The 72089-nt window shown below is 40.8% G+C and overlaps 2 protein-coding genes across 2 annotated transcripts; one reads left to right on the plus strand and one right to left on the minus strand.

The window, feature by feature from the left end:
• Positions 1-10592: 10592 nt before the first annotated feature.
• LOC310935977 (uncharacterized protein) lies at positions 10593-14482 on the plus strand. Its single transcript, XM_083899992.1, has 4 exons — positions 10593-10722; positions 10901-11071; positions 12224-12291; positions 14030-14482. The coding sequence occupies exons 1-4, from the start codon at positions 10667-10669 to the stop codon at positions 14182-14184; spliced, it is 450 nt and encodes a 149-aa protein (XP_083756118.1). The 5' UTR covers positions 10593-10666; the 3' UTR covers positions 14185-14482.
• A 4807-nt stretch (positions 14483-19289) lies between these two features.
• On the minus strand, positions 19290-50387 carry atp1a3a (ATPase Na+/K+ transporting subunit alpha 3a; the record flags this gene model as incomplete). The annotated part of the gene is made up of 23 exons (XM_083899574.1): positions 19290-19318; positions 19469-19560; positions 19710-19811; positions 20492-20622; positions 20716-20861; positions 20945-21068; positions 21664-21818; positions 21901-22069; positions 22170-22320; positions 22421-22557; positions 22964-23139; positions 23230-23422; positions 23509-23753; positions 23916-24114; positions 25380-25559; positions 25710-25798; positions 26301-26418; positions 26626-26760; positions 27315-27428; positions 28086-28289; positions 28393-28452; positions 28924-29040; positions 50187-50387. 23 exons carry the CDS (start codon positions 50385-50387, stop codon positions 19290-19292), a joined length of 3267 nt encoding a protein of 1088 aa, XP_083755700.1.
• Positions 50388-72089: the final 21702 nt, after the last annotated feature.

Genomic DNA, 72089 nt, shown 5'->3' on the forward strand with positions numbered 1-72089 from the left:
CACAAGAAAAGAAGAATATTAAAAAATAAACCGTTTCATCTGCACCTGCTCCTTTTTAATCAGTGTTACCGTGGCAGAATTTATTTTATTTAATGTTTAATATTTTTTCTAAATTGCTATATTTTTACTTAGCTTTTTAGGAAGGAAAAAAGACATTTGGCTAAATATGGCATAGTTAGATAAATGTGTATTAACAAACATTGTACATAAAAACTAAATTTTTCATATTGTGCAAGACTCAATATCTTTTTTTAAATACAGATCATACAAACAATAAAATGATTCTTTACAAGGAAATATTTATAAGAAGAAGAAGAAGTTGGTGCATCTGGCTACGACGACACGTGAGTGTGAGGATGTTCACCTGATTACAGGTCGTCTTCAACAGTAATGATCTATGTGTGTGTGTGACATCTTCAGGACCTTTTCTGGCATAAACACTGACCTTGTCAGGACCAGTAAGTCTCATGGAGACCAAACCCTGGTCCTTAATGAGGCTGAATCTTATTTCTGTGTAGGCAAAAGATAGGATAAGGTTAGGATAAGGCATTAACAGTTTTTAGTATAGTTAAGGGTAGGGATAACACTTTGGTTAGGCTGTAGAAATAAATGGAAGTCAATGCGGTGTCCTGAGAAGAATAGCTGTACAAACCTGTCTATGCATCTGTGTGTGTGTGTGTGTGTGTGTGTTGTTACAGGGGGTCATGAGTCAAGGTCAGGTGATAATTCGCCTGAAAAACTGCAGAGTGATAAAGGGATGGAGGGATGGTGGAGCAGAAGGAGATAAGAAGAAGAAAAGATGGCAGGGTAAAACTGAGAAGGACCAAGAGGCCAATCACGAGAGAGGAGGAGCTAAAAATCTGTTACTGTGACGACCTACAAATCTGTCACCGCCGTCTTTCGGCTTCTTCTCTTAAATCAGTTTCATCGCTTTCGTAATTTAATCCAGTTTTTTGTTTTTCCATCAGTAGTTTGACCGACACGACAGAACATGTCCCACATCCTCCAACTTTAATCTCTCAAAAGCTCACGTTTAAAACCACCATCACCATCTATAGTATTTTTTTATATAATGAACATATTTACAATAACATACTATATAATAATCACCATTCTAGCAAATATAAATGTTATGAAAATAACACTGTATACAATAACTCTGGTTATAGTATTGAAATGTGAATAAAATGAAATAAATCACAATGGTTAATATAATCATGAATCAGTTCTAATAATTTCTTTGTTACATGGAAGCAAATAAACCAGAAAATATTCACATTTAAGAAGCTGAAAAATCAGAAAACACTATAAATTAATTCCAAAATAGTTGACGAGTAATTTAGTGATCGATTTATCAAATAACCGTTGCGGCCCTAATATTTTTAAACCCTCCATTCTGTCCTCTGTCACACTTTATTTGTATTAAACAACTCGATTTAAGTTTCACTTTTCACCTCATCATCCACCTAATTTCTCCTTTTTCTCCTCCTCCATAAACACCTCCCTCCTCCTCCTCCTCCACACACACACAGACACACAATCGTGGCCCGGAGAGGTCAACCTTTGGTGGATGAGGTCAGGCGTCTGGTATGAAGTTGACCTCTGACCTGGAGGGCACGATCGCTCGCTTACATCCAAACCAGCTGGACAATGAGCGGCCGTGCAACAATCACTCTGTCAGTTTATGTCTCTGTCTGCGTTTGGAGTCAGGTCATATCTATCCATCTATATATTTTTTTTACATGCCAATTTATACAGTATATAAGAATCATTAAAGCATATTTTTTACATTGATTGCACTTACTATTGGGCTAGGAATTAGTTTATCCTCCCTTGCTCTGTGTGTGCGTTTTTATACAGTATATATTTTGTTGATGTTGTGCTTTAATGTGTGAAAATATGTGCTCTAATATGTGTCTGTGTGTGCGAGTTTACACGGAGCAATTGGATTTGCCTCCTCAGCTTCACAGGGACGGAGGTCACGGTGCTTGTTACTGCCGTCGAATAACAAAACAGTATTGATCAGGTCGAGGTCATAAAGTGACAAAGCCCGTCTTTAGTCTTTGGCTCAAAACCTCATCACTTCCCGTCGTCTGCTTTATTCGGAGGTTAATATCTCATTAACTGCCATTATCTCCACACCAGTCACCACGGCAACGAGCATCGGAAGACGAGCCCGCGATCTCCCCACCCCCCCACGCCGACCACCGTCGCTGAATCCTGCGGATCAGACAAGCAATGACCAGATTATTGGAAATCAATGCAGGGGAGTAGCTGTTGTCCCCCCCCCCCCCCGAGTTTCATTTCCACTATTTATCCAGGGACGCCGGCCAAAACGACGACGATCCCGAGGTTTACACACACGTCAATATACGAGCCGTGACGAGAGTCCATGTGCGGCGGCAACGATGATGGTGGTTAATCACAGTGACGCTCGTAAATCTGAACTTAGCTGGAAGCCATTTTACGTCATGGGGGAAAAAAGGAGTTAGTCACATGGATTATTTATTTATTTACTGCTGAGGTTTTCTATTTCTTTTATTTCTTTATATTTTGTAAGGTAAGTCAGCATTTAGAGATGCAACAATTCAATTATTATTATTTATTGAAGGACAACAACAATAATTTCTACCAATTTGATCAATTAATCTGACTTATGTTCTATTTCTTCTGTGACAGTGAAATTAATATAACTATATAACTAACCATTAGTTGCAGCCTGACTGAAATAAGAAAATATTTGGACAACCTTTCAAAAAATTACTTCAAATGGTGAAACACATGAATCAAGTAAATCAAACTAAATTAAAAGATATATATGAACACAAGATTACATAAATATGTAACTTTAATCAGTTTACAGAGCCCGAAGCTGATTCAATTCAACTTCAACAATGCACTAGATATGATATATTTAAGAGAATTTACCTTTAACTAAAGAATTAGTCACTTGTTTACAATGACATCTCAGGCAACAGGAACGTATGCCTCCTACAAAGCAGCAAATGGTTGATGCACACATGCTTCTGATTCATTCATTCATTCATTCAAACGTTTTTCGTTCACCATAGTGGACATTTAATTGCAGCCAGGTAAGGGACAGAAGTAAAAATGTCTGCAAAAACAAGGTAAACCCTCTAAACGCTGTCCAAAACCAGCTGAATGTTACAATTAACAACAATCTGTGGGAGTAAATCTGTAAATACAACAGATATATGCACCACATTCATGACAAAAAGATAAATTAATTGCAAATCCAAGCTGCAAATTGTTGTGGGTCAGTATAAGGTATGAGCTGACGCTCCCTCTGCAGGATCTGATCAGGACAGCTCGGTCTGACCCGGGCCTTCATCAGGACCCGCCTACAGAAGAGGTCAGAGGGCAGCAGCTGACTCACCCCAATCATTTCTGCTGTCCACTTTAACAATCTGCCCAAACCTGTCCTTACTGGTCACAATTACGTTTCTATACCAGACCACTGTGCAGACGGACAGGGTTGCCAGATCTGCTGTTTTCACACAGAACTGAGCTGTGTTTGAAGACTTGCTGTGGGCAGATATACGTTTTTTTACACACAACCAGAAGTTTAAGGATTTCTTTATGCTCTTAAGTATCAGTTTCAGTCCTAATAAAGATAAACAAGCAACTAAAATTATCTTAATTCAATATATACATAGCAAATTTACACTAAACTGTTTACATGCAGCTCTCTGGATTTATATGAGTAAATGTGCGACTGGAAGCTCATCACACATTGACCTTTGTTGTAGCTGCTATTTTAAAAATATCATCCAAAAGAAAACAATATTTCTGTTAGCAGTGATCACATTATTGACGGCTCTGTTCAGCTCATGTGCGTCAGGACAGTGAGTCAGCATATAGGCACCATGAGACAGAGGAAAATGGAACTCAGCCATCTCTAACCTTTTTAACCACAGCTAACAAACGCGTCAGTGTTACTCGTGAGGACACAAATAACGTCTCAGATTTCTACGGTTAAGAAAAGTCAGAAAAAGCATAGACTCTGAAACTGAGGCACCTAAATGGACATCATTTACAGCCGCCGTGGTTCTCCTCCTCCTGACCCTGTCAAAATGGCTGCCGTGCAAAGATAAGCCCATTTCACAGCAGCCATTTTGACACGTTTGAACAGGGGAAAAACACACCAATAATACAATAATAATAAAAAACGGCTGTGCAGTTCATGTATGTCAGTACAGTGGGACTTTGAACCAGCCACAACGTACACATGGCATGGGATATTATCTGCAACGTCACTCTTGATAGTCAAATCTAATTTTTTTTAGAGATATCTACGATGGCATTATGACTAATCGTAATTCAAGTTCAAGATACTACAATATCTGCAAATGAATTGTAGATATCGATAATGACAAACCAAATACACATGAATGTGCAAAGGTTGCATCGTTTTGACTAGTAATTACTGAATTGCAGATATATGTGAGATTATTCTGACTAGTTAAACTGAATTACAGGCATATGTGACATTACTTTGACGAGTAAAAACCGAATTGCAGATATCTGTAACTGTGGTTTAGACGCGTAAGAATGACGTCACAGATATCTACAACTACCAAGTCACAAAGAAATTACGACATCTGGTAGTTCCAGATAATCAAACTTAAATGTAAATTAAATGCCTTGTAGCCAAAAACTGAGGCAGCAAAACGGAATTCAACCGTCATTAACGCGATTATTTACGTCTGTGATTCTCTCTTTCCCCTAAACTGTCAAAATGGCTGCCATGAAAAAACACAAAAAACGCTGCGTCAACTCCACGTCCACTTTCACGAAAGACACACAACTGAAGCAGTTTCCGGGGGTTTAACTTGTGTTTCTTGTTTGTGGATGTTTAGAACTACTACACAGAAAAGTTAAAATGTGGGCTAATTTGAATATTAAAATCATTACGTAGGTGTAGCTTAGCAACCACGAGAACCACTGAGTTACGTTAGCAAAAATACACAACACCCGGAACTACGTAGTAGCGTAGCTAGCCCCGCGTTTTACGCTTCAAACGTCACTGTTTTACAGTGTTTAAGAAGAAAATGCGTGTATCACTGTGTTTATCGCCTACTTACCGTGAATAAAATACTAGTCTGTTGACCGTCATTCTGCTGCTATTGCTGCTGCTGGTGCAGACGATGATGATGATGATGATGATGAAGTGCAGTGATAGTGGAGACTGGCCGGCTAACCTATGACCCAGGGGTCAGGACTCAGACAGAAGGCTCCACGCAAATTGATGAAAAAGTCTGAAATAAAAAAAAAAAGTGAGCAGTCACTGAAAAATAATCACAAAATGGCCTCAGGAAGAAACAAAAAACAATAACTACGTTTTTATGCGGATTTCTTTTTGACACCGGAAGCTTAATTTACAACTGTTTCCTGTTTCATTGACTTACGTTTTTCAGAATAAATTAACACATTTAAAGAGGTTTATAATTAATTGAATGGGTGTTTTTTTTTAAGGAAAATTAAACACAAATGCAAAAACATAACATTAAACGAGTGCATGTTTTAAAAGGAGCAGAAAGACAATGTCCACTATTAGTTACTACTTATTATTAATGTTATGAAGTAAATTAATGGGAAAAGACACGTGTATACCCTACTCTTTATCATATAAAAATAAGTATATTTATATATTCCTCTACAAACTAAATCTGAATCTTAAAAAACGAGTATAATCTGAGAGATTAAATATAAATAGTTGTGATCATGAGGAGAAACGTGTCCTGCAGACATGACACTGTGGTTATTATTCATCAGTTCAAATGAAAGTCAAACCGTCGGGGTTTCTTTTTGTTTCTTTTTTTTTTGTTTTTTGACCGAAAATCGATCGATGACAAATGAAGCTTTGAAAGCTTTATTGGTCATTTTCACTCACATTTGTCTCCCACCCGAGTTTAACCTCGTGAACTCCATGTGAGCCTGACGCATAATAGTTGAAAAACATCATTGTTATTTATGCAAAAGATATTTAAAAACAAACAAACCATAAACTGGCACTGACATAGTTCCCTGTCCCTCTTTTATTCTGTAATATCTCTTAAAGTTCGTTTAGATAATTTATTCATACATTAGATTTCGTTCACGCTTAATTTTCCCGTTTAATAAAACTACTTTATTCCATGATGATATTTTTTATTTCACTCACAGACTCATACACATCTTCCGGGTTCATTCAGCGCGAGCGCGACAGGCCATTTACATGCAATGCATAAAGAAAAGAAATCAATAAAATAAATGCAAATACGAGCAAAGTGATAAAAAAATCATGTGTTTCAATGTTGTTTGATTAAAAAATCTATAATCAATTTAGGATATAAATCATATTTTACCCCCTTACTGTGTCTTATTTGCATATAAGCAAATAAAGCCATTGAAAGTGTAAAATACATAAAAAGGATACTTGTAACTTCTTGTGTGGGACACATTTTAATAAGGAAAACGAAAAACATGTATTTATAATTATTATTTTACATCAGTATTAAAAAAAATTTAATTCACAGAAATGGGCAAAAAATACATATTTCCTGTTTCCTTGAATTAAATATAACGAGAACTAAAACTGACCAAAGTACAGGTGATGCAAAATAATATTTTTGAATATTTTAAATAATAAAAAGTTTATACATATATGTACATGATTAAAGTGTGGAAGAAACGTGCTTCTGCTGCTTTCTGTTTCCATTTCCTGATTATGTAAAACATCTAAAACATAACGTGGTGTTATTATTAAAATATACCATAATAATTACTAATTAAGGTGGCAAACGTTTGGATTTTGTAACTTTAATTTCTAAATATAAACACCAAAACAACTCAATAAAGACAGTGGGAATATTCATTTAATTCTGTTGTTCTATGATATTTGACATGTTTTCATCCTGGATTTAAAGGCTTTGAAAACGTATGTGTGTGTGTGTGTGTGTGAGGGCTGACCTACACGTGTGCATGGCAATGAACGGATTACTGCCTAAGAAATGTATCGATCGGGATTATTATAGGTGTGTTTGGGGGTCAAAGGCTCTTGGAACGCACGTGTCCCTTGTCCACGCGGGTTCAGGTGCAGCTGTGTGTGTTTGTGTGTGTGTGTGTTTGTGTGTGTGTGTGTGTGTGAGAGAGAGGTCCATTAATTTACCTGCAGCCTCCAAAAAAAACATAAACAAAAGGTTTGTCACGCGTGGATGTTTGAAAGAAAAGAGTAAAGACATCAGTTTGTGGCGAGTGTGTTTCAAAGAGATAGAGAAAGACTGATGGACTCAGAGAGTTCGTGTTGAAACACGAGGACAGTGTTAGTCTCTGTGTGTGTGTGTGTGTGTGTGTGTGTGTGTGTGTGTCTTAATTGATTTCCTACAATTAACTCCGTGTCCATTGATTTCCTCAGCACCGCCTCCACACCACTAACCTCATTATTCCCACGTTAATCCAGAATAAATACAGAGAGAGTGAGCTGCGTTCAATAACAGTTAAAGTCAGGACTAAATAAGCTGCAGAGGCTGCTGCTGCATGCGCGAGGACACACACCGTGTGTGTGTGTGTGTGTGTGTGTGTGTCATACTACACTAGAAACAGCATAAAAAAACCTTACTGTGTCCAGTGATGAAGAAGGGAAGAGAGACAAAGACAAAATAGACAAATCTTTATTCAAACATCATCGAAATACCTAAAAAGAAAAACATTCACCTATTCATTTACAGCTCAGTTCAAATCCTAACACAAACAACACAAATGCATAAAAGATTCACAATCATATCTGCAACAGAGATTACAACAATCACATTAAAATCTCCCAAATTAAATGAATTAATCTGACATCTGCAAAAGTAAATACATAATCCTTAATCCCAGTGTGTGTGGTTTTACAGCCCGGTTGTTTTTATCCGTCATTTGTGTTTGTTTATGTCAAAGGATTTCAGCGATTATGTGACAATAAAGCGTGTTGAAGAAACAATATTAAAAAACCAAACAAACAAACAAAAAAACCCCTCGAACATCTCTGTCTCTTTCCTCAATTTGAGCAGATTTAAATTTAATCCTGCTCCACATGAGCTTCTGTCCATTCAAACTGCTGCTGGACACACTGTGGCTGTGGTCAGTGTGTGTGTGTGTGTGTGAAATGTCAAGCAGTAGCATCTCTGTCAGGTTCAGGAGGAGGAGGAGGAGGAGGTCAAACGAGCCTGCAGGCAGCCGTTCAACCACACAGCCCTCCTCCTCCTCCTCCTCCTCCTCCTCCTCCTCCTCCTCCTCCTCCTCTTCATCCTGCAAAATAATGAGCCACCACTTTTCACTCCACCTTCCCATTTTTCCACGTACTAGTGAACGGCGTCTCCTCGTGTCGTCCATAACAAACCCACAAATCCATGACAACAAAAGCCTTAGAAATGTAAAATTAACATAAAATAAATAAATACATATTCATGTACAGTTTTTCCTCACAGTGAGGTATTTTCTAGTCAAATAGTTGTACAAAAAAGTGAGAAAACACTTTCCACATTTGTCACAAATCACATGATTTCAGCTCAATCAGACTAAAGTGATCTGATTATATGAGCACATTTTGAATTAAATTAGTTTTCTCATCTTCTTCCCAGTGTATCTGGGAACAAACAGGGTTTTTAAGTTTGTCAACTATGTTTTTCCAGTTAATCTCAACTTATAAAAGTTCATTTGTGACACTCGGATGATTTAAGTTCAGTCAAACTACAGTTAGCAAGTTAGACTACGTCCTTTTGGCTGAATTTGGAGTTAAAAATCAATTTTTTTCCAAATTTTCTGAGACAAATATAAATAAATGAATGAATGTGGGAAAAGAGGAAGAAGAATCTACTCACCACAGTGAGCGTTTCCCCGTCAGCAGATGTAGAATTTACTGGAAAATACAAACAATATATATAATGAATTAAATGGTACCAAAAAAAAAAAAAATATTGAATTGTATGATGTCACATGTTCAGTCACCTGACCTGGACATTCATGCTTCCTCTTCTTTGTCAGTTCCTTCTTCCTCTTCTTGGTTTTGTTCTTATTCTCCTGCTTGTTTTTTTTAACTGGAAATGATTTCCAAACAAGTGTGTTTTTCTTTATTAGTACGTCAGTCGTCGTCATCTCCCTCCATTAACTGTTCTTTCTCTTCTTCTTTCAATTTTTACACCAAATACAAACATAAGAAAGATATATATATATATATATATATATATATATGATGTGAAACACAGAGAGACTTTGGGTTAAAAAGGAGGACGAAGGAGAGGACAGAGAGAGGTCGGCAGAGGGAAAAAAATATATATATATAGAAGAGACGAAATGAAACTTGACAGAAAAAGAAGAAAAGGGCGAGCGGTGAAGAGCAGAGAGAAGAGTGCGACTGAAGAGGAGATAATAGAGCAGAGGAGAATAGAGGGGGCCAGAGGAAGGACAGAGGAGAGAAGGGAAGGAGAGGAGGGAGAGGAGGGGAGTTGATGGTGTTGGTCACGGGGGGTTAAAGGAAGGAGGCGTCTAAAGATTGTGAATTAAACGCTGTGAGGCCCAGTGTGTCCTCGGCACGTGCACCGGGCCTCCAGAATAAAAGCTGCTCGGGCCCATCTGGCTTTTTAAGAAAGAGAGGGAGAAAGAGAGAGGGAGGGAGGGAGGGAGCGTGGCATTAACACAGCCAGGTGTTCAGAGGCACTGAAAATGAAAATCTTCATTGTGATGTAAGGTGCTTTTTAGTCAACGTGTGTGTGTGTGTGTGTGGGGGGGGGGGGACGTGATGAAAGAGGACGAGAGTAAAAAGGTTTCTTTTTTAAAAGTCAGTGTAATGAAGTAAACACAGTGTCAAGCTGTGTGTGCACTCCATCTATACCTGTACACACACACACACACACACACACACACACACACACAGTACCTATCCTGCACTCAGCATCTTAGCTGTTTCCATGGCGACGGAGTTGAGGCTGCAACCCCCCCCTCCCAAAAAAAAGGAGTGGTGGTGGTGAAGGTGCTGTGTGTGTGTGTGTGTGTGTGTGTGTGTGTGTGTGTGTGTGTGTGTGTGTGTGTGTGCAGGAGAAGACTTCACTCCACAAAGTGATTTGTCTTCCCTCTAATAAAAGTTAGATTAAGGTCAACGGACAAAATAAATAAATAAATAAGTAAACACATTGTTGACATCCTTAAAGGAGAACAGACTCCGACTCTGTCTCTGAACATTTCTCAGGTCAGGATTTAAAGGTGCAGTGGGAAACTTTTTTTGTTGTCGATGTTGATGATCAAAATAGAGATAAAGTGCAAATAAAATATTGATTTAATCATTCAATATGGCACTTTTGAATCTTTTGAAAGTGTAGATCAGTAAAAAAAAAAAGACTTAAATATGATGAAAACGTGCATTAATCTCCAATATTTAGCAAAGGAAATGATAGAATTAAAAGTTGATTGAGTGTACCTAATAAAGAGGCAGGTGAGAGTCTGTCCCTCTGAACTCCTCCCACATGTGGGCAGTGGTTTCCCGTCAAACTGCAGTCGCTTCACGTCAAGAAGGTTTGTTTTTTTTGGTTTTTTTAAACGAAAACAGAAAGCATTTTTCAAGAGAAAAAAGCACCAAAAACATCGCGGTTTTTCCAGCTCCTGCACTGAAGAATACCGAAGAAAACACATGGATATTTCTGTAAAAAGAGAAACAGGAGCGTTAAAGGTTCTAAGTAAAGTCAGGTACGTGAACGCAACACGGACATGTGCTGCGTGTATTCCTGCTTATTATACACATTATAAACCAGTTTACTGTGATAATTTGTCATTTAACTTATAATTCGTTTCATAAAAATGGCTTTAAAGTGATTCAAATGTCATAAAAATGAAGTAAACACACACACTTCCTGTCGTGGTGCAGCTCCATACGAAGGCGGTGGCTACAGCTGTGGGACCAGGACTTCGAGCTCCCCCGTGTGGACACATGGCTGAACAGCAGCACTGCAACTTTCCCTCACAGATACCCAGATGCCAGGTTCAACTATCTGCTCAGGGACCTGTTCCTCATCGTCCTCACCTGGGGGGTCATCAAGTAAACTATCTCACATTGTTTTTTATAAAAAAAAAAAACATATTAACAGGATTTAGACACACAAGCAGCCAATATAGAGACATTAAACTTTAAAAAAGGACGTTTAAATATGTGTTTTACTACGTTTTGCAAGTTCTCTCACAAAGAGGGACAGAAAAGTTGCCTTACTCCCTTCAGACCTTTCAGGAATGTAATTTTAAGCCGTCCAATGTCTGGTTGTAACCATTATATACAAAATCTTTAGAGTTTAAAGTCATATTTTACATTCTGTTCATTCAGATCTCGATAAACCCTCATTATCACATACAGGTAAACTGAATAAATGTATTAAATAACTAGGGTTTCTGTACATTTACATTTAAAATCCTTTTTTTCCCACTTAATCTGACATTAATTTGAATGAATAACTGATGTCTTTAATCTATAAAATAATGCCAGTCAAGATCGACTTAGCAAAATATAAAACCACAAATGTTTTATCATAAAAAACACTGTTTGGTGAATCCTTGCGTACAATTAATGTACAGTATTTCTTACTTGCATGTAAATTTAAAAGATTCTTATACATTATTTATTACATTATTAACAGAGACTTCCCTTAACACAAAAGCCTCAAACTGTCTGTTTGGACTTTTTTTGTTGTTGCATATTTTAACCATAAAAGGGCCAGAAAATGTCAATAACCTTCAATATCTGGCAGTTATTTACAATTTACTGCATGTTGAAAATAGTGTATTAACAATTTAAAAGGAAGAAAAACACTGTAATTGTTCATGAACATGAGTTCAATTGGAAATTTGAACAATGTAAGACATACTTAATATAACATTTGCATGAGTTTTTGTCTCAAAGTCCAAAAAAAGGGCAAAAATAATTAAACTACTGTAATGGAAACTTCCTGCTACTGCATGGGGGGAAATTACCGTAATAACCACACGTTGATGTTGACGCGCAAACTTTCAGAAACCTGTGTCGTCTGTGATACGCTCAGTATTGAAGGTCATTCTATTGTGCATTGTGACCTTGAACGGTGTCATGTGCCAAATGAATACCAAGAAAATAAGTGCAATTTCAAATGAGCAATAAAACAAAGCAAAAAAAATAATCTAATCTGTGTGTTTCTTCTTCTTCTTCTTCTTCTTCTCTCCACAGCATCATGCTGTTTCACCACATCGGCACAGACTTCGTGCAGGCGGTCTTCATCTTCGTACAACTCTTCGGTGAGCGAGCGTCTGCATTTGTGTTGATTTCACGCTACAGTTTTGTTAAAACCGCACAGAAGCGGCGAGAGCGAGCGAGTGACATGTATCTGCCGCCGCGATAAACCTGCGGCTGTAATGCAGCACGATGTGGAAACAGGGACAGAGAGAGAGAGAGAGATTGGCTTTGCACGGACGCCTCGCGACTCTCACATCCTCTCACATCCTATTTGGACGCCGACGGCTTAAAAAAAATGTGAGGAGAAGCAAATCTGTTTGGTCCTATAAGGTGAAGGTGCTTTTGACCAGATAAGTCCGGGCTGGCTCTGAATTTATATTCCGACTTTTCTCACCACTCTAAACACCGGAGCTGGAGAACGGCCGCGTTCCATTCAGAGCAGCCACCGGAAAATAGCACAACACACCTGTGTAATCTGATCCACGCCAACAGTTTTCTGTTAGAAGTCACACGCTTACGTCTTTTTTGTTCTTTTTTTATTTGCAGAATTTGTTGCTTTTTAAACCTTTTTCCACTATTTTAATCTGTATTGTATACAGACGCTATAATGACGTGCAACATGCCTTAGATCCCCTTTTAAATTAAACTATATTCCTTTTTCCATACAAACCCAATTCACAATTTGAATTTGGCTTGTTTTTATGAACAAAAATAGAAGAAAAACACTTTATTTTGTGACTTTTGCACAATTATCACATTGCAATTTCTTCTCTATGTATATGCGATATAAAATGACTCATAACTCAAGGACACATAAGAAGCCTGAAGATGTGACGTATACACCAGGTCGTCCATATAAGGAGTTGTGGATCCACAGACGTCAGGAAGCAGCGTGGAATCAATTAGTGACAAATAAACACAAAAAGAGAAGGCGTTGGGTATTTACAGGCACCGAAATGTTAAAAATCGAGCAAAATCAAACGTTAATAGAGATTTTATTCATATTTGGGGTAATTATTCAACATTAGTTTTGTCATTTCTTGACATTTTAACGCAGACATGTTACACTTTTTAGTCGCATCACTTTATTTCTACCCTTTTTCACTGGTGCGTGATAAAAAAAAAATACACAAAAGTTGAAAAATATTGCCATGTTAACGTATAGAAAAATGTACGTATGTTAAAAATTTTTATCATTTAATTGAAGATGAGCACATTTAAGCTGCGGAGTAAAGTGAAGAAGCCACTTCACTGTGGTTTCATGTGTTAAACTCTTAAGGTACAGTCAATTTTGGTGAAAACATAAAACATAATTATTGGTCCAAGGAAAAACATGATGTTAGGTGTTTTGTAAATGTTGGTTACTATTACGACTTATAAAAAATAAAATTCACATTTTGATCACGTGAGTCCTGTTTTAAACGTCTTTCAAGAGCAGAAAACAACAGACTCTTATTATGAAGCGTCGTATTTTCATTAACTGGAGGTTAAATATTCACATAAATCTTTTTTTTTTTTGAAGTGTAAACACAGAATGTCTTGAATTTGACTTAAACGCTGCAGATCCAGGTGATTAATCGCACCATTTTTCACATCAATATTTATAAACATTGGCGTATAATAATAGAAAATCACACTGCAATAATATATTTATTGATTTACCGTGTCGTTTGGTTTTGATTTATGTATAAATAAATCAATAAAGGTCACATTCAGTTGTGTTTCGTTGGTGTTTTCAGAGAATCTCACCTGTTTATTTAATTTTCTCCCCGTGTGTGTCCGTCCGTCTTCCTGCGGCAGCTGCCGTGGTCTTCTTCTCTAAGGCCACGAAGATGGTGAAGATGATGATGGAGACCATGGGATCGACCACGCCGGTGCAGACGGATGAAATGAGAAGCATCTCCTCTTCTCCTCCTCCTCCTCCTCTTCCTCCTCCTGTCGTCCAACACGTTTAATTAAACGCAACGTGGCTGAGGACACGAGAGAGACAGAGGGGATGAAACTGGACATTTTCAACGTGTGTGCGTGTGTGTGTCGTCCTCCACACAACACAAATGTGTCATTTGCACTTTATGTGACCGGATTTTTCTTTTAATAACGTTATTACGAACATGTTTTTAAACCACCTGTAAATATGTCATAAAAATGTTTAAAAAAGGCAGCTTTTATGCCTTGTTAGGGGTTAGAAAAACACGTTTAAATAAATTAAATCAGCGACTTTATTTTTTATTTTTTTTTAGTTTATTCGATGGATTTTGCCGTTTTCTGCACAACTGAGGCGTGCGACAGGTCATTACGTAAAGGTTTATTTTTAAATAAAAGGACGTGATTAAGTGGACTTGAATCGAGCCGAGTCGCTGCTTCTCATTCTGTATGTGTGTGTGTGTTTTCTGTGTTGCAACACACACACACACACACAAGGAGGAGGAGGAAGAGATAGATGGAGGGAGAGAGAAAGAGACAGCGACCACATACACCACCATTCATTATTAACACACCCAATATAGCTGGACTGGACACCTCTCTCTCTCCCTCTCTTTTTTCTCCTCCTCCTGCCCCCCCCCCTCCCTTCCTATTAACACACACTCACACACACACAGAACGAGGCCCTCCAGGACCCTCCCCCTGACCCTGCGACCTAGGCGTCATGGTAACCCTCTGACCCATCCTGCTGTTGCTGTGGTAACAACCTTGGAGCATGTCTGACCACTGCCCCCCGTCCCCCCCCCCCCCTTCACCACACACACACACACACACACACACACACACACACACACACACACACACACACACACACACACACACACACACACACACACACACACTCTTCCTATAGCCCTACAGCCCCCCCTCCTCTTCCTGCAGCGAGTCGAGGCAAACCGATCGATATTCTATCACACAGAACAGTGGAGCGAGAGAGAGGAGGCCACGGGCCAGCCAGATTACTGAGAGGAGGAGGAGGTGTGTGTGTGTGTGTGTGTGTGTGTGTGTGTGTGTGTGTGTGTGTGTGTGTGTGTGTGTGTGTGTGTGTGTGTGTGTCAGAGGAAACGAAAAAAGGGGTTTTAGGGAAAGGCAGAAGATGAGTGTGTTGGGGAGGTGTGCAAAAAAAGGGGTTTTAGAGTGTGGGTGTAATCGGGTAGAAGATTGAGAGAAAGTGTGTGTGTGTGTGTGTGAGAAAGACAGGAATAAAGAAAGAAAGAGTGTGTGTTGTGTCTTGTATTTGTTACCTTTTAAGGACCCTTTCTGTCACACACATTGACCTTGTCAGGACCCGTAGTCCTCACGGAGACTGGAAAACCTGGTCCCTAATGAGGCAGAACCTCAGGTTTAGGGCTGGGATTTGAATTGGTGGTTCGGTTAAGGGTTAAGTATTACGTGGTTATTGTTAAGGTAAGGGAATAGCTGTGTGTGTGTGTGTGTGTGTGTGTGTGTGTGGAGACATTTTGTCTGGTCTTAAAAGGGCTTTTTAAAGGGTTAAGGAGCTAGTTTTACAGTAAGGGTGAGGTTAAAGGTTAGGTACTTTAATTAAGGCGTGTGTGTGACATGTTGTGCTTCATATCATGGTTGTGTTCCATCCTGACTGTGTTTTTACACTAGAAAACACGACTCTTATTGTATTTCCCTTGATTCCCTCAATAAAATTCAACAGAATTCAACACAAAGACACTTTATTGTTTGGTTTTCAACATACTGAACTAATAGAACATGATTTTAAACCATGCTCCCCCAGTTTTACTTGTAAATATGTCATGAAATGATAAAAGCAAACTAAAGTCCGACTTAAAAGGTCTTTTAGGCCCTTAGTTGTGATGGTTAAGGAGTTTGTGTGTGCACATGTATTTATAACTTTGTGAGGACATTTTCTCTGTTCCTCTCAATTCAAGAGAGCTTTTTGAGGGTTAATACGTGGTTTTAAGGATAGGATTAGAATTGGGTTCAGGGTTAGACATTAAGGTTCATAGTGAGTCTAAAGAGCCAGATAAATGTCCAAATTTAGGGTTTTTTACCACCTTATCTCTCGCTCCATCTTAATCTAAATTCGAAGAAGAGGAGGAAGATGAGAATAAATCTGCCTCCTGTGAAAAGTCCACAGCCGATTTGACTCTGCTTATTCACACCACTAATTTATACTGATATAAACCATAATATATCATCCTCTCATTTGCGTTAACAAACATAACATAAATGTTAATCTTACCAGTGTTGCTCACTCACTCCTGGTTTTTAGTGACGTCGTGGGCTGACATGAAGCAGACGACTGGATCGTGACGTGAGTCTGTGCAGGAGAGTCACACAAATGTGAGCACATTATTCCATCTTCTGTTTCTCTTGCTATCTTTCTTTTTTGTTGCACCAGATCAGATGTGAATCATCAAAGGCTCACGTGTGTGTGTGTGTGTGTGTGTGTGTGTGTGTTTCTGATTTCCTTAAATCTGATTTCACCCTGTGCTTTATCTCTCCGTCGCAGACTGGCCGACAGCCACCGACTGATACAGGTCTTTAAATAATAAAAAAAACTTAATTCTAATTTTAGTGACTCAAATTTGTAGTTTAGTGCCATATTCTTTCATTTCTGAGGAAAAAAAGAGACAAAAATAAACCCTTAATTAAAGCAAAAGCGCAACTAAAGAACCAACTACACATTTAAAAAAAAAAAAGTAAAAATAAAGTGTTTTTCAGAATAAAAGACAGAATCAGTTTGTGTAATTACAGCAGATTTTTGGACATTTTCATGCTTCCTCGTGTCAACACATGAGTCTTTATGAGTGTGTGTGTGTGATAGAGAGCAGAGGTGTCTGTGTTTCATGAATACTATTACAAGGCTCACGGAGCAAATGAGTGCTATCCACTTCACACACACACACACACAAACCCTGGGATATAGGTCACCTATTTTGTCACTTCACCGTTATCCTCCTCTTCCTCCTCATCCTCTTCTTCTTCCCGTTTCTGTCTCTGTATCGATCAGAACATCTTGTTTTCCAGTCACTAACATTTAACATTTACCTCAATTACATTTGTTTAAACACACATTTATGAAGTTGTACAGCCTGACAGTGTCATGTTTCCCTTTAGACATTTATACGCAGTGATTTTATGATATATAAGTACATTTTCTTTGATACAGCATATAATAGAACACTGTAAATGTAGATATAAAGACTTTAAATCCTGTAATTGAGCCTAGAGCTCAGTTAACATTTTATACTCGTTTATAGACAAACTCCTGCGTTTTCCTCTGAATTAGTATAAGAAAAAGAAAGTCATCATTTTGGCTGCTTAAGGGCGGTAAATTAAGCTGTCACTCTTATTTCTACATATATATTTAATATACCTACATTTAAAATGTCATGTCGAGAAAAAGGATTTTTAGTGATATTTTTCAGCATAATTTCTGTAATTAAGCAGCGGCTTAGTTCACCAAATCAGTTTGTGTGTGAAATCCGTGATTTTATTAATTTTTTAAAAGTTTTATAGGGGTAAAAATACAAAGTAAACTAAGTATCTAGCTCTGTTTCAGTCTCTAAATGAACCTGAACATGGTAGTTTTTATTCTTTAAGCTAGAAAATAAGATAGTAGTCTGATACCTGTTACATGAGTCGATCGTGAAATCCAGGATCCTGTTTCCCCCCCCAACAGAAATGTTAAATCTTCAGTCCCGATTTCTTCTTCTTCAGAGTTTCTACTAGAAACTTAACATTGACATAAACGTGACAGACTGTGTTGTGATGTGTTTGCATTCTTTCATAGACTCCAACACTCGAGGACTGCAAATAAGAGTTGGTCACAGCATTTATTTCCATTTTCTGACAAAACTCCACACCAAAACAAACTGGAGACCAAGCTGAAAAAAGAGAGATCCTTCTGTTTTATTTCATTTTTTGTTGTTGTTTTTGTTTCTCTTGTATCTGCTGCTGCTGTTTGGCAGGTTCATGTGCAGTGTGTCTTATTATTGTTATTATTCCATATTTCCCTTGACTTAAATAATGAAACTGGAGAGAAATCTCTTTTTTTCCGAGGACACAGAAAGATTGTGGGGTTGTTTTCTTTTTTCCTAACAGGGAGGGGAGGTTGGGGGAGTAAAGAGGAGGAAGGTGGAGGGAGTGCACGGAGCTCACAAACAGACAGACAGACGGACAGAGAGAGAGGGATAGAAGGGAGGAGGAGAGAGGAGGAGGAGGAGGAGGAAGAAGAGGAGAGAGAGTGGGCTTTGTCATGTCCGAATGAAAACAAGCAGCTCTCAGACCCACTCCAAACTTAAAAAAACACACAAGTTTGTCATTTAAAAAACACCCAGTCGTCTATTAGAAAACAACAACAACGACGCAAGCAGAAAAAAAAGAAAAACCACACACGCACGGTGGAAACGAGGGCGTTAAGAGAGCAAGTGACCAGTAGAGGGCGTGAGTGAGTGAGAGATTCTTTATTGACAGACGATGGCAGTAGAAGAAGAAGACTGGCAGTGAGTTAAGTAGAAATAGAGCGAGGGAGGAAATGGCAGTGATTAAAGAGCTGGACGTTTCTCTGGCAGGACAGAAAGGGACAAAAAAATAAAAGAAAGGAGAGAGAGAGAGAGAGACGCCACTCGCCTGCCAAAAGGTGGCAGTAGAGAGTGGAGACGAGCTGCCGTGTTGTCGCAGTGGAAACAGTCGTACGTTGGTTGTTTTTTTTTTTGACTCTGTCATCTTTAATCGCTGTAGTTAACAATAACAATAACACGTGTAGGAACAAGCAAACAGAAGAACGCTGTGGCCGTTTTGGATAGAAAATAATAATAATTATAATAATAAAAAGACAGAGACCGTCCTCTCTTCCTCTGTTGTTGGTCCTCTCGTCATCTTGGCGTTTGTTTTTTTTGTCGTTGTGTATTTCTTTAGGACGTGATGGGAGATGGAGGAGTAAACATAGTTTTGTGTACAGTGTGAGGATATATGGATGGATGAAGGGAAGGAAGGAAGGGAAGGAAGGGAGGGCAGAGAGATAAGGGGTTAGAGAAGGAGGGATGAGTTCAGGGGAAAGAGGAACGACGGAGTGAGAAGTAAATGATGCTTTGATAATTTAATAGTAAGTCTCTTTTTCCACCCAGCCTGCAGAGAGAAGAAGGAAGGAGGAAAACAGGAAAAAAGGAGAGAAAAGAGAGAATAGTTACCCAACAGTAACATGTTTTTACAAGAAATGAAGCAGCATGTATGCACACGTGTGTGTGTGTGTGTGTGTCGTGTTTTGTGTGTGTGTACCTCCAGGGTTTCGGCGAAGGATGAGTTTTCGGATCTCATCGTAAACAAAGATGAGGAAACTGTACGGGAACGCACAGAACCACCAGCTGGGCCTGAGACAGAGAGACATGACACGTTTAAAATATAGATGATGATGTTTCCCTGTTGAATAACAGCTGTGTTTTATGATTTCAGGGGCGAAACAAACATTTAATTTTGCCCGGAACATAAGTAACGATTGTGTGGATTCACTCTGACTCACTTGAGTGGGTACATCCGTAGTGCCACGTCCATGCCAGGGCAGTAGGACAGGAAAGCAGCCAGAGCCGTTTCCTCAAACAGGCCAAAGATCAAAATCTTATTCCTGCAAGAAAAAGAAATTGAAGTTAGAGATGAGAATAAAAAGACGTGGAGGGATATCTGTCCATAAATACAGATCTAAATTTACGTCTGACTTGGTAAACGGTTTTCAAATGGTCTGTAGAATCTATAAATCCAGCGTGTGGGTTTGTGTGAACTGTAAACGCTGCCTGACGAGGACAGACGAGGACAATAAAGACAAGATGGAGGGGAGAGGAGCGACCAAACACAAACTGGAATTAGGGCCATAAATTAAAGGTGTGTGTCAGTGAACCCTGACTCTCAAGTGACACCTAGTGGAGACTGGAGGGAACTGTGACAACCAGACTTCAGATTGCGCTGATTTGGTTCATTTTGGTTCAACGTCACTGTTTGTTTGTTTTTTTAGATGATGTGCATGGTAGAGCTGCAACTAACTTTTTTTTCCTAATCCACTAATCTATTGATTATTTCAGAAGATGTAAAAAAAACAAAACATTGATCATTGTGAAATGACGATGTTCTCGAATGTCTTGTCTTCATTGTGTTTTGTCCACAAACCAAAATGATTCAGTTTTAATGATTTCTTTGTTATGTGGAGAAAGGAAACAAAGAAAATATTCACATTTAAGCTAAAACAGGCAAAAATCTTGTTTTAATCATGAAAAAAGCTTTCAACGATTAATCGAGTGCATGGTTACTCACTTCATGCCCTGCTGGAACACAGAGTTACGCCTGGTCTTGCAGATGATGACATCTGCCCACTGCACCACCACAATACTGACGAAGAAGGCTGTGTGGCAAGTGAACTCCACGATCTTACGCTGCTCGTAGGTCTGCAAGGACAAACACAGGAGAATATGGAGTAATTCTCATCATAGAATGAATGAATGAATTTGAACGTCTTGTGTGGTGGGGATCATTCTTACCCACTGCTGCCCGTAACTGTCCTCCAGGTCGTTGTTGGAACGGTCGTCCCAGTTGAGCCGGATGCCGACGAGCGTCGACGGCAGGAATCCGTTTTCGGCCATGATGACGAAGTAGGCGAAGAAACCACCCAGAGCCTGGATCATTCCTGCACAATCACACAGTAGATTTAATTGAGCAGTTTAATCTGAAAGAGCAATCCAATGTTAAAACAACAAACACGGGATATACCGATCTGTCCGTAGGCGATGCTGATGAGTCTCTCGTTGACCAGTTTGTCTCTCAGTGGGTTTCTGGGCTGACGCTTCATGATGTCGCTCTCTGCTGCTTCGTAGGCCAGAGAGATGGCTGGTACCTGACGGACGAGACAGAGACAATGTTGTTGTTGTTGTTGTTTTCTGGCTGTTAAACATTATTGTTCTTTGTCCACTGGATTCTCTGCCTCGCTTGTTGTTTAATGTTCCTTTGCTGCTTTTAAATGACTCAAAATGTGCAGTCTATTAAACCCATTTCCTCTTGATGATTTCAGTGGAGGTCCCACACTGCCCCCTTGTGTCTTTTGTCCATACTACCATTCAATCGACCAAAGTGCTGCGTTTTGAGTCATCGTTTAAACCTGTTAACACTCACATGAAGCACAGATGGGATGTTTTAGGAGATTTCTCCTCATCTCATTATCTGTTTAAATTCTGTAATTTCATTTATGACGACAACAGAGGCTCATTATTCATACATTCATACATTCTGTCTTCATTATTCATTCTAGCTGAACAGCAGCGTGTGTGAACTGTAAACATTCAGCCACCTGAGCACCTGCCTGCCACATTTGCTGGTGTAACTGTGAATGCATGAGCGTTCAAAGGAAAACACGCCTTGCATGAGTGGACACAGACATGTTAGAGAGCAGTGTGTGTGTGCATGTGTCTGGGGTCTGCGTGTGTTTCTCTCACCATGTCAGTTCCCAGGTCAATGCAGAGGATGGTGATGGTGCCCAGAGGCAGCGGGATGTTGACCAAGATGAAGAAGAGGAAGGGCGTGATCTCTGGGATGTTGCTGGTCAGCGTGTAAGCGATGGATTTCTTCAGGTTGTCAAAGATGAGACGACCTGTGGAGACAAACGTTACGTGATAAAGACTCTTCTTCACAGACTTTGCAGCCACAATCTATCATTTTGCTCTTCTTTTTACCTTCTTCTACTCCTGTGACGATGGAGGCAAAGTTGTCGTCCAGCAGGATCATGTCGGCGGCTTGTTTGGACACGTCTGAGCCAGAGATTCCCATGGCAACGCCGATGTCGGCCTTCTTCAGAGCGGGGGAGTCGTTCACACCATCGCCTGTCACAGCCACGATGGCACCCTGACAGAAAAAGAGCAAATAATTTGTTAATAATTGTTAATTTCCATTTGGATGCTGAAAAAGTACATATGTGTCTATAAATATGTTATAATGAAAGTACCTGTCTCTGACAGCCTTCAACAATGATGAGTTTCTGCTGAGGCGAGGTTCTGGCAAAGACGATCTCTGTGTGATTCTTCAAAATATCGTCCATCTGGTCCTGGGACAGTTCTTTCAGGTCTGTGCCGTGGATTACACAGGCCTTGGCGTCCCTGCGCGACAAAGACCAAGCAAATCAATCAGTTTTTTTTCTCTCCCTTGAATATATACTAACAAAAAAACTGCAGCTGAATTATGTTTCCTGTATCTCACCTGGGGTTGACCTGGCTGACGGGGATGTTGAGGCGCGCGGCGATGTCTTCCACTGTCTCGTTGCCCTCTGAGATGATGCCGACACCCTTAGCAATGGCCTTGGCTGTGATTGGGTGATCACCGGTCACCATAATGACCTAGAAAATAAGAGGAAGAAACAGGTATGAAGAGAGAAAATGGAAATGTCCTTATTTTTGAAGGAAACACACTTTTTTTCAATGAATATAACATTAAATGAATCAGAAATACACTCTATACATTGTTAATGTGGTAAACGACTATTCTAGCTGCAAACGTCATGTACACAGCTGAATACAGTTTTGCTGGTTCTTTGACGAAAGTAAAGTTTGAAGGGCAAGACCTCTGTCTCGATCTAAAGTACATTTCAAACATTTATTCTAAGACTATAAAAAAACTAATTACTTTTATTTTAAAGCTATTACAGAGCATTCGTGCGAGTAGTGCATTCAGTATCTGCCAATAAAGCCTTCTAAATGTTACACACTGGACATTTAAATGTCAGATTTGAACAGCTGAACCCACCTTGATGCCAGCGGAGCGGCATTTGCCCACGGCGTCAGGCACGGCGGCGCGGGGCGGGTCAATCATGGACATGAGGCCGACGAAGCAAAGGTTGTCTGTCTGGAAGTTGACGTCATCCGTGTCGAAGGCGAAGCCTTTGGGGTACTTGTCCTCTGGCATGAAAACGTGACAGAAACCTGGAGGAGATGGGAAAGAGGAAAGGATTAAGAATAGAACATGAAGAGGTGACAAAGACATATAGCTTTACTATTATCCAAACGAATTACCCAGTACTCTCTCTCCCAGTCCTCCCAGTTCCAAATAGGCGTTTTGGAAAGCCTCCTTCATCTCGTCGTCCATGGGCTGCTCCTTGCCCTGCATCATGATAGTGGAGCAGCGGTCAAGGATCCTCTCTGGAGCTCCCTTCATCACCAGCAGGTAAGGGCTCGTGGTTTCGTCCTCTGTTTCGTGAATCGAGAGCTGACGGGGGAACAAATTCAAAGTGTCAGCATCATGACTCCTTTCTAGTTTCAGTCCACGTGATTGCGAGCCGGTGACAGACAGACCTGGTACTTGTTGGTGGAGTTGAAGGGGATCTCGGCCACCTTCTTGTTCTTGTCCCTCATGATCTTGACGGCGCCGCACGACAGCTCGATGCACTTGAGCAGGGCGGACTCGGAGGCGTCGCCGGCCACCTCACGCTTCAGGATGGGCAGCGCCTCCTGGCCGGCCTTGAAGACGGCGCGGTTACACAGGGCGGCGATGCGAGCCAGAGACACCCATGTGGGGGAGCTCTTGTCGAATGAGGAGCCTTAAAAGGATTGGGAGAGCGGTGTTTAGATAGTCACTTGGCTGATATTCATGTTGGACGCCGATCACTGGTTTATGCTGCTCTAGAAAAGCCAACGCCATTGCTGTTACTTCCCAGGATGACAGTGTTTTAATGGAAGCAGAAGCGAGTCGAAACTCTCACCAGATTGATCCTCGGTGGTGTCGGCTTCGTGGATCTGGTTGTCGAACCACATGTGGGCCACGGTCATCCTGTTCTGGGTCAGCGTCCCCGTCTTGTCGGAGCAGATGGTGGAGGTGGAGCCCAGAGTCTCCACGGCCTCCAAGTTCTTCACAAGGCAGTTTTTGCGGGCCATTCGTTTAGCGGTCAGCGTCAGACACACCTGAGAGGAGAGACGTGCGCAAGTAGAGAAGAGAAACAAATCAAAAGGAAAACGAGAGAAAGATAATTAGCATTTAAGTTGTAAACTGAAGAAACAAATGAACATCTCCAGGGTTGAAAAACTGCCCATAAGAAGACAAATCTGTTAATTCAAACATTTCCAGGCATCTTAGAACTAGACCACCTGGAGATGTTCATCCTGTTCATCTTTCAGCAATATGCACTAAAAATCCTGCCCACGCATTTAAAAATAAACAAAACAAAACACAGCCAAACAAGCGATGCAGAGAAAACATGAAGCACAAACGAGTGAAGCAGCAAAGCCAAGCAGTGGTGCATCATCATCATCATAATCATCATAATCATCATGCCAAATGCGGCAAAGAACCGCAAGCCAGACAGAACTAGCAAAGGCCAAGCAGCGGCCAAACTCATTTCAAGGTTATTTCGCCTAAAGTAATTACATTAGCTAGCCGTCGTCATTGCAGACGGCACCGCGACTGTTCTGGAAAAGATAGAGCGACACCTAGGGAGGAAGACGGAGAGAGAAACAGATACACAACACACACATGGAGGAGGTGGTTTTTTAAAAAGAGGGATGGATACACATCACACCACCACAGTTACTACAAATACACACACTTACAAACACCTGAACGTTAAAGCACATAAATACAAAGATACACAAGTGCACAATAGAACAAACACAACAACAACAACTGACAACAGGAGGAAGCAGAGATGAAAACAAACTGCACACGTGATGAGACAAAAGCCACAACACTCTTTAACACAATTACTGTACAACAACACAAAACACATTCTCAGACATGAGAAGTGAAACTTTTAGATAAGATAATTCATCACAATATCTACAACAGTGCAGCTTTTTTGAGGGATAAAACTAAACGGTTGTAAGAGTTGGGTGCTGTTTGGGCATCGCTGTGTCAGAAATAATGTATTGTTTTCTGCCTTTGTGTAATTAAATATACGAAAATATAGTTTACCCAAGTCTGCACAAACACAATAGAAACTGAGAAGACACAAAAACACACATCACACATACACAAATACAACAAAAGCACAATAAAAAGGACAGTGGCTAAGTGGAGTCATATAGGAAACCAGGTAAACACAAACTTCCTGTTTCCACTCTAACAGATAAAATAACTATTCACCTCAAAAACCACACACTCACACAACACACACAACACACACAACACACACAACACACAATAACAGCTTTTTTTTTCTCCACCAACTCACAGTGACCGTGGCCAGCAGTCCCTCGGGTACATTAGCCACAATGATTCCGATGAGGAAGATGACGGCCTCCAGCCAGCTGTAACCCAGGATGATTGACAGGACGAAGAAGGTCACGCCCAGGAAGACGGCCACGCCTGTGATGATGTGTATGAAGTGCTCGATCTCCTTGGCGATGGGCGTCTGAGGAGGAGAGGATGATTCAACTGAGTTTTCACTTAAGTCCTGTCTTTGTATAAGTAATATTATATTATTCATGAAAAAGCAACTGAATAACAACAATAAATGCGCAAAAACAACAGTCTGTAATAAGAATACTAATGAATATATTACCTTTCCGGTCTCCAGTCCTGAGGTGAGAGTGGCGATGCGGCCCATCACTGTACGATCACCTGTGCACACAACAATACCACGAGCTGTTCCTGTAAACAGAGTAAAGAGCACAGTTTTTATAAAAGTTAATGTTACTTTAATAGTTCAAAAAAAAGGAGGAAGAAAGAGTACAATAGTGTGAGAAAAGATGAATGAAGAAAAGGCTATGATGGTTTTCAGTCTGTTTTGGATGTAATGTAAAATTGAGTCCATGAGAGGGCGCTGTGCTCTCTTCTTCTCATCTACAATCATGAACAACATAGTGCCTGCAGTTATTTGCCCTTTCCAGTGAGATAAGGTGACAAATAAAACAGGTACAAGGTTACACGAGGTCACACTTTGAGTCACCACCAGGTTCCTCTGCTGCCCGGTGATGTCACAGACTGCTGAGTCATGATCACAACAACACAACCTGCGTTTGTGTGTGTGGTGTCTTTATTTGCAGAACCATCAGAGCGCTGAACCAGAACAATACAAACATACTCATGCAGCTATAATGTATGAGTGAATACACACAGACACACATGAACGTACAGGTGGTGGTGAACTTACCCTCGACACAGTTTGTGGAGAAAAAGGCAATGTTACGGGTTTCCAGGGGGTTGTCATGGGTACAGTCAGGTGACCTGGTCTGAGGCTCTGATTCACCAGTGAGGGACGAGTTGTCCACCTGGACAGAGCAGGAGAAAGTGAGTAAAGGTTTTAGGTTACAGTTCACTGCTTTAATTCAAATGTTAAATATCTGTTAACTTATCAGGAGGTTTCCATAAAAAAGAGCAGACAATTGTCACTCATACTATGTTATTAACAGACCTCTGAGGTGCCTTCTGTCTCTTTAATGACAGAAGTGTGTCTATATGGTTAGGGTTAGTCTCACCTTGCAGCCGTGGGAGGAGATGATGCGGAGGTCAGCAGGGATCCTGTCTCCTCCCTTCACCTCCACCAGGTCTCCGGCCACCACCTGCTCAGCATTGATCTGCATCTTCTCTCCCTCACGGATCACCAAGGCTTGCTGGAAACGCACAGAGAGCACTTTAGGAACATTACAGTCAAATAATAGTAGTTTGTATAAAAGATTTCAAGCCTCTTTAGAGTCAAAACATTTAGAAGTGGATAGCTTCTTGCATATGAGACTTAATTTCACATGTATAACGAGCTTCCTGGCTTAATAAAAGAGGGGATGCAAGTCTTGGCAGCAGTAAAACCAGCTCTGCCAAAAAATGCACCCCCTGTTTATTTTACTTTGCAGAGAATTTGGGATAAAATGGTTGTGCTCATGTTATATTTGGATGTCTTCTTGTATATGAGAGATAATTTCGCTGTGTAACAAACTTCTTGGCTAAATAAAATAGGGGATGCAAATCTTGGCAGCTGTAAAACTGGCTCTGCTGGAAAATGCACCCCGTGTTTATTTTATTCTGTAGAGCATTTGGGATAGAATGTTATCTTTGGATGTCTGTAACAAGCTTCCCAGCTAAATAAATAAGTCTAGTCCCAAAATATATGGAATGCCAGAAACTAACACCTGCAATTTTTCTTGGTGTATGCATGGACTATAATTAGTACCTGGGGGACCATGTTTTTAAAGGACTCCATGATCTTGGAGCTCTTTGCTTCCTGGAAGTAGGAGAAGCAGCCGGTGATGATGACGACAGCTGACAGCACGATACCTAAATACAACTGTAGAGGCAGAGAGAGAGGACAATGAGACTTTCATCAATTAAAGCCACTTTACCTTTATCGGGACAAAATGTGCAACAGAGAGAGAAAAATACACCACAGGGGAGACGAAGAATAAAAATGTGAGTCATCACTGAGCCTTTGAGGAGACGGTGAGAGGTAAAAAAGCTATTTTAGGACGTTGACGCTCCTGCTACATTCAAATTTTAGAAATAACACGAAGTTGAAACCTGTCACTTCACCGTCTCGTCGTGTAGCTGTCAAACAAAAACCTGGAGGCTGTTCATCTGTGTGATGTAGACAGCACACATCTACTGTATGTCATGCTCCCCCACAGTGTGAATGTATTTTTGTTTTAGGCGTATGACACAGCCTTGTCACTCAGTATGACTCTCTGACCTGACACCAAACAGTGCTGACCCAGGAACATCCCTACTCTCATCACAACATGAATAACACCAGGGGTCTCTCATGCTCCCTGTGGTGGACACTAAGAGGAGGGTTGTCAGTCAAAAGCACCACTGACTGCCATGATTCAACAAAAAACAGACGACATGACCCTGACACAGCATTATCCCTCAGGAGAAGTGACTCAGCATATTGGTTTGGTTGGAGGATAGATCATGAGTACATGACTATACATTAATCTGGACTTACGTTATCCCCGGCAGGCTCATCCTCTGTGGCTGCCTGGATGGCGTAGGCCAGAAAGCAGAGGATGGCGCCGATCCACAGCAGGATGGAGAAGCCACCGAACAGCTGGCGACAGAACTTGACCCACTCTGGGGTGGTGGGGGGTGGAGTCAAGGCGTTGGGGCCGTCCCTGGCCAGGTACTCTGCTGCCCTGGCATTGGTCAGACCCTAGAGACGGGAAGAGAGGAAAAGAAGGATGCAGAGTAAGCAATGATGATATGAAATGAAGTGTTAAACCTTTGGTAATGAGTCACTTAAGACAAAAACTTACCTGAACAATATCAGTGTTGTATTTCCGGCAAACCTCCTCCACGGACATTTTGTGTTCCGTCTGCAAAGAACGAGCAGATTTAAATTTACGTTTTATTTATCCAGCTCACGTACTTCCATATCAGAAGAAACTACTGTGAGTTCCCTGTGTGAACAGGCCTTCACACAACAGGATTAAACTGTAAGATAATACAGATCTGGCACACACACCACCTGTGCGTACCACAACTGTAAACCACTTGCTATGAAATACTACATCTCCCTCATGTCTGTTTTAAAGAGACAGATTAGTTTACAGTTGGATCAGAGGACTTTAAACGCTGGAGTGAAGCCAGGTAACACTATCTATGATCCATCTATTCAGCTGGGACACTATAAAAGGCTTTTAGTTATTCTCTGTGTGTGAAAACTAACAGCTCTGCTGACTTTAAATGGAATTCTTCACCACGCTTCAGCTTCTAAGGCAAAGTTATGTTGCAGGAAAATGTCCTGAATGAGGTCGTAAAGGAAGTAAAGGAAGCGGAATACATACGATGGGCACTTCCTTCTTCAGGTCATCCAGATCCTTGCCTCCCTTCCCCTTCTTGGGCGACTCCTTCTCGTCCTTGTCCTGCGTGGTGGCCACGCGGTAGCTGTCCGACCGTCCATACTGTTGAGACACACAAACAAAAAATCTGTCAAATTAACATCGGAGAGTTGGAACAATCTCTCAACACCGCTTGGTTGTCGTGACATCACCTCATCTAAAGCAAACAGTACAAATGCTGTATCACCACTGAATTTAGATAATTCACTTTGCTCTGCAGGAAGGAAAGTGTGGTCATCCCTTAACGATCCAAGATGTCGCCACAATCACACAATTACTTCCCCTCTACCATTGATCTAATACGAATACGTAATAGAACGTGCTTAGCTTCCCAAATCCAGATTTTAGCCGCAGAGCCCTGGTGAGAGAAGGGTGTGGGGGAGAACTCGGCACTTCCTGATTAGATTTGGCATCAGTGGGGAGCTCAGGACTTTTTCAAGAGCTTGTACTTCAAATGCAATTTACACCAGAGCTATTTAAGCCGCTGGCATTCAAACGAGAAGAGAACACTGCTGTGTCTGAGAGGAGCAGTCAGGAAAGAGGGTGATGAGGGGAAAATGAAGGGCCAGGAGAGAGAGAGGGGGGGAATGAGAGTGTGCTAATGTGTTTGTATGTGAAACATGAAGAGATTGTCATCAGTGTGGTATTCAGTGGAGCTCTGCCTAGTGTTTGCAGTCGACCATATTACACTCCTAATTAGTTAATAAATGCACAGTATTTGATCACATATCCTCTTAAATTAAAAGTTTTAGATCTTGAAGGGCGTCGCATAGGAATGTGCATGATTAGCCGACTTAACAATTAATTAAATGCCACCCTTTCCTCATCAACATTCCTTGTATTTTCAGAAATACAAGGAATCCACAGATGTTTTAAACCAACACAGTAGTGAATTGGGGCAATCTATTGATCCAGGAAAATTTAAATCATATGAAGGCATCATAAAATCCCATTAATCCCAGACATGAACATTATTATCTGACAGCTGCTCACTGTCAACTTGTCTACAGTTAATACATGAGCTTTTTCGAGGGCGACGCTACATTGCCCTTTGGCTCAATGTCAGCCTAAAAAAATATTGCTCCGTTGAGCTTTCACATGCTAGTAATGATGTGCTTAGGTGCATTTCTAGCCTGCTCCGGGGGGGATTAGTACTTTTTTTTTCAAATCACACATTTTCCCCAGCATGCACCAACCAGGATGAACATCCTGAAGGTCTCTCTAGCAAAGAAGTGAAATGTCAGCCAGCTGCTCGGCTCAGTGCAGCATCTCCCATGGAAACAGGTAAATGTCAGAATGACAAAGACAGGATGTGAGCAGTCTATGTGAAACAATCTGTTCTTAATTTGTTGACATGCTCATATTAAATGAGTCATGGATGGGGTGCACACCACATTAACTGCTCTGTAAAGTGAAGTTTGAGCTTCAAATCCAGTGGAAAAGTACAATTAAGTAGAAATAACTGAAAATAAATCCAAGCAACAGGACAAAATCAGGGATTTCAAAATATAGATTTACCCCACGAGGCAAAACAGCAGAAACATGTAAAATGTCAACTGTAACCCAGCGGGAAACTGTACTGTAGATTTAGTCGAGGATGGTGAAGGACTGTGTTTTTCAAATTACAGAAAGCACTCATCGTGACAACTCATTATATGCTAATTGGGTGTACGACGCAAAAACGGATAAAGTGAAGTGTGGGTAATTAAATGAATCCACCGCTGGAGGAAATCTCTACGATGGCGAGAATTTAAATAGCCTGTTTAACCTCATGACGTCCGTTCCACTTTTACTTTGAGCTGAACTAAAAACCGGCTGGAGACATTTCCACAGCTTACAGCCAAGTGCACTTTCTACCGCGGATGCACGATGACTCGACACCATCAAGCAGATGTTCACAGCTGGGCTGCCTGGATACAAATTCACATATCGAGAGTCTGATTCTGTTCAACCCTGCAGACTTATTTTGGGAAAGCTCTTACATGGATTAGTCCAGACGGGGAGGTTTTACACTGATTTCATGGCTGGTCCTCGTGTTTAACACCTGTTTTTATAACCACTGGATGAAAAGATGACTTATCTCAACAAGTCTCCCAGTACAGTTTTTCCTGTTTTATATCCGAGTGTGATTTAGGCCTGAACTGTTCATTTAACTGATGTAATTATGACAAGTCTACCTTTCACTATGTCCTCTATAGCTGTAGAATGGTTCAGCTTGGTACAGTACGGTTAGTCATATTTCAGCATCCTTCCCCTGGGGTACCAACAGTGTAAATATCCCATTAAAGTCAAGGCATCCTCTTTTACAAAGCTTGACTTCTTGTTGAGACAAACAGCCACAAACCGAGCAGGAGAAAAAGAGCTACTGGATGTCCTCTCCTGTGTAGCATTGCATTCAATGTCCTGCACCTGTACAACATCTCGCTTGGGAACACAGCCTACATGGAAACCGGACCTGGCAAGATGTTAAAGTTGACTGAATACCATGTGCAACTTAATTCGTCTATATCAGTATTCCATAATTTCCCGAACCAATGTCAGAAAACTGAGTAAAAAAACTGTTTAAAAATGTAGACCATAGCTTTTAGGCCATTATTAACGCAATTTCCTGCTTGATACCTGATGATTTTTCCATGCTGGTGATTTTTTGTTCATATTTGTATGTGCTGCCATCTGTTAGGAGATGCATAGTTTCCCTTGGGCAGTAGCATCCAACAGGCCGTCAGATAACTGCTGTTTACTACATTGACAGATTAACCCAGTGAACAATAATAATCCCATCTCAATCACCCTTTCTCTCTCCCTCTTACTCCGTCCCATCGTCTCTTGTTCATCCATATTCATTCACTTAGTGGCAACATTGACTTCTTTCTTTCCGTGGCATAAATGCGCTGAATATATTTGAATTAATTTCAATCGACACAAGGGGCGAGAGAGGAAACACCTCGTGTTAACCAGTCGAATCAAAGCAATGATACAAAGGGAGCAAAAATAACAGCCTTTGACGAATGAAAAGATGAGCATGACCACCTGTGCTGCTCTCTCACTACTTCATTTCCTTTCCCTGATGCTCACACAGTCATTCAGAACGAGGTGACAAGGCCATCGACTCGAGCACGTGAACAGACCCTTCACAGTCCTGCAGCATTTGAAGATGTATGGAGACGCCATCGAGACGACAATACACCTGAACAAATGCAGTGAACACATTTTTCATGTCACTGCTGGAAAGAGAAACCATGAAATCAATGAACGCCTGCTCTGTTTTTCACCTGCCCCTGGCTACATACGTAATTATTTCAGCCTTTTCTAATTTAAAATGTTCTTGCCTAAAGAGCACAGGGCTCTAATGACTCACACACAGACCACGGGGCACAAATGTCACAATCACCTATGAATATTTTACAACTGGATTAAACAAATATGAGCAGGGTGAAATCAAGAAAATAGATTTTTTGATAATCATCAAGATTGACATTCACCTCACCGCACGACACCACTTTTCTTTTTCGACAGCCAATTTCTGAATCAAACCGGAGGTGTAAGCTATTTCTCCATGTATTGAATGTATGACGACTGCGGGGGGTAAAAAACAAGCTGAATGTCAAACAAATCAAAACAAGACGAAGTGCAGAAGTCATCATTATGGGGGTTTGAAAAAGTGGCTGTGAACAAAACAATACATGGATTAATCAAGCGAAGATTAATGAATAATGCCAAGAATAGTTGCTGCCCTTTTGAATTAAATTAAGCCGAGTTACAGATTGAACATGTCGACATTCTGCAACACAGAGAACCACCACAGGTGTGCAGTAGCCTGGATTTTTAATCTGCTGAAATCAATGATCCAATCTCAGTCAAACAGGCACATTTTTATCAACGCAACACAGCCCTGTTCATGCATAATTACATCATCTTTGCTTAAAAAAATTAATTAGAGAGGTAGATACATATCTAAGTATGACTAAAATTACAGTGACCAATATAATGACCATAATGTGGCAATTTAAGATGAGCTGTAAGATATCTTTAATTGTTTTTTGGATTAGTATCGCTAAGAAATAAATATTCTCATTAGCAGGGCTAAAATTCTCTAAATCATAAATACAGTCTACTGCAAAATCATAAGAGGTGCAATATATTATATAATAAAGCCAAAATATGAAAATGAAAATAATGTTGTAAAAATTACCATTCCCTCTAATATTGGGAATCCTATCCACTCGCAATTAAATATTTATTCAAAATCGCTCAGCCCTACTCAATAGTTTCCATTATTGGATTTACCACATATGTTTGGGCCATTTTCCTTGGTATTCAGTTCAGTTAATCTTGGAATAGGCCAGTGGTTAACCAAAACCTTTCAAATTGAAGGTCTTGAAGTGGAGTAAATGGCACAGATATGCTAGTAGCTGATTTCTATACTGTGGCTCTGAACCAATTGCTATTTGGCCTATTTTCCAAATCTAAATCAGAACATATTAAAGTGACCAAAATGTCATTGTAGTTTTAGTTTTTTAGTTACAAGTTGTTTTTTTGAATGGAGGAGCTTCACACGTTTCATGGCTGTTCTGCTGTCCCAATGGAATCATAGTAACCACACACATAAAGCAATGTATTATCACACAGATCAGTGGCCAGACTGACCTAGAAAATACTGACACACACACACACTGAGGAACCATAAGAGGAATCCTCCCACATCTGTCACACCCTTCACCCTCCCACTTTGTTGACATTCTCCTCCCTCCAGGCTGCCCATCTGTTTCCTTGCTTGCTCTGCTTTGACCTACTCATCTGCACAGAGGTTTAATCACGAGGAGACAGTCTGTGCCATATTCATGATGAAGACTACGTGATGATGATAATACTGTCTTTAAGTGCGTGTGTTCCCAAATAAAATACATCTGTGGCTTGATTGTGTGAAAATTGTGCACAGATGAAGCCTGGGTTACTGTCAGCAAACACTTCTAAGAAAGCACGCCACAGATTTGGTGCTGCTTCTCCACCATTTAGCAGCATCTCACCTCCTACAGTGTTTGAGAGTGCAATAGAAAATGGCAGTTTTTGACAGAATCTGATTGATGGCATCGACTTTCAGTGGCATAACGGGTGGGGTGGGGGGGATGCAAGGTTCCCTAGCAACAGCCAATCCAATGGCTCCATCGTAATAAGTGGAGGTCAAACGTGGTGGAGGAAGGGAAGGGGAGGGCATTGGAATTTTCATGTGAAGGTATGTTATGTAACACTATTGCAGTGGTCAGTGAGCAGTGACGTTTCACTCTCTTGGACAACAGGCTATCCTTGACGCCCACAGTGACTCCCTCTGTATCTCTGCTCTTTCAGAGTCAACAGAATCAAGAGACATTGGAAAACCCTGAACCGTCATTAGTAGTAGTATGGATCCACGCTATAGACGGAAGCTAGTGGCGTAAGAGAGGGGTGAGAGTCTGCACTGATGAGATATTGACGAACCGGAACAATGATGCAAAAAGGAGTCCAGGGCCAAAAGGACATATAGGGTGCAACGAGAATCACATATGTGAGGATGCAGTGCGCGTGGCACAACATAAACAGATAGATGATATCCAACAGCCATGTGCAGTATCATTACGGCACAGTAGATCAACAACTGCTTCTGCCGTGTTTCCATGGTGATACGTTTTTGGTTTGGTAAAGTCCTGGGTCAGGCTGGCGTTTCGACCAATGACAGTAACTTTACTTGATAGGTGGTCCAAGCTGTTCGTGATGACCGTGTCAGCGTGAAGTTGTACAACTGTCTCAACAAGACGTCACGATTAGTATGAGAATAGACTGCAGGGGAGTGACATTTTTCACGAGGTACGTGATAAAATTGCTACCGTACCAAAACAAACGGTTTCACTCAATGGAAACACGGCATAGGTTTCTACCACCTAAAAATAGCTGAAACACTAAAAGATGCATTCAAGGAATCTTGTAACTAACCAATCAAAGGCATGCTGCTAATGCACGCTTCCTTCTCCTTTTTTTTATTGCACTGTACCACAATTCCATTAGCCACTTCATAATCTGTTCAACTCTACTAATGTTTCCGTCAATTCTCTAAAATGGACCTGCACAACGTACAGATAATTAAGTGTGCGGATGTAAATGGAGTCCCTACAGTGGTGCTGAGAGCTGCTGCAGCGTGAACCGTCATCTTCATCGTGTGTGGATTAGACACCATGAGTGAGCGAGAGCCTCCCCCCCCCCCCCCGACACTCAGTCACAACACGCACAACCCTTCCTCCACTGCCATTGGCTCTGCCCCAGAAGCTTCCGCAACCCAGTGTATGATGGGATATCAGCTCAGGCATTTCTTCTTGTACATGTCTTTTTCTCCTTCAGTGTCCATCGCTCCATTTTCTTCTCTGACTCCACAAATGCTGCTCCTTCCTCCGTGTCATCACTGCACATGAGCATGCAGCGTCCCACCACCACCACCTCCTCTTGGATTCTTCACAGCTCCTCCATCTTTCCCAGTACTCACCCTTCACAAGGTGACTCACCACAAAGGCATCTTCTCTCCCTTTGTCTCTGAGCCGACATCAGTCAGTTTTCAAGACTATGCTCAGATTACTGTCACATTTTTGTGATTCTGGTTTAACACAGATCGGATATGACTTGCACTACATATCGAATATATACTCACTGTCCACTTTATTAGATGCACCTGCTTTTTAAGTCAAATATCAAACAGGCCAATCACATGGCAACAACTCCAGCACAACTGTTGCTGCAAGACAGGCTGCTCTATAGTGCAAAAAAGAAAATATCTGGTTCAAACAGTGAACGTCAGGTTACCGCTGCCACTTTATCAGGTCTCTGTACCCAATGTCTACTATAGGAACCTATTTGAAAATCACAATATTTCTGTGTCTACACAACCTTGATAAAAGATCAGATGTGGGTATAACATTCAGATTGGAATCTCTTCAGCCTGGTAATTGGAAATCACCTTGGTTAGTTAGTTTTGCTTAAAACTTGGCCCTGCTGCCCGTGAGGTCACACGACCGACCTTCGCATCATCTCCTCTTTTTAACCCACCGACCCGATACTTGCCCCCCAGCAGTGACACCCCGCATCAATCGATTGGACCAGATCAATTTGGCTCTGCTGCCTCGTCAACTGAACCTACCTCAGACTTTCCCCTCCATCCCCCCCGCCAACGCCACCGCCCATTTCACCCAAATCTGCTCTTACTCCTCCCAGCCGGCTGGCAAATGATGGGAGTTTCCACTCCCGCCCCACACGCACACCATCCTCCTTTGCTCTTTTACAGAGTTCTACGTGTCTCTCCCTCTGGGCGATTTTCCTGGACAGCATTTCAAACCGTGACAGAGCTGGCTACGTTTTCCGCAACTTGGCCTTTCTCATCCCAGCCTCCCACCACCTCCTCCTCCTCCCTGAACCTCAATGTGGAGCAGAGGAGAGACCCATCATACTCCATTAGCAGGGATGCAGCATGACACCACGTAGAAATGGAGCTGCAGTTGTCCTCCAGTGGATGTCAGGCTGAATTTATAGGCTCGACATCACGCAACACTTGATACTATAATGCAAACACAATAAATAGAGGGTTGTAAAACCTCAATACTTACTATAATAGCGCAACAGGGTCAGAGCGGTGGATTTGTATAAGAAATTACATAATGACGTCTAAATTTGGGATGTCCTCCATGACCGCATGGTTTTTCTGAGGTTTTTAGGGAGTTACAACCAGACAGTGGAGGCGTTGGTTGTGTCTACACTCATGTTCCTCTGGGATTATACGTTTTCACGAGTGTGTGGGGGGGTAAAAGCAGGATTGGGCATCGCTGAGGGAACATTTTGACGCACTTGTCTGTGTCCAGACCAGAGCTGCCTCTCTGAGCAGAGCAGAACCATCAATGACAGCGAGGGGACTGCACTGTCGCATTATGTAATGTTTGAATGAAAGTGCACCAAAATGCTCAAATCCAAGGGGGGGGGGGGGGGGATTACAGACTTCATGGTTTTTATTCCCAGCCCTGATCGTATAATCTACCTGCATAGTTCGTCAATCGCATTCTAATAATGTGAATCACCATATTAATCCCAGTGTTCTCTTTTGTAAGGACTATAACTGACATGAACCACACACACTCACACAGTATTTGATGATGAGGAGTTGCTGCAGTCAGACTTGGATCAACACCGTGATTATTCCGCAGTCCAGGCTGCGGATTTTCACCAGCAGACCATAACTGCGCCTTATGAACACATGATTGCATTCATATGACTTCATGCTGTCTTGACTATAATCGTGCACTTATTCCCTGGAGCAGCTGCAGCTCCTGGCGACAGATAAATGTATTTACTTTGAATCATAGCTGGATGAATGCCATTTTCATTGTTATTCTTCTTCTAATAAACACAAAGACATGAAATGACGTCGGTAATTATAAACTGCATGGGCCTGCGTCGGTCTGATTTGGCACAGTTACTCGTTACGTTACGTTTTCCTATCATTCTGCACTCATGTAGTGCATTTAATGACTTGCAATTTAAAAAAATAACTGAGTTGTGTTTTGATTTTAATCATGATGATACTAAGGCGTCCATTTTGTGCCTCTGTGGCTCAAAGTGAAGCTCAGAAAGTATCCACACACCCTGTGAACATGCACTAATATCATGCATAAGTCAATAATCTCCTGCTTTTTGTTGTTGTTAACAGATTAGACGTGAATTTGAGATTGGACGATTATCGTTACCGTTACCGTAACGCGTTACCGCCCTGCGCCGGTTCTGTCGACTCCACTTTGGCGCAGGTTTTCTCCGGAAAAAACACACACAAAAAGCAGGTGTTCGACAGTAAAGAGTCCTACGATGTTAGCGTTGAATTAGCGCAAATAAATTATAATTAAAATAAACAAATTAACCAGCTGTGACGCCTTATGAGAGAAAAAATAGACCCTTCTGTGTGGAAATGACACACATTTGCTCACCGTTTGACAGATAATGATGCATTCAATGTCACACGTGTGGCAAACTGCACCAAAACCGACATTCTTTTATCACGTATAAAAAACTAAAGAGAGTTCCAATGTAAACGTATTTCACTTACCCCCATTTTGGCGCTGTCAGTCGGGTCTCCTCAGCCAACAATGAATCGCTATAACCGGAGGAGTTTGTTTGGCGGCCAAAAAACTGTCTGATAAAGAGAAGGAAAAAACCTAAAATGGATCCCTTCAGTTGACAGCTATCTCTGCGACTAAAAACAACATAAAAACCCTAACAGTAATGTGTGTTTCCTAAAGCGGAGCGGGCATAGAAGGGCGACTTGGCAAGAAGGCAGCGTTTCATGGAGCACCTCGGCAGGGACTGTGTTCAGCTGGAAATGTTAAAAAATGTCTTATTTTAACCGGTATTAAAGGTTGAAATGACGCGCAGCCTCCGCTGCTTCTCCACCGACCGTCTCCCAAATGATGCCGCTGGAAAGTAGTGCCGGACCGGAGGCTTCTTCTTCGGATGCCGTCTCCCTCCGCGGGCGCGCGCAGGCCGGCACAGGCCGCCGCAGCGCGCAGGGTTCCCTGCGATGCGTCTCCGCGGAAGAAACCAGGGCCAGACAGCAAATCCGCATTAGACCGCTGTAGCTGCCTGTATAATGCACCAGAAAAGACAGGACAAGCATTTAATACATTTGTCAGTTAATTACTACACAATTCTTAATAAATATAAGACATATAAGACAGAAAAAGTAAGAAGACTTGACGTAATATGTTGATTGCTAAATTAGTTATATGAAAGTATACACATACTCAGTGGATCACAAAGCTTAAAATCTATCCTCTGAGGAGCATAAAAACCCATACATAGGTAGATTATAATACAGTAGTATGTGTGTTTACGTAGATTTGAAAACAAACAACGCACAACAGACAAAATACATCACTGACAATACACGGTGCAGATATGGGCGACTTGAAAACGTGAACTGAAAACAAAACAAAGGAAAAAAATATGACATGGAAACAATGTGATGTTATTAAGGGTCGTCGGAGCGAAACTGGAGCTTCAGACGTTTTATTTCTGTCCTGAGCACCACCTGCTCTGGGAGATTATAATGTAATTATGCTGTTATTAGAACCTTTAAATGGAGCAGCGGGCTATGTATAGGGTGCAGCTGCCACACACACACACACACACACACACACGGACAACTAGAGCAACAAAAACAGGTATTATATTCACACTGGTTTCTTGTTCGTTCAATAAAGCGTCACACTGCTGTAGATATTCATGTTTAGTCTATTTCAAGGGTGTCAAACTCATTTTCACTGAGGGCCACATCAGCATAATGGTTACCCTCAAAGGGCCAATTGTAACTGTCATACAGAATAAATGTAGCTAAATGTAACCAAATATAATGTAAAATAAAGGTAACTACTCCGTAACATATTGCTAAATAACCTTCTGTATTTATTACTTATTCAAGTTACAAATATGATGCATTATAGATATAACCTGGTCCGCGATGGTGATGCCATCACTTTGCGGGTAAGGCAATCACCATGCATTGTGGGAAATGTAGTTTATGGTCAATGCTCGCCTTAAAGCAGCATAGACCTTTTTTAACACAGATTTTAAAGACAAATTAACCACTCACGGGCCACAAAAAATTATGTGGCGGGCCACATCTGGCCCCCGAGCCTCCAGTTTGACATATGTGGTCTATGCTAACATTTACGTTAGCCATCATAGTGGACAAGCACGCAAAGGTTTGGGCTCACCTCATAGCAGAAACAAACAAAAGCGTACAATTTACTCGATGATAAATGAAATATATAGTGGCAAACACTTACATACTGTGTTCTACACAGTGAAGGTGGTGTGGTATGCTGGAATGCTTTAGCAAAGCTAACCAAGCTAGTATCTCTGCGGCTGCTAACAGAGCTAGTGAGTGATTGAGCTAGCCTCCTCATACAGGTAAGAACTAGTAAACTTCTACTAAAAATCTAGTAAAAACAACACTTGTACTGGTAAAACTGGTAAAAACTAGTGGTGCAGTATGTTTAAATGCTTTAGCAAAGCTAATATTTAACCAAGCTAATGTCTCTACAGATCTAGTGTCTTCTATGCAGCCTCCTGATACTGGTAAGAACCCGACAAAACTAGTAAAAACAACGTACTTGGAAAAACTGGTGATAAGTGGTAATAAGTAAAAACGACACAATTGTAAAAATTGGTAAAAACTAGTGGTGCAGTATGTTTGAATGCTCTAGCAAAGCTAACATTTAACCAAGCTAATGTCTCTACAGAGCTAGTGTCTTCTGTGCAGCCTCCTGATACTGGTAAGAACCGAACAAAACTAGTACTTGCATACTTGGTAAAACTGGTAATAACAATAAGCTTGGTTAAGGGCGTGCCTGTGTGTATATTTTGAAATTGGGTCCAGCTGGGATCAATATTCCCATCTCTCATAATTGAAGCATGGCCTGGTTTGTGCGCTACTTTGTCATCACTCCACTCTGCACCATTAACCACAATTTTTTTTTCATTTTTTTGCTCCCTCTCTCTCAAACTGAGATGCAAACAAATAAATAAAAAAATAAAAAGCTGTCACACTCAAACTCGCACATTAAAAGGAATATGTGATGTAGCAGCACGAAAACAATGTTGAGCCGCAGTGGAGAATACATTTACACGGTATTGATAGATGGGTTTGTTTACCAGAGCGATAATATGATCTGTACAATGTTATTGTTTTATTTATTACTCATCATTCCTCAGGGGGGAACCGCCTCACAAAAATCATCTCGGCTTCTTTTGCAGTGCGGATTCTTATTTTGTTAGTTAGTTTTATTCAGACACTGCACTCACTTTTATTTGTTTTGTCACTCAGTCTTGTACAGCACTTTCACTGTAATGTAATTTACTCATCATATTTATTCATCTTCAGCCTTTTTAATTAATTTATATGTTTTATTGTATTGTCTTTTTGTGTGTTTTTTGTGCTTTTTCATTTGATTTGCTTGGACATTTATTGATCTTTAGATTTTTTATTCTCTTTTCTTGTTACTGGATGTACCAAAAAACACACCAACAACTTGGCATTAACTGTTTGAGACAGGTTTTAAAGCCATGTATTAATATATTTTGACCAATTCCGTTGTTTGCAACATGCAACTTCACCCTATAGATGCCACTAAATTTGACACTCATGTTCTATAAAGCACACAAAAACTACAGATTTGCTTCTGTCCCTGTGCGTTTGTATGATCTTTTTCACTAGTTTTTATTCAGCTTTATTTATAAAAGGAGAATAAATTTCACTGTACTTGATTTAACTTAACCTCACCACCTGGCAAAGAATAAATATGAATAAATATGAATACAGCTTTGTGGAAGTACTATATGCCAGATGATGCTTTGAAGTGCTTTTGGAAATATCAACATTGTTACAAACTGGAAGCATGTAAAATCTGCTTCTCTACAAAATCAACAGGAGCAAATGCCCAGAGTATTTAACAGCATTATAGATTTAATACCCAATTTCCCCTCTTTTATCACACAAAAACAACATAGCAACATATATTATGTTTCCTATATAACTGAATGATTTCAAAAGCAAAGTAAGCGCAGGTCACATGTCATAAATGTGGCGTTGACATGTGAAGGCTGAGGTTAATGATGATGTGTTTATTTTGTTGTACTTCAGTGAGGCTCTTTGTTTTGTTTCATGAAGGTTAAACAACACGGTGTATTGTAAGATAGGGGAGTGGGAGGAGAAGAACAGAACACAAAAAAACATTTCAGAGACCTGGTCTCCATGGCAACTAATGTATGATCCTGGCTCTCTAATCATCCAGACGACACAAAACAAAACTGCAAAGAGAAATCAGAGACAGGGTGAATGAATGAATGAATGAATGAATGAATGAAGGGAGGAAGTGAGGGAGGGAGGTGAGAGCAATCGTTTCAAACTTCTGCTGATTATGACTTGATGACTTACACCAGATTCTGTGATGAGAGGAAAAATGCTTTGTCACCGTTCTCATTAGAAGCCCCATTTCACGTGTGATCGCAGAGGATGTGAGGAGAGTGATTGAGTCAAGTCTGAAGAGACAGAGACAGGAAAAACGAACACATTTGCACATGAATGTAATGGTACAAGTCACTTTTCTGGGGGGGGGGATTCATTCATTTTATGGAAACTTATTGTACCAAAGTGTAATTAAGTCATGAACATGTAAAACAAACCCTCAGACTTTGTAGTAATTTAAATGTGCTGTATTTAAAGTGTTTTTCTAGTCTTGATGACCAATCAAACCTTCTTTACACTACAGTTTTGCCATTCACTCTGTCACAGCGCATTTTCCATTACTCATCTTACATACTCTACATCTTACATACTCTACATCTTACATTCACACGCTGTCAGCACAGCCGTCAAGAGTAATGTGGGGTTAAGGAATCAAACCCACAACCTTCAAGTTGAAAGACAACCCGCTCTACAAGTGAGCTGCTGTGGCCACAAACCGTGTTTTTAATAGGGATTTTCTTTTCTTTCGTTTTTGCTTTGTCTAATATTTTTCCTGTTGATAATTTCAAAAACAGTAAGAAGGAGTTAACATTTTATTTCCCTAATAAAGTGTCCATAAATACAGAGATTATACTGACAAAATGTTGTGGAAAAAAAAAAAAATCACATATCACATAAACAGTGTTTGCATAGGTCTGTGTGCCTGTAAGTGAGCAGCGGGTGATAATGAACATTATCCCTGCATTATCGAACACAGACACGTCCTGCAGGTATGAACATGCACACAGCTACACAAACACGAGACATGAGAGGGATAAATGAGCACACACGACTGTCTACTACTATTACACCAGGGGTTTGTATGGTGCCAAACAGTCTGACACACACACACACACACACACACACACCATGAGGACCAAACGTTTGGACAAGGTCGGTGTTTATGCCAGAAAAGTCCTAAAGGAGTAACCAATACAAAGCACACATACACAACTTTGCACAGTAAGGACAACCTAACACTCAAGCCTTAAAACCAAGTGCTAATCCTCAAAAAGCCATTATAAAGGGGTGACGTTTCTTAAAAATGACTTAAGTCTGGTCTGTGTCTCACCATTAGACACTGCGATCTTTAAAGTACACATCTTAAAGTGATAAATAACACCTGCTAACATCTTTATTTATAACTCAAAATCTCTTGTTTAGGTGCAGATGTTCCCTTTAACTCATTGAGGGAATCTACAGCTCCAGGTTCAGCACCATGGACAGCGCCCGTAACACTTCCTGCAGGCAAGTTCTATATTACACCATTCTATAAATTACATACATTTTTTAAAAGCTCATATACGGTACAAAATTACATGAGGGCCATTTGCATATCATAGCTGATAAAATATTTATTTATTTATCATTGAGAAGATCCCACGATGATACAGCTCTTCATACAAACTCTTTGGGGGAATAAGAGGTTTTAAACACTTTTGGATGTGGCTTTATCTTGTGTGAGACAGTGCAGGACTGCAGTGTTAACTTGTATCTATAAATACACTGTAATCAATAAGTAGTAAAGGACAGGAAGTCACTCTGACCTTGTTTTCAGCTCAGAGGCAAAAACAGATACAAGAAAAACTTACACTGCTAAGTATTAATATTTAATGGAAAGTGGGTAAAAGGGATTTTTGGAAAAATCCATGAGTGTGAGGTCGTCACGCCTCCCTCCCTCAGCTGCTCTATCTGGCAAAGATGGCCGCCGTCTGTTTAACCGTCTCTGTCTCTTTAAGGCCTCGCTCTGCTGCAGCGACAGCCAATCACAGGCTAGAGAGCGTCTCTCCACCGTCCTTGTCGGTGACCTTGTGGGGGGGGGGGGGGGGGGGGAGTGAAGGAATGGAGGATGAGTGAGAGCAGATGGAAACGATGAATGAAGATTTGTAAACGAGGTGTAACTTTCTTTCTGTCTTTCTTTTGCTCTCACATAAACTCTAATCTGTCTCTCCTTCTCCATCCATCCCCATCACACACAGTAAAACTCCATCCTTCCCTCCCTCCATCCCTCCCTCACTCGCTCACTCTCTCCTGACAGCTCTGTGGAGCGTTGCATAATTCCCAGTGTGAGGGAAGGAGGGAGGGAGGTGAGGAAAGGCGAGAATGACTCACGATGCAACGTGCATCACAACTCCAAACTCAGCTGAAGCTGCTGAAATCCTCAAACGCCACAACAGGCAAATGTTTAACACTCTTTCAACAATTATTTTCCTTTTATCCCACTTTTTTTTAAGGGAGTTAGTTTGTATTTTATAAATCCAGGAACACATCAATTTGACGGATAAAACAGTTATCATTTCTGCATGTGATGCTAGAGATTGTACTTTCAAAGCTACAGCAGCAGAAAGCTAATGATGAATGAATGAGAATTTAACATACGCCACAGAACAGAGAAGAGACGACTGCCTGAAACCACATTATCTTTACATTAGATATATTAAACCAATGGAATAACTTAATGTCGTGATTCCAGTCTGTAATGTGATTGTGAAACAACAATATCCCACTAATAATTATTTGATTTACTTGAAAATTTGACACCTTCAAGTCTGACACAAGTCTAACCTTCGACTCATCTGCCACCATGGTTCTCAGGAAAACTTCAGACTTTAGAAATTTACATCTAAACGAATCAAAGGAATGGAATTACAGTATGGGATAAGACAAGATACGTGACAATGATATCACAACAATCAAGGGTCATCCTTTTCTGGAACTCTTTCAAATCTCCAAGTCAATATCTTGAGAAAACAACATGGGACATTTCCGGAAATGTTGCTGATGGGAAAATATCTGACACAATCTTCCATACATCCACGACAGCTTTATTTTCACATTAAATTGCTTCCTAGCAAGTGATGACAGTGGAAAGATGTGATGAATTTGGTTCCTGTGGCACTGACTACAAATTCAGATGTGTCCAAGGACCTGTTGGTACAGTTTGTGACAGCATGCCTTCTGTGTGAATATGCTTAAAGAGATTTTTAATGTAAAAGCACAATAATATTGTTAGTGTTTCAACCACAAAATCAAAATATTAATTGAAACAAAAAGACAAAAATGTCTCCATTTCATTTGTGTGCCTTGGATTTTCCCAGCTACTCTCCTAAGTCATGAAGTCACCTCACACATCCATCTCACTCTCTCTTCCCTCCTTATCTTCCATGATGTTGATGTTTCATTTGGCCTGCAAACAAATGCCATCTCCGTTTCCCTGGGAACCACACACTGAGACACATGCACACACACACACTGAGACACACACACAGACAGAGACACGGATGTTTTGAGGCGTCGGGATGACCTTGTAGAGGAAATCACTGGCCATTCATCATGTTACAGCTCCACTGGTGCGAGGAGCAGGAGATTTGATAAAAGACCTTGAGATAAGATCGGTCGATTCTCCGCGGTGGGACTTGGCAGAAAGCTGTAGACACATTAAAGTAATTATAGTATAGTACCTTAAATGTGCATTTTTGCCATTTTGTTTGATGTTGCACCAAATTACTGTCGATCATATTTGAGTTTATATTCCCAGTGCTAAACAGGGAAAAGTCAGTGTTTCTGCAGGACTCAGACATTTGAACATAAGTGTCTACATGTTAAAGATTTCCTATGTTGCATTACATACACAGCACTGGCTCATAATTCACTGATCCCAGTACTGTACTGGGATGTATACACAGGGGCGTGTCAAGAGATTTTAGAGCCCTAAGCACAAGGAACATTGGGACGAGTATAAGGTTTCTAACCATTTTTGCTGTTTTTGCCCTGTTGCAAAGTCTTTGCACATACTGTTCATGTATATAAACATACAAATATATGCATTAAAAAAATACTGCTTTATGTGAAGGACAGAGGTTATGAAACAACATGAACATTAATAATTTACAGCTCTGTAGTCAGTGATGTGCGTTCATCAACATTTCACAATGGGTGACGACGTCATGGTATTTATTAATAAATAACACTTTAAAGAGCTTTTTACACATACATAAGAAACTACTTAGATCCAACTTTGTGTTTCTTTTTAGTCTTCCAAACAATGCTGATGAGGCTGATCAGCTTCACACGAGCATCTGCGTGTTCCTCAATATGTCTGAAAACGTGAAGTGGAAGAAGCACACAGTGCGAGTAAAGCATGTCAGCTTTCTTAGAGTTGGACTGTGGCTGAAAACATCCAAAAATCAAACATGGAATGGATTTTACTGCTAAAAATAAAGCTGGACATTCAGTAGGACTTCAATTTCTTTTTACAAATATAATTTTAAGGACATTGGAGGGGGAAACAAAACCTGTGCTACAAACAGGTCATGACACCAATGCTCAGTCGAAAAGGCCATTTCTAGTTGTCTATGCATGTAGATTTCCAATTAAATAAGGAGAAGAAGGATCGTGTACAAGTAGAACTTCAGCTGACAATTATTTTCATCAAAAAAAAAAATATTTGGACTGTGGGATTAAGCTGGAACACCTTCAGAAACCCACACACCAGAGGAGTAACAGTAAAAAAGGTTTAAAAAAACCTTTTTAACCAAGAACATTCTCACTGCGAGTTCTCACTAGCCCACGGCTGTGCACTTGCACAATACTCTATCTGTCCCTGTCCCTGTCCTGCTGTGTCTCAACACCTCAGCAGTGGTGTTTTCTGCAGTGCTGCAGACAGGAGGAATGAGTTAACTCTGTGTGACCCAACTGTTATACTCAAAACTACACCTCTGATGGGGGGGGGGGGGGGGGGTCACTGAACCTCTCCTGTAGAATAATAGAGGGAAGCAGCACTGGGACATTCTCTAACATCTGCACATTTGTCTTGTGTGACAGCAGTGTACAGCGAACGGACACAATAGTATAACGCAATGGAGCAGGAGCAAACTAGCGAAAGAAACAGTCTGTGCGAATTCAAGATTCAAGATGCTTTATTTATCCCGAGGGAAATTGCTGTGGGTTTACCGGCTGTTTGTGAATCCTGATCCACTGAAACACACAGAAAGTCTGGTTCCAAAACAGCAAACTCTGGTCCACCTAAAAACTTGTTCTTGGTTTGCTTCAAGTGAACTAAATGCAGGAAGCGGACTACAATGCAGGGCATTGTGGGTAAACGCAACCAAAACACATGCAACAAAAATGAAAAACCCAAGACCGATAGGATTCGACGCTTCATGTTTTGCTCTTATGTGGCAGAAACAGAACTTGTCCTACATTAACCAACAGATGAGCGAGTTTTCTTGGACTTGATGCAGCGCCGCCTCAGGCGAGGAGGGGAACACGTTATTCAAAAGGTTCAAACTCGGATCGACTGAATGTTTCAACCCCCATTCGTACCGAGTCTATTGGGCTATATGGCGTGAAAACAAAGTTTTCCCAATGGGCCGTACCATTCTTTCCAGATCATATCTTAAATCCCAGAGAACCAACTTCATTTATTGAAGACCTTTACCAGGATACGCGAGGTCGCTCTTCTCTGTTGCTTTCAGCTCCTTGTAGGATTCTAACTACTATTCACGACGTGGACGAATGAGGCCAAATGAAGATCATGCATACACACTATAGTCACTAATCTCTCTGTATCTCAAACCCTTTGGTCAGCGATCTCCTCGTGTTTGTACACACCCCTTACTCCACCTTCCACCTCGTCATCCTGTCACCACACACATTTCATCCATCCATTACAAAGACAGCTGTGGTTACAGTTTGATGGGCTCTCCATTTTAAACTCCAGCGCTCCAAAATGGTCTCCTCGTTTCACGACGCGACTCACGGGATGTAGAAGCTGCACGGGGGGGGTGATTTAACTTTTGGCACAGGCAGCTGTGACAGGAAAGGTAATGGGAAAAGTAGAAGATGAAGTGTTTCAAAGAAAGGCTTCTGATTTAAAGACTTTGTCAACAGGCGGCGGCGAAGCGCCACGCCGCTGCGTGACTTACTGATAAACATTTACATAAGCGTATTGATGTGCAGATGCAGCCCAACCTAAACAAATTAATAATCCGTATGGATTGGATAAAGCCTCTTACGCGTCACTCCCACATAATTATCTCACTCTTCTCCTCATTCATATCAATGAATGAATCTGCACAAGAATGGGAGTGTACGAGAGAGAAGGGGGAGATCGCAAGTTTAATTTTAGACTCAACACGTAATTCCCCATCTTTTGCCACAGCTCCTAAAAATAAACATCTCTCCCTCTTTCTCTCAATCTCTCCCACCCACACAATCACTGTTTGATGGACTAAGAGGGGGAGATGGAGGGGGAGCGAGAGGGCGTTGCTTAGCAACCGTATCAAGTCATGTGATTGGGAGATGACCTGCACTGGATGTAGTACTAATGTGGTTGTGCCCAGGAGCAGGGCACACACCAGCACACTTTTGTGCCTCATTCATAGTGTGGGGACCGTCATAGACAATGCATTCACTAGCCTAACCCTAAACCCAATTCTAACCCTGACCCTAAAACCAGGTCTTAACCCCCGCAAAAAGCCCTTTAAAGATGTGAACGCCAACCAAAATGCCCTCACTCTCGTATGATTTTTGGTCCTCACAAAGCCACACACACAACAAACAAACGCACAAGCACTGAATTTATCTCATATTTGATCTATTTACGAATTAAATTCAACCAACCTAAAGTACTTTTTGTTGCTCTGGTGTCACAGTCATATCTTTCTTTCCCATTCGTACCTCTACTTTACGTAAAAGATCGGAATACTTCCTCCACTACCTCACTCTCAGACGTTCATGGCACCAGTCATGACAGCCCTCGTCTGCCTCAGAATGCCTGACGCCCGGTTTAACTAGTGTAACAGGGAGTAGGAGGAGGAAATAATTGGTGTGCAACGACTTTAATGGACCACTTTGATAGCACCTGAGCCTCTTAACTCATCACTAAGGCGGCCCCACGGGGGGAAAAGGAGCCACTGTAAGAGGAGCGTGATGCTGATGTTGCCGTGCCAACCTTTTTTTGTCACGGGTTCTAGCTTTATCACTTTTAACAACCTGCGAACAATCCTGCGAGCTGCACAGACTGAACTTTTTTTGGCTTTGAAAGTGAGAATCGCTCAGTAAGCAAGTGCACTGGAAAATGTTTATTTTAAGAAAGTAAAATAAGGTTAATTTCTGGAAAATTGTTATCTCTGGCCGAAAAATGAAAAATAATTTTGGCAAACTTTGTATATACTTTTGGATTAAGATATTACAGTTTACTTTAAGCTGCTTTAACACTACTGGTGTGCTTTAAGTAAGTAAATAAGTAAAGTTAGATCAGTAAAATCCTTACATTTCAGGTCAGTTGTCTTATTTATGTCCTTTTTAGTTTTAAGTGGTTCAATTAAGAAGGTAGTTTTAGCAAATCAAACTTCACTTGCCCCATTGGTAGATCCCTTTCCTTAAAAAATAGAACATTTAAATAAATTTAGCGATATTTGGCATGCATTTGTGCTCATGCTACTGTCAACGAGCAATAGATCTGGGTGGACGGCTACTGAAATAGAAAATTGCTGTGCTAATTTATCTAAAACACAATCATAAAGCTGCACTAGTTCCCCACAGGAGCAACATCTGATGTTAGCCGCTAATGTTAGCAGCTAATGTTGAGCCAAAGCTTCAACTGATACCGACTTTATACGTAATTAGTTTGCCAGTTGGATAACAGAGCGCTAGAGAAAACAAACCATAACTAACAGCAGTCAATTATTCGCAACACAGCAGTTTAACAACAGCACTCGCTGTTTTGTTGGTTAGCTCCAACTGTGGTAGGCATTCCAAGTAGTATTCTTAGGCAGGTGGTTTCCTAATTAGGATAAATACAATTATTGAAATTGTACATGTAGCTCTACACTTAGTTAAACAAAAACTACCATGATCAAGTTACTGTTATTACGGTTTCTTAATAAAAATCAAATTGTAGTGAGCAGAGGGAATTATCAATATCTAGTTCTGAAAATCTCTTTCATTGGTTTTAAAATAATTCAGATGGAATAGAACAGAATGTAAAGTATCAGTGTTTATTCTATTGTAATATGATACTAATATATGCTATTGTAATAATACACACGGAACTGAAAGGTAGCCATTTTCCTGTTGATGCAATTTCTTATCACACCGTTTATTTTAATAATTACTTCTCATCCAAGTCCATTTTCCGCACCGAGATGCTGAGCTTTCTCCATCCGACCAGGAAGTAAGTGTTCCTGATCGAGCCTCCCCCAGCATTCACCTTGACGGGCCCACAAACCCCCTGAACCCCGACTCCCCCTCCCTCCACGGCCTCTCCCATTGGATGAGAGACGGAGGCAGAGTGGGCTCCGATTGGTTGTCGGTACCCAGCCTGTTGCTGGGCTGTTTCCATGGAGATCACTATCACAGTTTTTCCCTCCTCTAATCATCCTCGGATACACACCACGGAGAGAGAGAGAGAGAGCGAGAGAGAGACGGATGGGAAGAAGAAGTAAATGGTGACAATAAAGGAGAATAATTCTATTAAGGGACGATGTGTGTAACATGAGAGATGCTAGTGTGTCAGTGTGTGTGAGAGTCTTTCAGCCTGAAGTCAGTGATGCTGTAAAAAAAAAAAAAAATGGAGGAGCAGGAGGGACAGGGAGTGATTAAAATGCTGAGGAATTCTGGGATTACTGCAGTTAAGATGGCGCACTTTTCTGTCACGATGTCTCACACTGCATCCTAATTTTCCTCATGCAGGATCTAACATGCTCCCACATGTGAACTCATTCCTGGAAATCACAGTAATCCTGCAGAAGACGACGACAATTGCAAGAAAAGTCCATTCAGAATGTTTTATGTGTAGGGAAGTAACCTAAATCTTCTCGTATCTGTTGCTCGGTTCACTGTTGTGCAGGGAAAACTAGATTCTCCTCAGTATTTATTTGCCGTTTGATCCATAAAATGTCAGGAATCCAAAGACATTCAGTTTATTGTCAGAGAAGAACAAAGAAACCACAATTTATTCACATTTTAAAAGGTCCAGTGTTTACAATTTAGGGAGGGGTTTATCGACAGAAACCAAATAAAGCACCCCTGAGTATGCTTGTTTAGGCTGTAAAATATAAATATTGTTTGTTTTTGTAGCCTCAGAATAAATGTTTTACAAACAAAAGTCCCAAGATACACTTGGGCAACGGTTCTCAAACTGTCGTCGAAAATGGGATTAGATGTCACTATATTCTTACAGTGGACCTGAAATCAGAAAATGTGTTTTTATTAAAGCTGGATTAGAAAATCGTTTGGCTATGGTGTTAAAAGTGATTGCACAGACAATGATTTACACTTTTCTACTAGATTTTCAATGCCTCTTAGGATGGATTAACAGCAAATCAATTAATTACGCGAAGAAAATAGCATTCATGAGAAACCATCACATTAATATGACACAAAACAAAGGAACGTGTAGGTATTGGTGTCTTGTTATAGCTGAATTTTTAACGACAGCTTCCAAAAAGGAACCATAAAGGACACAAAAGTTGTCTGTTGCCCCTTTAAAAACATTCAAACTTGTGAAAACAGCGAGCCAGTAATAATAATAATCGATTATTAATTCTTGCAGCCCTGTTGGCAAACTCTCCGCCCATCAGTACTTTGACCTGCTCAGCTCTTCTCCTCACACACACACACACACACACACACAACAGATTGATAATGTACTGATATTAGACGACAGGGCAGCAAAGCTCACATCGATTTCCTCCAACATAAAAATGTCTCGGTGCAGAATAATGGCGCCCCGAGAGTCTCTTCCTGTTGGAGCTGGTAGAGGTTGGCGCTCAAAATGAGCAAATTGTAGAAGAACTATCACAGCAAGCCTTGCACTCTATTAGGCAACATCATCATTTGCTGGATTTATCTGCCTCCATCTTCCCTCTGCGAGTGCCGTTCTCGCCATCAGAGATTGTACCTTTGCTCAATGACTTCCTGTAGTGAGGCACTTTCATTTTTTTTTTTTTTTTTTAATGGCGTCTACGGATGACTCATGTGAACCCTCGGTGCATTTCCACCCCTGAAGCGAGCAACAGCTGTTTTGGCAAAGTCGGAGAAACAATACGAGAGGCAATTATTCAGCGCGACGATACGACTGCATAAAAATGTGTAGGAACAAACGTAGAGGGAGAGATAGGGGATTGACGTATGAACGAGGAGATGACAGGCGGCGCTGATCGATGAAGCATGGCGGAGAGGTGGAGATGGAAGAAGAGGAAGAGTCGACATTTACTGACAGACAGCAGCTCAGTAAAAAAAGTCTCCCTGCTGAAGCCTGATTTAGTGTCACTAAAACAAAGAGCCTTGCTCTTTCAAACACACAGTCTTTCTAATTTACAGCCGAGGGGCTGATTTATCAGCTTGATTTATCGCATATTTGACATCTGCAGCATGTGAACGTCAGGTGAACCTTGCTTCACCTGTTGAACGAGGTAACTGCCATATTTTCACTGGTAAAACCACAGATGAAGGGTTTGCAGCTAATGTTAGCACCATGTCGCAGGCAGAGCCAAAGCTTCAATTATTTCATCTTAAAATGACTATGTGATAAAAAAAAACAAAGCCAAGTTCCCCACAGGAGCCACATCTGATGTTAGTCGCTAATGTTAGCAGCTATTGTTAACACCATGTTGTAGGCAGAGCCAAAACTTCAATTATTTAATCTTAAAATGACTGTGATAAAAAACAACAACGCCAAGTTCCCCACAGGAGCCACATCTGATGTTAGCCGCTAATGTTAGCAGCTAATGTTGGCACCATGTCACAGGCAGAGCCAAAACTTCAATTATTTAATCTTAAAATGATTATGTGATAAAAAACAACAACGTCAAGTTCCCACAGGAGTCCCATCTGATGTTAGCCGCTAATGTTAGCACCATGTTGCAGGCAGAGCCAAAGCTTCAATTATTTCATCTTAAAATGATTATGTGATAAAAACTACAACGTCAAGTTCCCACAGGAGCCCCATCTGACGTTAGCCGCTAATGTTAGCACCATGTTGCAGGCAGAGCCAAAGCTTCAATTATTTCATCTTAAAATGATAATGTGATAAAAACTACAAAGCCAAGTTCCCCCACAGAAGCCACATCTGATGTTAGCCGCTAATGTTAGCACCATGTCGCAGGCAGAGCCAAAGCTTCAATTGTTTAATCTTAAAATGATTATGTGATTAAAAAAACAACAACAACAACGCAAAGTTCCCCACAGCAGCCACATGTGATGTTAGCGACTAACGTTAGCGGCTAGCATAAGGCAAGGTACGCCCTGGACAGTTCGCCAGTCCATAAGAGGGCCACATATAGGCCCTTGTTCCGAAATAGTCACTCACTCACTCACGCTACACTGACGCAAACCCTCGTTATATGATGCTACTTGTACTAAAAGGCTGTACTACTTCCTGAAAACAACAATACATCAGGAAAACATCAGGAGAGGGTTGTCCTATTTATTTTAAAAGCATTTTCCTCAGTATGGTGATCATGCTAGGACACATTTAGCTAAGCTTTGAAATCCATTTAAGCTACACATACCCACAGTCCGTTTGGACTGAAGTTAGCATGTTAAAGCTGGGAAAGCTGTGAAAGTGAAGCATCGGATCCTGAACCAAAATTTCCCCGAAACGCCAAACAAAAAGACTTTTATAGTTGGGGTGGGTCCACATTCTGATTTTGCATGTATAGTTATTTTACATTGTCAATACAAATATACTTATTGGAAGCTTTTTAATATATTATGAATCACTATAATTTGGACGTGGGAGCATTGATGTGGCCTGTGTTGACAACAGTGCGAGTTTGCTGTGTTGCATAATGTCTCTTACATCACAAGGTGGAGCCATCGCTGCAGAAAAAAAAAGGATTTTAATATTATAAAATAGCTTCTTTTTTTAAGGGTGTTGATATGGATCGCAGGTGGCTTTAAAATAACACTGACAGAAGGGAGACAGGAGGTGGAGGAGAATCCCTCCATGTGCTTCCTGTTTTTACATCAATGACCTTCAGGCGTGGAACCTAGGGGACACTTCACTTACAGTTTGATGAGGTGTGAAGGAGCTCTCGTGCATCTTCATCCCCCCCCCTTTCCTCCCGAGCTTTATCCTCCTCCATCTCTTTCTGTGATAAGTGATAACTCCGTGCCTCAATCTCTTCCTTTCTGATCCTCACAGCGTCTCCATCGCTCATCTTCTCTGCAGCTAAGTGCTCTCTCTGCTGGAGAACTGATGGAACAACACCTGCAATCGTGAGCCATCACCATCATAGGGATCAGTTGAATTGTGTAGCATTCTGTTTCACCTGTTGTAAAGTGAATGATTGATATTCAAACCTGCCGACAGAGCAGTATCATTCGACTCCGTGCTCAACTCCGACTTCTAAAAGTCCATCAGCACTTTGAAGTTGTAAAAACTTCCGGCAAACACTTTTAATTACTTTTCTCCACAAAACAATTATTCCGTTCAAGGCTGGATTAACTAATACAAATGCTCCCTTAACCTTGTCACAGATTGTGAGTTATTCCACGACACAAGCCTTCCTTTTCCCCCCCGAGAGAGTCATTAATGCAACAGTTTCAGGCAGAAAATCTAATTCATGGAATATACAGTCATCTCCGCGCTCATTTGAATACAGCTGACTGATGGCTTTACAGCCGAGCAACAACTCAAACAAGCTGACAGAATGTGAATTACCGTTGCCGCGATAATGATTCAAAGCAACGACGAGGAAGAAGAAGAAGAAGAAGAAGATGGAGCAGGGGAGAGCAATTAACACGCCGATATTAGCAAACACGGAGACATCAAGAGACTGGAGTGGCTCATTAGACGGCACAAATGACTGCGTATCGTAAAGATGCAGAGATGCGAGAGCCGGCAGAAAACTTTGATCAACTTAAAAAGTGACGTTCAACACCCGGAAAATTAATTTATGTGAGGAATTAGTGTTTAATCTGTGGGATTTATGATGCGGTGAAGCAAATTGTGTTGCATTAGGGCGGGAATCACAGTAATCTAAGTGATACGGGGCCCATAACACCACGTACAGTGATCATTCTGTTGTAGGTTATATTATTGCGAGACGATTATATAAAGATGCATCACAATATCTGTGCAACTTATTAAAGAATACAAAATACCCGTAAAGTGCAGGACGTTTCTGCTTCTGACGCTTAACTACTGTCTGGGAAAACTTCATAAATCTGTTTAGATCGCTGTATTTGTTAAAGGGCACCTAAGCTTTCCGATGATATACTTGGCTATGTTTTGAATAATGCCAAGATGTGGGCTGAGAGCGGCGTAAAATCTGACAGTTCCTCACACCGCCCTTCAAACGCGACAACTTGAGAGCTCTGCTGCCCTCTGGTGGGAGGAGTCTGGGACAACAGGCCTCGCGGTGGTTGGACAAGATGGTTAATTTGAATGCAGTAGCGGTGTTTGACCAAGAGGGGCAGTAAAAACTGCATTTTTTAAATCACAACATGGATAATTTCAATACTTAATACACTATAGCATAGGTCTGTATGTACAAGTGCAACATACAGATACAATATGTCATGTTCCACCCTTGTTTATACCGTAAATATCAAGTCCACAGTGTATTCTGGAAACTGTCTGTAATGTACATTCCATTTAAACTTTTTAGTAGTCGTATTTATGCATGTTTATTATTTATTATCTTTATGTCTTTGCTGCTGTGACAATGTAAATTTCCCCACTGCGGAACTAATAAAGTACTATCTTATCTTATGTACATCATTCCATATCAACACAAACACTTTTACTTTGAAATTCTATGAAATATCCCTATAACTACTACACTATACTGTAATATTGTTCATAAATTATTGATTTAGATCATGTAGTCCATGATTTTTTCTTAAACTTCGTGCTTTGGTAGATTGTGACTTTTTTTGTGCTCTCGTTGGTGATAGTAATTACTTATTTCCAGTACTTAAATGTTACTTTAATTTCTCTGTGGAATTATTCACAGTAATTTGTTTAATTTGCTTTTATTTGTTTTGTTTATTGAACCAGCTGTTTGTAGATTATGGTACTTCATTGTTATATAAACTGTAAGAAAAAAAAAGAAAAGAATCAGCAGCTTATTAAAATGTGAAGCACCTCAGGGTGTCGGCCGCTCCCAACTGCACTTCCTCAACTTGAACACATGGGGGCAGTGGTACTACAGCTGGCTACTGAGAAGATTGATACTAATGCTGCTACTGCATGTATGCTTCTGTTACATTTTTTAAGACATTTTCTGACAAACACTGACCTTATCAGGAGCAGAAGTCAGAAGTATGGAGACTAAAACCTGGTCCTAATGAGGCAGAATGTGATTTCTGAGGATCTGGAAACTGTACATGATGTACAAAATGTTTCACTTCAAATTTTTCTATTGGTTTGTTTGTTTAAATGATTGAGTTTAGACAGATCTTTGATTATATTCTGCTCTATATTAAATATTTCTCACACACACACAGACAGAAACACAGACGGCTGTACTTCAGTGATTTTAAAAACAGAAGAACAGAGGACGGACACACCTGAGAGGTTTAGAGACATCTGTGAAAGGGTTGTTTTCTGTTTCTCTTTTTATAAGAAGTGCACAATCCACCGGGACTGAACTGACAAACCATGACAAAGTCCACAATCCATTATCGATTTATTTTTTCCTTCTCCTCCTGGTGGAACCATGAAAGGGAGACGTAAAGACAGGACGAGACGGCTGAAAGGAAGAACTTTTAAACTTTCAGATAAAGACTGCGTCTCCTCGTCTCGTCTGCAGGGACTCGGATGCAGCGATAACGTCTCTGCTGTTGTGTTTTTCCCTCTAACGTCTATCATCAGTGTCTCCAGAGACACGGAGGGACTTGTGAATGTTGCAGCTCATTTCTTTTTCAAAATGGTCAGGTTCAGAACAGGTAAAAGAGCGGCGGTTCATAGATGTTTCCAGGGTAATCAACGACAAACAAATCTGCATTTGAGGATAGGTGAATGACGAGGACAGGTGAACAACCAGGACAGGTGAGTGATGAGGACAGGTGATAGATGACAGGTTAACGACGAGGATAGGTTAATGATGAGGACAAGTGAACGGTCAGCACAGGCGAACGACAAGGACAGGTGAATGGTGAGGACAGGTGAATGATGAGGACAGGCGAATGATGATGAAAGGTGAGTGACGAGGACAGGTGAATTACGAGGACAGGTGAATGATGAGGACAGGTGAGTGATGAGGACAGGTGAACGACGTGGACAGGTTAATGATAAGGACAAGTGAGTGATGAGGACAGGCGACCGACGAGGACAGGCAAACGGTGAGGACAGGAGGAGAGGACAGGGGAACGGAGAGGACAGGTGAACGATGAGGACAGGTGAACGACGTGGACAGGTGAGTGATGAGGACAGGCCAATGACGAGGACAGGCGAACGGTGAGGACAGGCGAATGGAGAGGACAGGCGAACGGAGAGGACAGGCGAACGGTGAGGACAGGCTAACGATGAGGACAGGTGAACGGCGAGGACAGGTGAAAGACAAGGACAGGTTAACGATGAGGACAGTTGAACAACGAGGACGGGGAAAATTCGACGAGGACAGGTGAACGACGATGAAGACAGGTGAAAGACGAGGACAGGTAAATGATGACGGGTAAATGAAGGTCCCTGAGTGAGAGAGAAAGTGAAAGCATTTCTGACCTTTGACCCATTTTGACTGATACATAACGTGTTTGCATATTTTATTTTGTCAGCACGTTAATTCTTTAATTTAAACCATTAATGTGAGATTTGTGTTCCCTTATCCTTTTTGCACGACACAAGAAAAAACCCCAACCTTGTTCCCCCGAGTACTTGTACTTGAGTAGAATACTTCAGTACTCTTTCCACCTCTGGAGGTCACTAACTTTTAAACACCAGTCACTTCCTCCTTGAAAGCTCTTTGTTTTTTTCCTGATCTGTGGATGAATCACTGTTTTTGTTTTTTCCCTTTGATCTCAGCAGGCGTTTGATTCGATCAAATATTCCATAAGTCACTTTTTAAAACAAGGGCCGCTGCTGCATTTAAGTGATGCACTGAATCAAAAAGCTACCCGTGGGTATATTTCCAGCCATTAGTTATATTCAGTCACAGACTGGGAGTAGCGTTTTAAAAATCAGTTTCACACCTATTCCCCTGACAATTTTCAGAAAGGTTTTCCCTGTAATTATCTGTAGCCAAATAGAATAACCTCAGGCATTTGCCTCACAGCTCTCATTACACTTTATCCATCCTGTTCCATCTCTCTCTCTCCCTCCGTCTGTCTGTCATCAGCACAAGCAAAATAATGAATCTCCAGCTGCGATTAAGGATTTAATGCACCTAGATCTTGGTAATTTCTCCAATCAAACAGGAAAAACCTCCATTACCTGATTCTCCTTTTTTCTTTCTCGCGGTTCCCCGGTAGAATAACTGTCACCAAATGATCTGGAGCCTGTACCTGTTTGAGATGATAAGCCAAAATAAAACAGGTTTTTTTTCACTCCCCCATCACTTGTGGAGCGACGCACACTCTTATTATCTCTGGGGCCATTTTTCTTCACAGAGCTCAAACTTAACACGAGGCGTTTTTTCCCCCCCCCTCTGCCTCTTCCACACCATTTTTCTCTCTCATCTCATCTCTTCCACTCGCTATTGACGAGCTCATTGATTCAGCGGCCCACACTCCCTCGCTCTATCTCGCTCTCTTCATCTCTAGCGAAGTCTACCTGCTTCACGCTAATCCCTCCATCTTGCAATTTCTTTTTCTCTGCCTTTCTCACATCGCTCCTCTCAATCACACACTCCCCTCTCTCTCTCTCTCTCTCTCTCGCTCTCTCCATCGTTTCCACAATCTTTCCTCTCCTCCTCCTCCTCCCTTTTGTAAATCTACCACTCAATCGTGCCTTTGGAAATCAGAGTCTTAAGTGGTTTCATTAGTGTGAGCAATTGCAGGCCCGATTGTTGTGGCTCGAAAATACAGAAGGCTGTTTAATGCAGGTGGACGAACAAAGAGGAAACAGCGGTGGAGTTTAATGAGGGTTTTTACGAAACGAAGGGATTGACGACACGCGGGGTCAGAAAGTCAAAGTCATGGCGAGAAAGTTTGAAAAACGGTCTCTAAGTCCCTGAACGGACGCAGGAAACTGGACGAGTGGTAGCGTGAAATACTGCTCATCTGCCTCTGATAGACAGAAAAAACAATGAAGGAGAAGTTTGTCGTCAACAGAGCTGCAGCAAAATGGTGAACTGCAACAGGGATTACCTTGGATTTAAGATTTAGTCAGTGGATCAACTCACGACAATGTCACTCGTTTGTCTACAAACTGCCATTTTGAAGGTTTTTGCAGCAGGAAATGAAGTCTCACTGGATGTCTGTCTGTCCATGTTGGTGCTGATTTATAGGGTTTTATGACTGTGTGGGGGTTAACACTTTAAGGTACACACCAAGAAAAAAGCAATGGAAAAATTATTTCTTTGCATTTTTTATTATTTTATTTACTTATAACATTTACTTATAACAACAATACATATAATAAAAAAATGTTTTTTTTTTTTTTTTTAATTAGACCCTACAGTATTTCAGATACAGGCCTCTACCAAACGTTTGATACGTCAGTTCATAATAAACCTGGTTAGCATAATTCATAAAGTACATCATTCAGAACACGTCACATTAAGTGTTAGTGAGTTCAGCTTGATGCATTTTTCAATGAGATATAGTGACTTAAAGTGTGTTCGACCAAATGGTTGAGTCGTACCTTAAAGGGTTAAGCCATTAACACCGAAGCCTCAAGATGTCTGCCCGGACTTTTATTTTGATTATTTTAACCATTAAAGTGCTTTTGCCAGAATAACTTTCGATATCTGGCAGTTATTTACAATTTACAGCATGTAAAAATGAAAAACACTATAGTTTAATTTACAAAAATCACTGTAGTTGTACATGAACACCAGCTTTTGTGTGTTAAATTTGAAATTTGAGTATAAAACACATTTTTAAAATAACATTTATTTGAGTCTTGTGTCTCAATGTCCAAAAAAGAGGCCAAAAAATAAAAACGTTCCAACTCTCTAGTGACAAAGACGCTGATTCGCTAGTAGAATTAGTAAAATTACTGTAATAAGGGTTAACGATAATGATTGTGATCCTAAAAATTCCATATTAGATTATATAATGTTTTTGTACACTATGTATGGCTAGGATACAAAGAATCTTTCATCAATAATTAAATAAAATGGACGTCTGAAACTATCACGATTGAGACAAACAACTTGATTTTACACTCATTTCCACACAAACCATTCAAGACGTTGCATGTTTCTGTATAAATAACTACAAATCTAGAGTTTTGTGTCTTTTATATGTCGTGTTACATCGCAGCGCTGCGTACATGTCCATTATATCGTCATACACGCTGTACCTTAATTTATTCATCACAAACAGATGTTGCTCATGAATACTTTAACCCAACAGGTCCAATTTGATTTCAGATCTTCAGCGTGCAAACATTAAACATGTCTCTAATTAATGAGCTAATTGACTCGATGCAGACGACTGTAATTTGGAGGTACTTTACCTCATGCCGTCCTGAAGACGTGCTCAGAGAGATAAGGGACGCAGCTCCCCGCTGGATATATTTGTATGTTAATGACGCAAAACTGAATTTTGAAAAACCACTGTTGGCACTTTTTGTATGAAAAACAGCCGCGTGCTGTGAACATGTGTTTGTAACTGACGATCATGGCGGGAGATGAGGCAGATGAGGCAATCTGAGAGCCTGTTGAGTTCCACTTTAGCATCAGTTTTGCTTAAAAAAGCAGCCTCAAACTCAACATTTGTACAACTTAATTAAATCTGACAAAGAAATAAATCCTTTCAAACAACCAAAGAAAATAACAGTTTAGAGAGGCAACAGTAAACCAAACAACTTCTGTATCCTGAGCTAAAATCACACTTTTTTATCATTAGATTCTATAAGTTGTTGAAAAAGTAACATAAACCTTGTAAAAAACCTTTTGTTCAGTTGTAAAAATCTGTTTTCTTTTTTGTACTTACTGCATTGCTGCTTCACAGTGGACACACATGGACGACTGCCATGGAAGCATGCTACGAAATGTTTGGCAAACAGGAAGAGCTAAACAGGAAGTCACTTATACAGAACAGGAAGTGACCTCATGGGAAGTGAAATCATCACCTGAATTGAAAAAAAACTCTAATCTTACAAATATATATACAAGTATATATATTTTTTAACTATTCAATGTCATATTTATTTTTAAATATTTACTTATAAATTTAACCACTTTAAAAAAAATTACAAAATAAAATTAAGTTTGAAGCATTCACACAAAATTCACAATTTGATCACAACCAATGGAAATCACCTGCAAACAGGCTCCTTTTGGGTGACACCAGCTGTCAGTCATACTGGGCTTTACAAAAAAGGACATTGTTTCTTTTTTGCAACCAGTGGTATCGCCCCCTGGTGGCTAATTGCTACCTCTCTCATTTTCACCTGGAAGGGCACAGGATTTTGTCTTTCTTTCGTCTTAACCTGAAATGAGGGGTCCCCAAATTGGGGATTGGGTACCTTGCTACATCCCTTGACCTAAGCGTGTCAGCTTAGATAATATATGTACCAATAAATATTTCACACATTACGCAACATCCGTTATTTCCGACCTCCACATCACTCTGATCTTGTCTCTTTGACTTGTGTGTTGTGAAAGTCCATCATCCTTCAAAGCGTTGTCGGACTCCAGCCTGAAACACCACCTGATGTTCTGGCGTTGACGGATACCTGATGCCACAGGATGTAGGACACACAACTGTGGCAATGTGCGAGCCTCTCCACAGTCGATCACGCGGTTTCCTGTGGTTTCATCCTTCATGCTGCTCGCCTTTTAATATGATCGTCCATCACGTGGCCAGCGTCCCTGCCTTAATGATTTTCTGCTGAAGCACATACTCGCGATGCCCCGGCCCCTCACTCACTTCCCATCTTTGTCAAAGATGTTGGAGCGCAGCAGGGGGCCCGGGATGAACTTAAGCGCACAGTTAATTAGTCACAAAAGTGAGCAAACGTCTCATCTGATCTGATCTGACAGCACTCAGCCAAAGTGCAGGAGCGGAAAGTTTATGCACACGATAAAATGTACACCTGCTGCCGCCACCAGGACAGAAATCTGAAAAATTAAGCGCCCACCTGCTCAAACAAGACGGATGAACCTAAAGTGTCCGCCGTCGTAAGTTTTACGGCATAAAGACACATCGTCACACGTCGTCTTTTGTTATTGCAGGGGCCGGATGATGACAGTTACCGCGGTAAATCTGCACTTTACGAGTCTTTACGAGGGCTCACGGCGAGATGCGATCCATCTTCTACGACTAACTACGGCAAGAGCCCATCATATTAACCACAGAGCTCCTCTCTTTGTCAAAAGGACCATCATTTCAACGCCGCTGCGCTCAGCTGCCTAAAATGTGCTCCGGCTGATTATGATTCAGAACATAAAAGGTGAAAATCATTATCCCAAACAGCAAGACGCAACCGAGCCTCTTCACTAACTCACCGAATTAACACCGCGGCTCGTGATGGCGGCAGACTCTGCGCTTTCATTCGCGGCGCTGCTCAGTGGGAAGACTTGCAATTTGCATTTTATGGCTAACGCGAATTGTTTTGGGTCAGGTTTTGTGATTGAGCGAGAAGGCGTAATCGTGGTCATGCTGATAACAATGCTCCACTTCAGAGAATGTGAGACATTTAAAGAGACGCCAGACTTAAAGGGAGACTTTGGAGATTTTCTTTTGTGTACTGAGCTTTTGATTTAAAGCGGACCTAGACCGGAAGTTCCAATTAACGCTGTTTTTTTGGTGTGTATCTGCGTCATTACCTTGTTCCTGAAGTTCAAAACAAACAGTTTCAGCCACTGCTGAGAACGCTTTGTTTTATTGTAATCTCGGGCTCAGCGAGATCTCTGAAAAAACCCGGTCCGGTTACGTAACCAGCAGTTCTCCGGAACAGCAGATTGTCCTGGTCCGGGCACTAGTCCGGGCACATCCGGTTGCGTACATTGAACCGCAGAAGAAGAATAACGTCCGTTGTGGAGGTGTTTCACGGGCGACAGTGTCTTCTGACTCTGGGTCAAAGTCATAAAAGTGACTGCGGCGGGGAGTCGTGAAGAAGCTATTTTTAAACATTGTTAAAATAAATGTTTTGATAATGAGTAGCAGTGCATCCACCGTTCCAGAGGGGGGAGCTGCGCTTCTGAGAGCTGGTGTCCTGATTATGTCACTTCCGGGTATTGGCCAATCACAAGACAGTTGGGAAGGCTCTACACTGGCTGGCCAATCACAACACAGTCTGTCTTCTGGGTGTGAGATTTATGTCTGAAATATCGCAGCTGAGGAGAGCGTCAGTAAGGAGAGATTTCTCTCGGCTCGTTTACAGCAACTAGGAGGTTTTTGACCATAAAAACAAGTTAATGTATATAAGTCGACCTCCATAACTAACATATATGTGCAACAGGACCACTCTATGTGAGCTTTAAAATACATTTTTCGTCCCTTTTGGGCTTCTGTAGAAACAAATTTGCGAGTCGTGTGTGTTTTTAATTTAGCGAGAGTTCAGTGACACTTTGGTAATGTTGTCAAACTTTTATTATATTATGTTTGGAGTGAGTGAACTCTATGACATGAAAGAAAAAGTCAACCCTGTTGTTTCCTCCGTCTGCGTCTCGCTGTGCAGAAGCTGACAGACTTAATAAGCACCAAACACCCGCCGCTGTCCTTTTTGGTTTACATTTTATTTTGACAAGACAATGATCTGTAAAACATGTACAATAAGTTTCCCAAAAAGCATACCAGATGACAACCGATCAGTGACAAACAACAGAAAATGAAAGGAAATCGTTGAAAACACTAAAATGTGATTACATCTTGTGTGTGTTTGTTTGTTTTAAGCATTGCCATCATCAATGTCACAGCCGTCCTGCATTTGTGTTTTCCCCGCTTTCATCGCCCTGCGCTCTACTGTCAGACAAGAGAAGTGAGAATCGCTAAAAATAAAATAAAAAGAAGGCACGTCTGGCTCTGTGATGAAAAGCTGTGATGCCAATAAAGTGAATATGGAGAGAGAGAGAGAGGGGGAGAGGGAGAAATACTGGAAAAGGAATAAGAAGGAAAGGGGGGGGGGAGAAATACAGACTCAACAGTGTCATCACTGACATTCACAGCTTGTGTTTCTGGCTTTGAACCTGTAACTGGGAGACGGAGGAAAGGACTGCGACTGAAACGCAATACTGCGAAACTCACACATAGAACAGACTCGGAGCTTTGATTCGGTTAATCCACGCAAAGACACATCGACAACAACGTCTTATGGCGACAAGACTTGTTTACCACGTTTTTTTGGCTGCGTTAGAACTGTCTCAAAATACACAATATGGACAAAAGTATTGATTTCAGGTGTTTGGTCCAGGGCCCTTATCTCCAATGAAGGACGATCTTAATACTTCAATACTTTTGTCCATATAGTCTATCTAAGGATTACGGCACTCTTTGTTTCCTGCTAGCCCTCGATACATCAAACTTAAACAGAAGTGGTGTCTGCAAAAACCTCGCAATACTGTAAGTAGGACAAATAAAATCACTCAGATTACACGGAATGATTCCTGCCGTGCAGCAAGAGGTCGCTAACTCTTCACAGCAAGCCGCAGAGTCAAACAAGACAATAGCTATGCTAAGTTAATTAGCTAGCCAGTCGTGGCGGAGAAAGAGCCAACATTTAAACTACATATATTGGTGTTTTGTTGTAGCCTGCTAATGTTAGCTTACCTACACTTACAGACATAAGCTTTAAACGTAATTCTGCACTGAACGGTTGCTGAATGTACCAGAGCAGTGTCTGTCAAGTTCCACTTTGTAGCAAGAGTCGTAAACCCTTGTAATGCTAGCTTTTATTCACAATTACGAATCCTAAGTAAAGTACACACAGAATTGGCTATAAAATGCTTGAGGGTGGTCAGGCCTGATGTTTGGTGGCAAAAGAGCAGTTGCGAGCAGACTTTAGTAAGAGTTGTTTTCTACTTTTAGCTAGCTTGTACAGACTGGGTATGCTAGCTTAGTGGTTAGCACTCCACAGCAACATTCTGTGGCGTTCACATGTTTCTCCCCGTGTCAAAACATTGTATGAATCTTAGACACATTCAGGTTGTGGCGACTTTGACCAACCCTCCATCTGACACGGTTGCTAATGTTGCTAAAATGCTGCCTGATTTGATTGGCCGTTTGGCTCGCGCTGCCGCTTGGAAAGCGCTCCAGTTTTCAACCTCTGCTGCACGACGTGAGCAAAGCACAAACAAACTATCTGCAGTGCAGTTCCTGTCGAGCACATCACAGACTCCGGATGAAGCTGAGCGATGATACGACAGAGCCCAACCTCATAACTGAAAAGCTCTGCGCTGAGTCACTCTCTCCGATATAATGGATCCCGAATGATTGTCTTGTTCCCTTTCTGTCCATCTATCAACAGCAGCCTGCTGGCAAACACGGCGAACACATTAATCCACGGGAAACTAAATATTCATTCACTTTGGAAAATTAATTTACAGACAAAAGAGCAAAGCCATCACAGTTAATTTCCCTTTCATGATCATATTTTTGTTCGTCGGCGGGGCCATAAAACACGTTTGATGCGACGGTCTGACACTGCACTATGTACGCGGGGTCAAAAAGCCAAATACTCTTCACGGTGGCGAGACTCTTCTTGCAAAACAAGAAAAGAGCATTTGTTTCCCCCCCTGTAGGTCCATGCAGCATGCAGATGTTGTTCCCTTTGATCAAAACATCAAAAAATCAGACGTACAAAGAAAACATTGATACTGTAGACACTGTTGCTGTCCCTGTACAGACAAGGATCCAAGAGACAATCAGCAAAATACAAAGGGTAAAAAAACAAAACAGTGTGACTCTTATAATACGTATATGAAAAATAAAAAAACAGCCCCTTCACCAGAGCCAGTTATGGTTAAATATAAAAACATGATTGTCATACATACAAAAATAATAATAAAAAAGAACAGAATATTGCATTTTGTAACTACAACTGAAAAGTGAAATGGAATATTTCAAACATTTTGACTCTTTTATAATAATTTTTTTGAGTGCTCAGCTTTTCATTTTGGGATATTATAGGGGAAGCAGTTCAGTAATTCAGTGTGTTTACATACATGTTAAAAGTCTGATTTTAGTCGGACTAAGACAATCATTTTGGTTTTCTTAATGTCATGAAGACGTTAGTCCGACTAACATCGAGCTAGTCTTAGTCGGACTAACATAACATACTAGGATAATGCGATTCATAGTCCGATTACTTCTGGATATATATGCTTAGTCAGACTGGAGTCAGACTTTTATTTTATGTAGCATGTCGTGATCAACAGGAAACTGACTCACGTTGCACTAGCTAATAGAGAGATACAGCGCCGCCTACAGAGGTGGAGTCAGATGTACACGGCCGATAGTTCGATTGCATGTCTTAGTCAGACTATGGCCTTAGCGTGATTAAACTGTGCATGTAAACATACTGAGTGAAATCTTGGGAGTCTTGAATTTGGAATTAGTCATTTCCTAATTATGATAAGGAAGTTGTAATTGTTTTAAATCATACCAAGGAGCAAATTTAGCTCAGATAACGATAGATAACCCTCCGTCATTGTTAAATATTCAGATATTGATCACGACTCGTTGTGTTGGAGTTCTGGAGACTGAAAAAAAGCCACAATCAGGAACACCCTAGATGAAAATTCAAACCTGCGTCTGCACTTTTATCTGTGATTTTACCAAGTCGGATCAACTCCAGCCGGTAATTTAAGCATCAACATGAAAACTGACATAAAACCTCGCTGCACGCACACACCCACCACCTCCTCCGCCACTCTCTCAACTAAAATTGAACTCATGTTGTGCGTGACTGTGACAGATGCATTGAAATGGGAGATGAAAGAACAAAAAAAACCAAAACCCTGTCTTTTTGACATTCAAGAATGCTTTTACAAATGAGAGAGAGCGAGAGATTATTCCGCACACACACACACACACAGAGCCTTGGGAAAAGTGTTTCAACAAGCCACCGATCATGCCATGCAGTAGTAATATGAACAAGGAGCAAAAAACCCACACCATTTCATATGTTTGTTGTTTTTCTTTTTTTTTTTCCATATACTGTATATACTCAAATAAAATATATTAGTATGAAGTGACGACCGCTCATATACACGTCTTTTTAAATCGCTCCGTTTGACACTTAACACACTTCCATCCCCTGTACAGAGGCACTGATAACACACCGACACTTTGCTTTGTTTTTTTTTTTTTTATGTGTACACATGTCACTAACAATATATTATTAATCAATATTATCAATACTATTTACATTGTTCACCATTTGGTACCATCTGACATCGATAAAGACCACTTTTTGATTCAGTCAGGCGTTGTTTTTTTTTTGTTGTTGTTGTTGTTGTTTTTTTTGGCTAAAATACAAAATGGGTGAAATGTCCCGCATATATCAGAGCGTTGGACCACTCCTATCTGTTAAAATGGCCGTAATGGCAGTATTTTTCTGATAGATGCTGGACATTTGTGCACAAACAAACACTTCTTCTTATGATGCTATTTCTTCTTCCTCAGTGTGGTGTGTTGTTTGTTACCGGAGAGCTGAATGTGTGTGTGTGTGTGTGTGTGCTTTGTAGGGAACTGACCTCCACCTGCACAAACACGCAATTAACAACCGCAAACACGCAAAAGCGCGGAATCTTAATCACGTCACGTTGCCAGGTTACGGCCGAGTCATGGAGAGCCATGTCACTTCCCCCTTCGTTTGCGCTAACGAGCGGCCGCAGAAACGCGCCGGAGAAGATGAGGCTTTTATAATAAAGTGGAATGTTAGATTATTGGACGGTAGCCTTGTCAGAAAGTGGGTGGACAGGAGGAGGAGGAGGAGAGTTGTTTTTGATGATTATTCCAAGAACTTGAGTGATTATTTGAAGCTGCCCGCAGAGCCAGATGATCTGGTTCAAACCACTTTTTCCACGGAGGAACCCTGGACTGGCAGCTTCAAATAAAAAAATGCTGATGTGTGTTTTTAATGGCACAAAATGTCATATTTTTCAAAAAAAATAAAATTTTGGGGGGGGGTGGAAATCGATTCAAAACGCATCACACGGACTCAATCCTTTGTGTGAAGTAGCTGCGGGGGGTTAGCGTTCCAGTTCACCTACCATACCCAAAAAGCCCCGCCTCATCATATGTAACGCACGTATGATTTCAATGGCTGTGCGGCTCATTATAAACCATCCACTTCTGTGTTTGTGTTGTGTCTTATTTTCCAAAAAAATCAAAAACGACCATTAGTGAACACACATTCCTCTATAGACCCCACGTGTTTTTAAACATCTCACCCCATAATTCCCCTCATAAAAATAAACCCCTGATGCTTAAGCGTCATAATGTGAAAGTTAAGAATTTTAAAATAGTCAGAATTTATAATAGAAGTTGATTTTTTTTTAAGTGTGGAAACACGTGTGCTCGCCTTTTTTTTTTGCTTTTTTTGCTTTTCATGCAGATTGAGGTGACCTGGAACTCATGCCCCCATGTGCCCGTGGTTGCCGTGGTCGCCTACGCGGCTACACGTACATGGCGGGAGAGACGAAGCTCTCGCCGCGGGAGATGTTGGCGGGCGGCAGCGGCAGCTCGTGGTTGGACGGATCCAGCTCGCCGTCGTGGTCTTTGTACTCGTCGTCATATTTGACCATGTCGTCGTATTTGACCATGTCGTCGAGGACCGGGGGGGCGCCGCCGTTCAGGGCGCCGCTGACGTCGTCGTCCAGGTTCTGCGGGTTTAAACAGAAGAAAAAAGGGACACAAAACGTTATTAGGAGAAACATTATCATGTTTTAAGGAAGTGGAATCAGGAAGTGGATGATTAAATACTTTTAAACATCATGATTCTTCGTTCGAGTAATCGTTTGGTCCATATAATGTCAGAAATTATGATCAGTGTCAGAAAGGATGATGGTCTCAAAATGTCTTGTTTTGTCCAGAAACCAAAAACTCTTCTTTATCAAGGATTTCTTTGTCATATGGAGCAAAGAATCCAGAAAATATTGCTGAAAATCAGAAAACTTGTTTTAATTCCTAAAAACACTCAAAATAGTTGACAATTAATTTAATAATTGATTAATGGAGTAATTGTTTCAGCCCTACAGTGAGTTACAAACGTTTCTCACAGAGTTAAATCCATCTCACCATATTTTGAAAATCCTGACACTGAAATGATTTATTTGAATTTTTTCTCACCACTGAATTCAACTTCAATTTTTAATTTTTTAAATTTTTATTCTGTATCTGAAGTCAAAAACTCGAGTAAAATGTAAAAATGAGACGGTGAAAGAAGAAAGAAAAAAAAAAGTTTCTGTTAAAAATATAAAGTCAGTGCTGGAAATTCAAGGGTTTTTTAAACTCTGCGTGAGAGTATCACCTCCATACATTCACTCTCTCACATACAGAGCAGGCTTCACTCTCACTATTACATGTCAGTGACCTGTCAAAACAACAGTGCAGCTGTTATTTAAAGGTAAAACTGTGAACGTTGACACTTTCATGTTTGAACGGCTCACTTTTTTCTCTTTGTCCACAGGACGACGGCAGAATAAAGAGCTTCTGTCAACGTACAGGACTTTATTCTGAAGGCTCATTTAAATTAACGTACGTGTATATAGGTGTTTTAAAGTAAGTTGATTTAAAGTGTTTGATTGATTGGTACCAAAAAAAATTACGTTTTTTAAAAACATGATACGTTTGAAAAAAAAATTAAGTCATGTGTACATGATGGAAGTTCTGTGTTTTTTTTGTTTACTGGTTTTTAAATAACACAAACAAACTATAGTGATTTTATATATCTATATATCAGTGGTGGTGAAAATGGTCTATATAGATGAGTAAATAACAATGTTTCTTTATGCAGCAGAAACTTCACTTCAACTGAAGCTCGGCTTCTCTGGGAGTCAATGGAGCAGTGGGCGGTTTGGAGGAACTGTGTGAAAGGGCGGAGCCTGTTTTTGATTGACAGCGTTGCAGAAACATATATACGACAGCGGACCCTTTTTTTCTTTGTCGTTCTTCAGTTTCATAAATACATTAAACTGTAGTTCTTTCATATAGATATATAATATATATAGATAGATAACCCATATAGATATACAACTTAGTTCATGATGTCATCTTCATTCCATGGGTCAAACAGTTGTTGTGGCTCCAAATTAATTATATGAGGGTGGACAGGGTTCAAAAAATTTCTCTAATGAATGGAAGTCAATGCAGTGTCCTAACGAGAATAGCTCATGTGTGTGTTTGTGTGAGTGTGTGTGTGTGTGTGTGTGTGTGTGTGTGTGTGTGTGTGTGTTAGTCACCGTGACAGGCCCTGTGGTCTCGTAGTAAACTTCTCTCGAGCTAAGCGGAACGTTCTCTGTGGCGGGAGCTGACGGTTTGTTCAGCTGCAACACAGAGAAAGAGGAAAAGCTTCAGCGTCACTTTAATGTTCACGTGGATCACAAACTAATCAGGCATTTGTGTGGTTTTTTTTTCCGGTTATTTCTTATTATCAGATGTCGATCATGATTTATTCAGTTCTTTTTTTTAAATTGGCTCGTCTCGCTTTGACAGGAACACTGCAAGGACACTATTCACCGTATGACGCTGTGCATGAAAAGACTCGGTTCAGTTTGAGTGAAAATCCTGGTGAAATGTGAAACATTCTGCAGTCAGACACTCGAACGTGGCTTGAGAAGACTTTAGCTCGGTCGTCATTGACAAAAAAACATGAGATTTTTAAAGTCAACTCTGCCGTTTTATACAAACATTAAAAGCAGCGTAGTTTCAGTTCAAGTGAGTGAAAATGTGAGAGGAGGAGGAGGAGGCAGATGAGAGGAGCGCTCTAATGGAGCTCTTCATAAACCAAGATAATTATTTTGACACACAAGCCAACTCAGATCTATAATCAATAGACATTAGCCCCATTATGACTGTCCAAATGGACTGTGTGCGTGCGTGTGTGTGTGTGTGTGTGTGCCTGCTTGTACGACACAATAACGGAGACAGATGTGGACATGTGGACACTCACCATCTCTGTGGAGCTGCCCGCCTTCACCGGTGGAGGAGGCCTGTGCTTGGGTGGACCTCTGATTGGGGCGGAAAAAAAGAAAAAAAACAAAGAAGAAGAAAAGACAAAGTTAATGTGATATTGATCAGCGCTTCGTTAAGACATCAGATTTCTTTGTGTTGAAAGAAAGTCAAGCGCACGCACGCACGCACGCACGCACGCACGCACGCACGCACGCACGCACACACACACACACACGCACAGGGGAGAGAAAGGGAAGCTTGTACTTTTAAAATGAGATTGAATTCGTTCAGTCTTTTAATTTGGAAAAATTCTCCGATTACTCTCAAAGTAGATGTATTTTTAATTAAAGAGCCAAATTTAGGTTTAATGATTTTTTAAGACACTGCTTCGGCCGCCGCTGCGGGAGGAATTATGTTCTAGGACAAAAGAATGAACGCGACGCCACAGAGATGACAATAACGTGAAATACAAGCCTTGTTTTTAGTTTGGTTTGTGTGAAAAAAACACTCCTTTTTAACTTGGCAACACTAAACTGAACCACGAGGGAGTAATGTGGGATTAGATGCCTTGCTCAGGGGCAACCCAGCCCTTTACCTATCCTGGGATTTGAGCCAGAAACCCTCCAACAAGTTCTTTCCTCTTACCCATGGGCTTTCACACTTTATGTTGTGAGTGTCAAGAGAAGAGAATCACAGTTTTAATTTCATTTATTTTTAGACTCAGTCATTAATTGGCTTATTGTTGTTGACGTTTTTTTTGTGCTTCTAATTTAATTCAATTTAATTTAATCCAATCTAATTTAATTTAATTTAATTTAATTTAATCTTTAATATAAAATGAACTCCACTTTTTGTGAATGGACCG

Source organism: Microchirus variegatus (assembly GCF_963457635.1).
Source record: "Microchirus variegatus genome assembly, chromosome: 13".
In the NCBI taxonomy this organism is placed as follows: Eukaryota; Metazoa; Chordata; class Actinopteri; order Pleuronectiformes; family Soleidae; genus Microchirus; species Microchirus variegatus.

What these genes read in the sequence shown, in the direction of transcription:
- LOC310935977 (XM_083899992.1), top strand. Translation starts at nt 10,667, where the DNA reads ATGGATATTTCTGTAAAAAGAGAAACAGGAGCGTTAAAGGTTCTAAGT. An exon ending in AAGGTTCTAAGTAAAGTCAG is followed by an intron (nt 10,723 to 10,900) that starts GTACGTGAACGC and finishes GTCGTGGTGCAG; the next exon opens with CTCCATACGAAGGCGGTGGC. An exon ending in CATCTTCGTACAACTCTTCG is followed by an intron (nt 12,292 to 14,029) that starts GTGAGCGAGCGT and finishes TTCCTGCGGCAG; the next exon opens with CTGCCGTGGTCTTCTTCTCT.